The 52046-nt window shown below is 33.1% G+C and overlaps 5 protein-coding genes and 1 pseudogene across 9 annotated transcripts; 3 read left to right on the top strand and 3 right to left on the bottom strand.

The window, feature by feature from the left end:
- Positions 1 to 5131: 5131 nt before the first annotated feature.
- Positions 5132 to 7618, bottom strand: LOC133678108 (ACT domain-containing protein ACR4-like). Its single transcript, XM_062100306.1, has 7 exons — positions 7158 to 7618; positions 7023 to 7068; positions 6800 to 6914; positions 6652 to 6719; positions 5992 to 6582; positions 5780 to 5884; positions 5132 to 5698 (listed from the first exon to the last, which is right to left on the bottom strand). Exons 1-7 carry the CDS (start codon positions 7220 to 7222, stop codon positions 5357 to 5359), a joined length of 1332 nt encoding a protein of 443 aa, XP_061956290.1. The 5' UTR covers positions 7223 to 7618; the 3' UTR covers positions 5132 to 5356.
- A 6306-nt stretch (positions 7619 to 13924) lies between these two features.
- LOC133677877 (putative disease resistance protein RGA3) lies at positions 13925 to 15652 on the top strand. Its single transcript, XM_062100011.1, has one exon. It carries the CDS (start codon positions 14188 to 14190, stop codon positions 14851 to 14853), a length of 666 nt encoding a protein of 221 aa, XP_061955995.1. The 5' UTR covers positions 13925 to 14187; the 3' UTR covers positions 14854 to 15652.
- LOC133678863 (putative disease resistance protein RGA3) lies at positions 15439 to 16377 on the top strand. The gene has a single exon (XM_062101371.1). It carries the CDS (start codon positions 15439 to 15441, stop codon positions 16375 to 16377), a length of 939 nt encoding a protein of 312 aa, XP_061957355.1.
- An 18618-nt stretch (positions 16378 to 34995) lies between these two features.
- LOC133677776 (glutaredoxin-like) lies at positions 34996 to 36069 on the top strand. The gene is made up of 4 exons (XM_062099897.1): positions 34996 to 35165; positions 35360 to 35448; positions 35635 to 35733; positions 35853 to 36069. The coding sequence occupies exons 1-4, from the start codon at positions 35068 to 35070 to the stop codon at positions 35936 to 35938; spliced, it is 372 nt and encodes a 123-aa protein (XP_061955881.1). The 5' UTR covers positions 34996 to 35067; the 3' UTR covers positions 35939 to 36069.
- A 312-nt stretch (positions 36070 to 36381) lies between these two features.
- Positions 36382 to 40799, bottom strand: LOC133677775 (anthranilate phosphoribosyltransferase, chloroplastic-like). Of its 5 annotated transcripts, none has more exons than XM_062099893.1 (11): positions 40374 to 40791; positions 39939 to 40186; positions 39680 to 39823; positions 39284 to 39445; positions 39119 to 39202; positions 38090 to 38278; positions 37514 to 37604; positions 37325 to 37384; positions 37010 to 37128; positions 36753 to 36887; positions 36382 to 36664 (listed from the first exon to the last, which is right to left on the bottom strand). In XM_062099893.1, exons 2-11 carry the CDS (start codon positions 40176 to 40178, stop codon positions 36629 to 36631), a joined length of 1260 nt encoding a protein of 419 aa, XP_061955877.1. In that variant the 5' UTR covers positions 40179 to 40186; positions 40374 to 40791; the 3' UTR covers positions 36382 to 36628. The 5 variants fall into 5 exon arrangements, 4 of the variants coding, with proteins under 4 accessions (XP_061955877.1, XP_061955878.1, XP_061955879.1 ...); XM_062099894.1 differs by having other exon boundaries at positions 40380 to 40791; XM_062099895.1 differs by lacking the exon at positions 37325 to 37384 and having other exon boundaries at positions 40374 to 40793.
- A 6128-nt stretch (positions 40800 to 46927) lies between these two features.
- Positions 46928 to 47732, bottom strand: LOC133678862 (uncharacterized; annotated as a pseudogene).
- Between the last annotated feature and the right edge of the window lie 4314 nt (positions 47733 to 52046).

Genomic DNA, 52046 nt, shown 5'->3' with positions numbered 1-52046 from the left:
TTAAAAACGTAAGCCCAACAGAGAACCATGCTAATGCCATGCCAGTCAGTTGTTTGTGAAAGCTGAAAGCTTTGCCACCGGACTTTTTACGCAGCCATTTGTAGAAGTCATCAGCTTTTCTTTTCTTCTTCTTTTTCTTGGCAAACAGAACTCTGGTATTTATTTGAGACTTGAGAGAATAAGGTAGCAAGTCTGTCACTCCCCTATCTGATTGATTAGTTTGAACAAACTGGATTAACATGATTTTTGGAAGCCTACTAACCATCACATCTCTCTTAATTAGTCAATAAACTAATGCTAGTTTTGACTAAACACAACTATTATTATTATTATTATTATTATTTATGAATAACATGAAAAGATAGATAGGCTGATCCACAATCTACATGGTTGCTCCTGGTGTCCGTACCTGCTCGTCCGATCCGACTATCAGCCCACAGAGAGCTGGCGATGACTAAAATTGTTGACGTTTCAATTGACAATACTAATTAGTCAATAAACCAATTTAAAACTTGTTTATCTTTATATTTTAAAAGTGTTATTAAAAAAGATTATTTTTTTTATTTCAAATTAATTTGTTTAGTTTTTTTAAATATTTTGATATTAATATTAAAAATAATTTTTTAAAAATAAAAAAATAATTTTAATATAAAAATATTTTAAAAAATAATAATTATTATATTTTTCAACGTACTTTATCTCCGAATAGGCAGAAGCTTTGACTTCCATGGGAGTTTGTGCGGTTCGCATGAAAGAATTTGAGTCTGGTAATGAAGCTGCTCGGATGCCGTGTTGTCATGTTTACCACCGACATTGTATCACCAGGTGGCCGCAAGAAAGCAATACTTGCTCCTGTTGCCGCTATGAATTAGGAGGCGGTAGGTACCGATGGGGAGAGGGCTGCCACCATATCATCTTAGGGTTTTCTAAAACTATATCCTCTTCTCTTTATCTGTTAGGCAGCCCCTGTGGAAAATAATAGCTTCACCTTGCCACGACGTGGTTATGTGCCCACAGGCCGCAATTTTAGTTGTGCGCGACCATGGCAGCAACATGCTTATTTTTCAACTTCTTCTCCTCCGTTCACTTGGCGAGGAAGTAATCTAGTGCCAACTTTGTGATGAATACAACCACCACGACTAAATTGCGTCCAGATCTTCATCCTCTTTCAATGATTTAAAGAAAGCTGTTCCTTGATCATTACCCTCACAATTACCTGTACCGTTCATGAACCACCCTAGTATGAATTATTGTTATTATTATTAGTATTAAGAATGCACATCCAAATTGGTCCGGTGTGATTTGGTAATAAATTCTCTTATATATTAATTTTATTATTCGAATTTAAAAACTCAAGAATTACTATAAATCTCTTATCAAACCTACCTTTAGGGTTGATATTTTACAATTTATTCAAGTTAATTTGAGTGTATTTGGTTTGATGTTAAAAGTTAGAGCACAACTAGAATATTGCTGATTAAATATTCTGTCGGGTATTTAAACAATAATTATGTTGGAAAAACTTTTTATCGATGGAATCACGAATACTAACTTATCGTCGAAAAACATGTCATTGGTAATTTCTATTCTCTCGGTAATATAATCACCAATGGAATAACTCTATGGAACCTTTTAAGGAATGTAGTCCGTCGGTAATTCTGTTTATGATTCAAATTTTGTTGGTTTTTCCATTAGTATTGTATTTAATATTTTTTAAAACTAAAATAAACAAAACATAAAAAATTTTAAAAGAAGAAAACTAAAATAAAAAATCAAATTTGTATTATTAATTTAAAAAATATTATTAAATACAATTTATCTAATGGACAAAAGCTGAAGAAAGAGGAGGTAGAGGTGAATCTTCGTCAAGACCAAGTGGGCAACAAGGTTGACCACATGTTCCAGTAAAGGTGGAAAACAATTCCTCGTATAATAGCATAAGTTCGATCATCTCAGAACTAAGTTGGGTCATCTCAGTACTAAGTTAAGTTATTTGAGCTTCAACTTGTTATCGTACAATCGCATGGAAAGTCGAAGATTGAGAGCTCTAATCCGATTGCGAGGAACCAACAATCAATGCACTACAATCCATTCGTATATCCTCAGTCGTAGCGTTTGAGATACCGTAAACTTGATTTTTATTGACTCCACTAGACGATTCTACCTCCAACCATAAATCCAGATCAAGTTTCGCATGGGTCGAAGAATCATCCCCATATCTCTCCTGCAATTGGATGTTATATGTTTCATGAAAAAAAAAAAACAGTTGCGAAATTTTAAAAAATTAATAACTTAAAAAAAATTGTTGAATCCAACTTACTACAAACTTCTAAGCTCGGCTATCCACGAGCTACTGCACTCCTTTCCAACGGTTCTCATTTCACATGTGAGTTTCAACAAAAAGCTCAATTGATCTTAGACTATGTCCAAGAACCATAACCTGCAAATTAAAAGAAAGTTATTGTTAGTTAAACATTTTCATATAAAACAATAATTTTAAAAAAATATATATAATAAAATATAATCCTACCATCCATTTCGCATGCGAAACATATAGAATGGATCTGTTGATGTCCATGGTAATTGAACCATGAATCTCCTTGTTCTAGTTCTCTGCACTGGACTGCGACCGCTGCACTAAATGCTTAGACATCACGTGTTGGATATAAGCTTCCTAGATAACCTCCGAAATGTGTAAAGGTCTAAAATCCCTCTACACGGCCATGTCTTCCCAGCCTAGAAGATTTTTTTTTTCTTCATATTTCTTTGATTTTTTTTGTGGCTCATAGAAGAAATCACGCAACCTATATGGTAGAAATAAATTATCGGTTAAGATAATGAAAAAAATAAATTTTGAACATTTTAAAAAAATATAATATTTTGAATTTAATCTTATCTAATAGAGTTGTGATTCTCACACCCTTCTAGCAACTGCGTTGTCAACCTTCTTCCAGTAAAATTTTTCCTTGTACGTCAATTTATAAAATAATTAGTTCATTAAAATTAAAAAATTGATCAAATTAAAATAATAATTTTTTTTTGTATATATTAATCTTGAACTTTCCAAACCAAGTATCAATCATTCCATTCAAGTTTCTTGAAATCCTGACTCCACTAAAATAAATGCATTTGCATCGACGATTTCATTGTCGATGTTATGGTGTGAGCAACCTTCATATTTATAAACTTGAAATCCCATTCATTCTTGAAAATTAATTATTAAAAAAGTATTCATTGTTGTTTATTTTTTAATCATGTAGGAAAGAAAAACAAATTTACATATTGTGGTTGAGCTTCCAGCAAGAAATGTACTTCATAGTGTATACTTGCTTCTTACAAGAGACACCCCCTTTACGAGGTGACATCACACTCTACGAGCCTGCGTCGAGAGAGGGTGTTTGTGCCTCAAGTGCTTGGTTATGGTCAGCACCTAACGACTCAAGGTTATTAAAAGCGTTTCTAGAATAACTAGTAGTGTTCTTCTCCATATTACTCACTAATGACCTTCTCTTCGTAATCTAAACAAATCAAAGCATAGAACAAGTAATAATATTTTCAATATAATCTATTTTAAAAATACAGTAGCAACTTTCTTATATAAAAGACTACCCAAAATTTATTACATGCAAATACGCATTAATAAATAAAACTACAAACCAGTTGATTTTATATATAACTAATATTTTTTTTAAAAAATTAGCTCTCATAATTTTCTCATTCTATGCTCTATATATATACATCCCAACAAACTAAGTGACCTACACTTTAAAACTAGCTGTATTGTTTTAAAAACCATGTTTTCTAACCTAAAATTACCCAATATCCACCAATTTTCACTTTTTTAGCTATCAATCACCTAATTATAAAGGGGGTATTCCTATTCTTTCCTAAGTTTAATAGTATAGCACAATTTATTCATTAAAAAAATATATTCAAATAAACAGAAGCAAATAATCACCATTCAAGCACCTCATTATAATGGGGATATTTCTGTACTTTCCTGTAGTATAACACATAATTTATTCATAAAAAACATTATTCAAATAAACAGAAGCAAATAACCAACATTCAAGTACCCAGACTCTCTCAACAAACATTGGCAAAAAAAAAAAAAAAAAGGAAGGGCAAGAGGCTTACTTGGCGCGGAGGCTTGGAGGATGAAGACTTGTCTGGCATTGAGGATGGAGTGAGAGGTGAAGAGAATGAGAGGGAAGACAGAGAGAAAAGGTTGACAGAGAGAGAAGAGAGGAAGATGACGAAGAGAGAAAGATTGAAGGGGGGAAGAGAGAAGAAGTAAACAAGAAGAATAAAACACTGTTGACAAATGAAATTAGAGATTCTCATCTTTTATTTTGGGCTTTTTATCAATAAAATTACCAATAAATAATTAAATATTTATTAATTTTTGCAGTCCATCGATAATTCTGTGTTGGTAATTAAACTTAATGAGTACTGAGGGACTTGTCTTGATACCCTTCTAATTAAGAGTTGAATTTGACATGAATGGTTTGTAGTGGAAGGCGACTGTTTATATCTTTAGACAGTATTTTGTGCAGGTTGGATATGGTTTTTATTGCTCGTTTTGTATGCATTATGAAATTCTAAAGGGCTTTTGGAACGCTAATAGTTCACTTCAGTTTTAGAACAGTTCATTTGCGTTCTACCAGGTTATCGCCTTGTGCATCATTTGTGCCTCGTACTTTTTTCATCTTGATATTGCAAGATTCCTTTTTCTTGAGGGATGTTGGATAATTAGGAAGCATGGTGATGTCCCATGAGATTCGCAGACATAGGTCATGACAGTTTAGGGATTTCTTAACTTGTATAGTGATCAAGTTTTAGTTGGAAAAATCCAGTTTACCTTTCTTGTGTCGATTGTTTCAACGTTGGTTGCTCTGCGGGAATTTCCTCGTTAACACCTACAGGAGCCTTGCTTTATCCTATTTTTAAATTGCTTTGGAGCTTAAAAGTAGGAATTAATGGATATGATATGGAAGTTTGTTCAATATGGTATTGAGGTTACTCAATACCATGAACATGGTATCACTGCAACAGAGCACTATCCTGGGTGCAGCTTGAGAGAAACAGTTTGTAGAAGAATATTGAGCCAATGCTGTGCGAAAAGAAATCATTGCTAAAACATATTTGCCTCTTTTCATTAATGATCTTCATCTCTACAATCATTCTATCACTATACAAACCCAATGCAATCTGTACAATAGCTGTACACAAGCCATGTAAACTAACAATCAGCTTTGAAGTTCATTTTGATGTATGCATGTGCTTGAAGTCACTTATGGTCCCACTGAAATGGAACAACTTGTTCTGTCGATTTTGCAATGTCTGCTAACGCATATCATGAAAGGGATTTGATGAGTCTAGAATTTTGGAAACTTGGGCATTTGAAAAAGCTCCCAAAAAGGAAACTTCTTGGTGTCTCCTGGGGAAATTTCGGAGACATGCTTAAATTCCCTTTCACCTGTATCACGGTTTGTCCCATTTGCTGCCGGATCAAATAGATAGTTTTAGGTTCAACAGGGTTGCCAGACACATCTGTGACAATAAAATTATGTCTTGCTTTCCCATTCTTTGTCGAAATTTTAGCCCTTTTGGGGCATAAACCGTTCTCACGAAGTATCCTTGTAATATCTGAGAGAAGTCCAAAATGATCATCTGTGAACAGCTCAAGTTGTAGTCCCTGCAAGAGGGGCGAGCAGCCTGTGAAAATGTGCTATATGAACTGCGAAAATATAAATCTCAAAAAGAGGTGCAGCTATACCTCTGATGCTCGCCTTTCAATGGCTGCCTGAATACACTCCATGACACGTTGTCGCTCAGCTTCTGAGCTCATAGGGAGTCCATCGGCATGTCTGATATAGTATTCCTGCAATCATATCAACTGTCTTCAGCATTTTGAACAAATGAAAAACGGTGCTTCTTAGGTCATATATAATTAGGAACTCCACTGAAAGGGATCATGTCTATAAGTACCTGATAAGCTTCGTCGCTGTCAGTAATGAGTACTGCTGTGCCATGGAACACCAGATATTGCATGTCAGTTAGAGTGCACACGGTGTCGAACAATAGCTTTGGCCGGTCGACGGACCTCGCTGTAACAACAGTGTAGTTTCTATCGGGACAGTCAGATACTGTTACGTATGGCCTCACCCTAATGTCATCCACACTGACAGGCCTTTCAAAATCCCTGGCAGCAAACATCATCTGGTGCAACCTTCTCCCTATATGTATTTCCCCAGGAGAAGAAATGGACACTGTTGGCGTCCTATAATCGCCTAGACCCTTTAGGACATTATAAAGAAGTTCCTTTATCAGGGAAAGCTGCCTTGGGTCTTCAATTGCAGTTCCAGTTGACTGGTCTGTAATGTGTATGACTGCTGCTGCTCTAGCATTGTGTGCCCAAACCTCCGCATTGACGACATTGCAACTCAGGTCAGTCAGCACTGCACATACTTCTGACAGCAAACCAGGCCGGTCCGTGCCGGTCAGCTCAATTAAAGTATGCTCTTTAGAAAGAAGCATCTTCCCCATTGATTTAGCCATATATGCATCAGTCTCAAGAGCCTGAAAAGCAAGCAAAACAGTTATAAAGGATTTTCATATAACAGAGAGAATAAGCGAGAAATTAAATACCTTCTCTATGCAGTTGAGGATGCCTTCATCTCTGATTTTGTTTCCATCATCATCAGTCACATGAAACACTGAAAATCGAACTCAACAGTCAAATTGAAGGAAGAAAGAGGGTATCATTTATTTGAGAAGAGTTTTCAATTAACTGTACCATTCATGAACCACCCTCCATCAGAAGACATGTATGCTTTTGTTATTACAAGGTTTAGGTCTGTGAGAACTTGAACAACTTCAAGTAGAGTACCTTGCCTGTAGACAGTATCCACCTAAACAAAGAACAAAATAAAAATTAAGACTATGGATAAGAAACTAGTGGATAACAAAAAACAAGAAAGATAACATTCTCACATTTTTGAAAGTTCAAGGTAATTTACCTGAATGACTGTGGCATGCTCACAAGCATCATTTTCAATCACAACTCTGCAACCACATAGTAAGCTAGGGTCATGTAATAAAAAAAACACTATAATTTCTCCGACCAGTGAACAGATGGGAGAGATATGAAATACCTTGGAGAGTTCATTCTCCTTACAAGCTTTGCATATGCATCATCATAATCATCACGGTCATCCATTTCTGGGTTTCTTTGATCTTTAATAGAAGTTGAATAAGAAACCACCAAAACTCTCACAGTGCCTAAATCCACAGTGGGAAACAGAGTGGTGTGTTGTAGCCATTTATAGACAGAAACCTCAAAGAACGCTAACGACAAGCACAGTGGTTGGTTGCGTGAAAAAAACAGTTAAGAATGCTATCTATAAAACGATGGAGCGAAGAAATTTCTTAGATTCCTGGGAATGAGTGTCTTCTTGTCGGATTCAATTGCCCTATCATTGATGAACTTTAGGATATATAGTAGGTGGCTTGGCATTCTTGAATGTCTCCATTGAAATAATAAGAAAGTTCTTATGGTACGTACACATTTGACAATTCTAGATAAGAAAAAGAAAAAAAAAAAGACAATACATTTGATCAATTTTCCATTTGTTTTGCAATAAATTCTGATCCAATAGTCGGCAATGGCCAATGGCAAGGGTATATTTGACAGTACAGTGTTTTTAAACAGTGGATAAGGTTATCATGGATAGGATATTTAAGGTATGAAGAAGACCATCCAACAGAAGCAAAGATGAAACAACGACATGTCGAATTGACTGAGCTCACATCCATCTCTGATCTGTAAGAGATAAAGCTGCTATGATTGTTTTTGTATTTAAAAAATATTTTAAAAAATAATTTATTTTTATTTTTTAAAATTAATATTTTTTAATATTTTTATACATTTTGATATGTTAATATTAAAAATAAATTTTAAAAATAAAAAAAATATTATTTAAATTCATTTTTAAATAATAATAATAAAAAAAACTATCAACTTTGCAAGAGTGATGAAGAAACTAAGAACGTGGCAACATGAGCACTGGTACTTGCAGGATCTAATCCTGACAAACCCATCCATTCTTTTTTTTTTTATTATTATTATTAGAAATCAACATTAGCACTGGACCTTTGCCATAATCAGGGTGTGTTTAGTGATAAAAACAAATTATTATTTTTTATTTTTAGTTAATTATTATTTTTATTTCTTAATGAAAAATTAGAAATGTACTCATTTTTAAAAAACCAAGATAATTTTTATATAAAAAAATCAATTAAAATTACAACTATTTTTTTCATAAAAATCAAAACCATAATTTATAATAATCATTTTAATATTTTAACAAGAAAAATCTTCAAATAGTTCTTAAAAGGACACTTCATTTCAATCATAATTATTATAGATTATTAAGATTTTAAGAGTGGGAAGGAGAGGAGGAAATGAAAATAAAGGAGAGGATGAAAATAAAACAAACTATGGTGATAAAAAAATCAAAAAACTGATTAAATCAAGAAAACTAGAAAAAAAATAACTGAAAAAACCGAATAGTGAAAAAAGACTGATTAAACCAATTAAAATTTTAAAAAAACCGACCGGTTTGGTTTTGGTTTTTTAAGCTTTAAACCGAAAAACCGAACCAAACCCAAATAAAAAAAAAACAAAAAAAAACTGAGCCAAAACCGAACCAAACCAGAAAAAAAATCCAAGCCAAACCGGAAAAAACAAAGTAAAACCGGTTTGAACTGGTTTTTGTTCTAAAAAACAAAACCGAACCGAAACCGGTCAGTTTGAATTGGTTTCAGTTTTTTTTTAAAATTTCAATTTGATTACTTTTTTTTGATAAAAACTAAACCGAACCGAAAATGATCGTTCCTTGAAAATTTGGCATTGCTCAAAATTGAAAGCACTTCCAGATTACATGCTCAAGTCAACAACTCTAGAGCAATTGCAAATCACAGATAGCCCAATTCTAGAAGAACAATTCAAAGTAGGAGGAAAGGGCTGGCCCAACGCCTCTCATACCCCAACCATCATATTTTTTTAATATCCATAGATGAGGTAATGTGTTCTCCTCTTACTAACTAATCCTATTTCTTAATCCCGACATCACAATTTTTTTATCTATTTATTTATTAATTGAAAAGTGTTGCCTAATTAGTTTTAGCACTCTACTAGAAACGTGGCCCGTGCTATGCCATGGGTTAATTTTTTTGTATAAAAAATATCATAAAAAGTTAAAATTTAAGAGTGTTAGGTTTTTCTGCAAAGCTATATCTAAGAGCATTGTGTATGTCTGCTACGTCTAACCCAAAAGTTATATTTATAATATTAATAATAATATTAAACTTGCATGACCCAAGTTTAAGTGAGTTTGGTTGCAACATCAAACCCGGAGCTTTGGATATGAGTATGGCTGTAAAGTCGTATTATAAAAGTGTGATAGTTAAAAAGGAAAAAAATTAATATTACAGAATAACATTTAAAAAACAATTAATTGAAAAGAAAAAAACAATAAAGCAAAGCATTATTCTGATGAATAGTGCTTTGCAAGGAGGGGTACAGTAAAATCCCCTTATGAGATCACAATAATCTAATGAATAGTAAACAAAATAAATCATAAAGTTTAATTCTTAATCAAATCGATACTAAAAGATGAAATTGAAAGAAAAAAAACTACTTAAGAAAAAGAAAAAATATCTGAATCAACTGGTTTAACTCGTCAAATCAGGTTAATCTGTCAAACCTGAGATTTGTGTCATGAAATTAAAAGAAAAAAAGTTGATGCCTTTTAATTATAGTTAATTACAATATTTAAAGATGAAATTGGAAGAAAAAAACTAATAAAAAAACAAAGAAAAAAAATTGAGTCAATTGGGTTAACCCACCAAATCAGGTTAACCAGTCAAATCTGGGATTTGTGTCATGAGAGTATGATAACTAAATAGAAAAAAATTAACATTAATGAACTAAATTAAACAAAAAAAAGATTATTTAAAAAAACAAAGGAAAAAAAACCTACATGAAGAAAAAAACTAATGAAGAAAAAGAAAACAAATCTGAATTAACTAGGTTAACCTATCAAACCTGGGATCCGTGTCATGAAAGTTTGATAATTAAATAAAAAAAACTTAATATTAACAAACTAAATTTTAAAAAATAATTAAAAAGAAAAAAAAGCAAAAAGCAAAAAAACAAAAAAACAAAAACAAAAACAAAAACAAAAACAAAAATACTAAACAAAAAAATATTAATTTAAAAGAAAAAAACAAAGAAAAAAAAGCCTACATGAAGAAAAAAACTAATGAAGAAATAGAAAAAATAATCTGAATTAACTGAGTTAACCCTTCAAACTAGGTTAACCAGTCAAACCATGTTAACCAGTCAAACCTGGGATTCATGTTATGAAAGTTTGATAACTAAATAGGAAAACAAAATTTATGGGTTAACCCGTCAAACCCGGGATCCGTGTCATGAAAGTTTGATAATTAAATAGGAAAAAATTTAACATTAATAAACTAAATTAAACGAAAAAATTAATTAAAAAGAAAAACTAAAAAAAAATCTGGGTTAACCCGTCAGACTTGGAATCCGTATCATGAAAGTTTGATACCTAAATAAAAAAAATTTTCACATTAACAAACCAAATTAAACAAAAAAAATATTCATTAAAAAAAACAAAGAAAAAAGCAAAATAAAATAAAAAAATTGCCCGGCCTTTTCACTGTGCGTTAATTATAATATTAAAAGATGAAATTGGTAGAAAAAAACTAATGAAGAAAAAGAAAAAAACCTGAATCAACTGGGTTAACCCACCAAATCAGGTTAACCCATCAAACCTGCGATTCGTGTCATGAGAGTGTGATGTCTAAATAGAAAAAAATAATATTAATGAACTAAATTAAATGAGAAAAAGATTAATTAAAAAGAAAAAAACAAAGGAAAAACCTATAGGAGAAAAAACTAATTAAGAAAAAGAAAAAAATCTGAATTAACTAGGTTAATCCGTCAAACCAGGTTAACCCGTCAGATTTTTTCTGAAAGTTTGATAACTAAATAGAGAAAAAAAAAATTAATATTAACAAACTAAATTTAAAAAAATTAATTAAAAAAAAAGAAAAAAGAAAAAAGAAAAGAAAAAACTACTAAACCAAAAAAAAAGATTAATTTAAAAGGAAAAAACAAAGAAAAAAAAGCCTACATGAAGAAAAAAAACTAATGAAGAAAAAGAAAAAAAAATCTGAATTAATTGGGTTAACCCTTCAAACCAGGTTAACCCGTAAAACCCGGGATTCGTGTTAAAATTGGGCTGGAGTTGTTTCAATCAATGGCTAGTGAGTTTGGCCTGGTGCCAATAATGGAGCATTATGGGTGTGTTGTTGATCTTTTGGCAAGGGCAGGGTTATTGGGGGAAACTAGTGAATTTATAAGGAGGATGCCTTTCAAGCCATATGCTTCAGTTTTTGGTGCACTTTTAGGTGTTTGTAAGATTTATGGAGCTATTGATTTGGGAAATGAAGTGGGAAGCAGGTTACTTGAATTGCAGCCACAACATTCTGGTCAATATGTGGCTTTATCTAGCATTCATGCTGGGGTGGATAGATGGGGTGTTGCTGCTGATATAAGGAAAACAATGGTGGAGGCTAGAGTTAGGAAGGTTCCTGCTTGCAGTTTGATTGATTGCATATGAAATAGGAGTTTATTCACTTGAATTTTGCTCTTGAGAAATAATAATGACAGCATATTGAAATCACAAGGCAAAGCTCAAAGCTTAACTTTGTGGTTCTCCTTGAATGAGTGGGTTCTGAACTTCATGTTGATACTTCTGTCACAAAATTGTTGCCGCCCCTATTTCCACGTTAGCTATGCTAAGAGCTTGTCAACATGTGGAAGTTTGAATATAAGATTTTGATAGACTATTGATATATATCAGCAATTCACTGCGGGATCTTGCATCTTCCTTCCTTATAGTAGATATAGCTTGGACTTGATGGAAGAATTGGATTTAACTGATTGCTTTATTTGTATTAGTCCTGTTCTCTCCTTGCCAGCTTTGTGCGGAAAGAAATGGTGAAGATTGGAATTATGATTTTTTTTTATTTAAATAAAACAAGTTTCTTAATTGAAGAATATCAGGAACCTATAGGTTTTTGGGAAGGTGTGCTGGGTCTAGGATTTCTCTTAACTGCTTTATTTGTTATCTACCACAACCTTACAAAATCTTTTCATCCTCCCATTCATGCCACCTCCAAAACCACTTAACTGCATCATTGATAATAGTACCACTTTTTTTCCTAGCAATTTGCTCAATCTTCTTTCGAACAGTAGCGCCACCAGCACAGTTTCTTAAAGAAGGTTGGCATTATGAGGTAAAAATACTGAAGGACTTACAAGTCTTAACTCTTAATTTTGATGAATTGTTTGCTGGCTTTCACGTCACTTTCAATTCTTCCTACTGGGATTTAGAACTTGAGTGATCACATTAATTTGGTCCAGACTTAATAACAAAAGCACACCAATAAATTTCTACTTTTGTTACCTACATATGAAGAATTGCATCTACGTACTCACACTAATACTAAGTGATCTTTCTCTGCTGTAACCTAGGCAGGTTATTGAAAGTTCTGGCTAAGAACCATACATTAATCACCCAAAAGAATAGCTGCATTTATATTTTGTGACATGAAAAATAACTTTTACATAGTTGAATCTTGGAATGGCATGAATCTCATTGAGAAACCGAATGGCCCGACCTGATCTTTCATATATATTGCTAATCAAATGTTAGAGTTCAACTAATTCTTAATCTACTTTCTGTTTTTTTGTGTTAAATTAATTGCCCTTTACCTATGACTGCATACGTTAATTACTGATAATCTAATCTTTGTTTTTGTCTTTGTTTTTCTAACAAAAAACTTTTGTGATAGTATAGAAGATCAACCGAGGTAAGAGGTTGATACACTGAACTACATTTTATAAATGCAGCACTCATCGTGATAGACAGACCAACAATAATGTAAGAGAACATGCCATCTTTGTCATGCAAGAGATCGATCAGATCAAATAGAAGTAATGATAATAAAATGGGAGTGAATTTGATCAACACCAAGGGTCTTACAACAAAGTTGATGGAATAAGTTCCCATTCAAAGAAAGAAATTCTAGTAAATGATACGTTGTTTCAGAAACCTTTGAATAAACTGTAGGTTGGACATGTTTGCATTTGCATCAGATTCCATCCTTGGTTTATGTACTTGGTTGCTGCACTTGCATCAGATTCTTGCTTGAACTACAATGTCCCGAAAGAATGTATAAATTGAATGGTTTAAGCTGGCCATCAGATTTCACTTTTTTATGCTTGTAGTCATGCTTGATTGGTCGAACAAAGATGTCAATATTTTGATAAGACAAAATGCATTTACAATATAGAACCATCTATTGAGCATTATGGTTGCATGGTTGATCTATATGGTCAGGCTGGTCAACTTCAGAAGGCCTATATGAATTTGTTTGTCAAATGCCAATTCCCTATACCGCAACTATTTGGCAGACACATCAAGCCAAGTTTGCTACTATTCTTCTGCCATTGTACCTTCCCTAAGCAATCTTAATGACTCTAGGGGAGGGGGGGGGGTAAAGAATTCTCATCCAAATTAAAAAAAGAATGATTTATGAAGTAACATGATTAGCTTTGTAAATTTTGGAATATTTTTTCCGAGAACTCGAAAGGAAAGAATATAGGGCATTTCTTAGGGAAGACAGGTATCCCAAAAACCATCATGAAGGCAAAGCTCTTTTACTTCAGTACATGAATTTAAGAGGTTCCATGGCCTTTTCCGATGCACTATATATATACATCAAGTAATAGGTCATATGAAGCATCATTAAATCATAAGCTCCCCTTTGCATCCCTTTTTGATTTCTCCACTTTTCTCAACCAATCAATTACTCCCTATATTGCACATTCCCAAATTTATAATCCTTTTATTTCAGTTTTATATATCCTCTCTCAGGCATTCCATAGTTTTGGATAATATGGCTGATGCTCTTGTTTCCATAGTCTTGGAGCAGCTGAGCTTAATATTTGCTCAGGAAGTGAGGTTCGTTGTTGGTGTCAAGAACGAGGTTTGAAAGCTTACTAGTAATTTTCAGGCCATCCAAGTTATGCTTGCCGATGCAGAGGAAAGGCAGTTGAAGGATGGCTCCATCAAACGTTGGATAGATCAGCTTAAAGGTGTATCTTATGACATGGACGATGTTCTGGATGAGTGGGGCACTACAATTGCGAAATCACAAATGAAGGTAAATGACCATGCCTGCAAGACTGCTAGGAAGGTATGCTCCATGATCTTCTCTTGCCTTTGTTGTAGAGAAGTTGGTTTGCGTCGTGATATTGCTCATAAGATAAAAGAACTGAATGAAAGAATAGATGGCGTTGTGATTGAGAAAGATAGGTTCCACTTCAAATCATCTGAAGGGGGAATTAAACAGCTTGAACATCAAAAAACCACTTCTATTGTATATGCAGCAGAAGTTAAAGGTCGAGAAAATGATAAAGAGAGGGTGAAAAAAATGTTGTTGAGTGAGAGTAGTCAAGGACCAGCCCTTCGTGCAATCTCTCTAGTAGGGATGGGAGGGATAGGAAAGACAACCCTTGCTCGACTAGTTTATAATGATCATGAGGTGGAGACCCATTTTGATAAGAGAATATGGGTTTGTGTATCAGATCCCTTTGATGAGATAAGGATTACCAAGGCAATCCTTGAAGGTCTCATGGGGTTTGCCCAAAATTTAAACGAATTGCAGAATTTAGTGCAACATGTACAATAATCAATTAGAAGAAAGAAATTTTTACTTGTCCTAGATGATGTGTGGAATGAAGATTCCACAAAGTAGGAGCAACTGAGAAACTCCCTCATGTGTGGTTGTTTGCCTGGAAGTAGTATTTTGGTGACCACACGTAATAGGAATGTTGCAAACTGCATGGGCTCCTCACCTACTGACATTTTAGAACTAGAACCTCTCTCTACAGATGAATGCTAGTCACTATTCAGTCAGCAAGCATTTCTTGAAAAAAACAGTAGAGAGAGAGGAGATTTAGAAAATATTGGTAGACAAATCGCAGCTAAGTGTAAAGGCTTACCTCTTACTGCAAAGAGTCTAGGAAGTCTTTTGCGCTTTAAAAGTAGTATAGAAGAGTGGAAAAGTGTCTTGAACAACCATGTTTGGGAGACTGAAGAAGTTGAAAGCAAAATCTTAGCACCTTTATGGTTGAGCTACCATGATTTGCCCTCTGATATGAGACGGTGTTTCTCATATTGTGCAGTCTTTCCAAAAGACTTCATATTTTGGAGGGATACTTTGATCAAACTGTGGATGGCACAAGGTTTCCTTCGGGAAACACAGAATATAGAGATGGAAGTAATGGGTCGTGAGTGCTTCAAAGCTTTAGCTGCACGCTCTTTCTTTCAAGATTTTAAGAAAGAAAAGGGTGATGGTAGCATTTATGCTTGTAAGATGCATGACATGGTGCATGATTTTGCACAAAACTTGACAAAAAATGAAAGTTTTAGTGTAGAGATCGATGGTGCGGCAGAGTCAAAGATAGACTCTTTTTCTAGAGATGCCCGACACTTCAAGGTAGTATTTAAAAATTATGAAACTGACTCATTTCCTGCAACCATCTATAGTTTGAAAAAGCTTCGCAGCCTGATTGTTGATGGTCGTCCTTCATTAATGAATGCAGCCTTACCTAAATTAATCGCTAATTTGAGTTGTTTAAGAACATTGAAGTTGTCAGGATGTGGAATAGTAGAAGTCCCATCCAACATAGGAAAGTTGATACACCTGAGGCATGTTGACTTGTCTCAGAATGAGTTCAGGGAGTTACCTAAAGAGATGTGTGAGTTGTATAATATGCTAACTTTAGATGTCTCGTTGTGTGAGAAACTTGAAAAATTGCCTGATAACATAGGAAAACTAGTGAAATTAAGATATCTCAGTGTTCGTGTTTATTGGAGTGACTCGTCGTTTGTAAAGATAAGGGGAGTTAAGGGGTTAAGTTCTCTTCGGGGATTAGATGAATTCCATGTGAGTGGTAGTGGTGAAGAGTCTAATATCGAGGATTTGAGAAACTTGAACCACCTTCAAGGATCTCTTGGTATAAAATGGTTGAGAGATGTGAAAGATCCAGATGAGGTTAAGAAAACAGAACTTAAGAGTAAGAAATACCTCACTGAGTTAGATTTATGGTTTGGATCGAGGACAAATAGGAGGATAATTCGCGATGATAAAGTCCTTGAAGCCTTAGAACCACCTCCAGACGTTGATTTGTTGAGGATATATAGTTACTAAGGAGTCCTCCCAGTGCTTCCTAGTTGGATTAATAAACTAAAGTTGTTACACTCAGGGATTGGGAAAAGATTGAGAATCTGCCTCCTTTGGGGAAGTTGCCATCTCTTGAAAAATTATTTGTAGATTGCATGGGATGCGTGAAAAAGATGGGTAATGAATTTTTGGGATTAGAAGTTGACAACGACGACGACATTAGTATTGAAGACATGACATCATCAAATACTATAATTGCATTCCCTAAGTTGAAAGGGCTTTTCTTTTTATAATATGACAAACTGGGAAAAGTGGGAAGGAGGAGAAGGAGATAAAATAATGCCATCTCTTCGTTACTTGCGTTTTTGGTTTTGTCCAAAATTGAAAGCACTCCCAGATTACGTCTTCCGGTCAACAACGCTAGAGGAACTACGAATCAGAGGCAGCCTAATTTTAGAAGAACAACTCAAAGCAGGTGGAAAGGGCTGGCCCAACGCCTCTCATACCCCAACCATCAAAATTGGCTATGACTGAATGCAATACCCACAGTTAAGGTAATATCTCCTTTCACTGGCTAATCCTATCTATTAATTCTAACGTCACATTTTTTAATCTATTTATTTATCAATCGAAAGGTGTAGTTTTAGCAATTTATGTGTAATTCTTCTAATTAATTTCTCCTTTTAATCAGCACTTTTAGGAACTTTCTAATTCGCACCGTTTAATAGGAGAACAACAATAGATAATTGACTGCAGATAACTTCCATGTACAACTATTTTATTTATTTGTTTATTTTGGATGTTCCTATTACTAGTGTGGTTCTACAGTCTAATTAATTTAATAAAAGCAACTTGAATCAAAATGAATAATAGCTCTGGATTAAAAGAGCATGATCCATCAATTCTTAGTTCAACTAAAATGAAAACTGTTGCACTTTTAGCTATAGTTTTAGGAAACTCTTTAACTTAATTTTTTTATTTGAATACCGTTTGTTTTTGTGTTTTAGAAGTATTTAAAAAATTTAATTTTTTTAATTTTTTCTACACTTCAAATTATTTTTTTATATTTATATACATTTGTGTGTGCTAATATTAAAAATAAATTTTAAAAAATAAAATATATATTATTTTTACTTGTTGTTGCCATGTAGGCACCCAACAACACGAGGAAATATTCCTTGCACTCAAATCCATCGGAGGAGGAGTTGTATTTTCCTAATTAATTTGAATCAATTATTTAATTCTCCAAGATTATAGCCACATAATAACATTTTTAAAATAGTATCCAAGGCTCTGTATATAGAACCTTCTGCTGTTAATTATACATAAATAAATGAATAAGAGAATAATATTTTTCCCAAAACTGATATGGTATCAGAGCAGTCGATCTTGCATAATCATTGGCATTCATGTGCCCTGGCTGTAATATTCAATCGAGGTAACTACTTTTCAAGTGAATCACGCCTGAACCTAATCATTTTCATGCTTGGCCATCCATTTTTAGCCACAGATGTGAGAGCATTTCATTTTATTAATCGATTGTGTTTAGGACATGTCTGGTACTAGTCGAGGTCAAACCTACTACATGATTACTCGCAAAATTCTTTCTTTAGCTGTGGAGATTGACAAAACCAAAACCATCAGTGCCAAGATGATAGTACAGTAAAAATGCAAAGACAAGACTTCAAAAAAAAAGAGTTAATTCCATATATTTACAGAGGGTAAATATGAAAAGATTTACGTTCTCCAAACTAGAAATATCTAACCTTCATTAATAAGACACAAAGAGTTGTGTCAGGGAATATTGTATGAATATATATATATATATATATATATATATATGTCTGTTAAGACAATATAATCAACCCCAAATCCTTCCACAAAGTTAATTCTAATAGCCATGCACTAACGCACAATATGCAAATTCAACAAACCATGCACACTGTGTAGCTAAATATACACTATGCAAATCAGTGTAATAACCCATGCAACACACATTGTGCTGTGTAGTAGCTGTTGTCGCACCCGACATCGCGGCGGCCTTAAAAATTAAAGTTTTCATGGAAAAGAACGGATTTCTGGCATCCTGTTCTTTGATGGTGAATGGTTTTTGTTTAAGGAGTCGCCACCTAGTATTATGGTCACTAGGAACCCTAACTGGTCAACAGAGATTCTATGGTTCGGGACTGGTTACGTAAAAGGGAAGATATTATCACCCCTTAAACGTTCTGCCTGAGGCAGACTGCATTGCTGGTTTTGTCTCAAATTGCTAAACATTTATTATTTTATGTTATGATGATTTTGCTCACAATATTCCTGACTCTGTCGCCAGTGAATATTCAACTACGGATACCTCCAACTCTGGCGTTGGTAAATATTACGCAGTTATAAAACAAAATAAATTTAAATCCATATTTTTAATATTCCTGACTCTGGCGCCAGTGAATAAACAAATAAAATAAATTTATTTTTACGCATGCACATTCCTTTTTTATTTTTCTAGTTAAATAAAATAAAATACAATGAAAGAATAATATAAATTTAAACCGGTATTTTTATTCCTGACTCTGGCGTCAGTGAATAAACCAATAAATTTATATTGTTTTTTTATTTTATTCATGCATACATACTTTTTATTTTTTATTTTTTTAACCTTTTTTTTGTTTTTAAATTTTTTTTATTTTTTTTATAGCTCAGCCAGCCCGGCTGGGCTCAGCAGCACTGTGCAAGTGAATTAAAATTCACTTGCACAGTGTAAAAGACGCTGAATTGAAAAGGAGAGCTTGCTTACCTGGTCTGCGAGGCGATGGAGACGGTGGCGAAGCTTTGGCTGGCCGACTACATCCTCTACTCTTCTCCTTCTTCGGCTTTCCTTTGTTTCCTTTTGATTCTGTGCCCGTATACTTTAGTTTTCCCGCAGCTCCTGAGATGACGAAGGAAACAATAATGAAGAGCCGGTTTATTGTGATGTTCTTTGAATGAATATTGGTCTTTCCTTTGTTTGCAGGGACAAAAACAGTTTCAAAGATAATTCTTGTCACTGTGTGTGTGTGCTGCCCTTTTTCTCCCTTGCTCTCTGCGTTTTTATTTCTGCGTGTCTCTCTGTTCTGTTTTTTTTTGTGTGTCTTTTAGGGTTTTCTCTCTAATCGTTCTCCCCTCTTCCCCCTTTCTTTTCCTCTTTTTTCATACCCTGAGATCTGTATTTATAGTGCTAGAGTCCCTTCGCTTGTGAGAAACCAAGTTTCAATCAAACTCATTCTCTTTTTTGAAGTTTGAATTTGATTAAGAATCAAATTTGAAAGCGGATAACTATCATTATCTTAAAGACAAGGATTATCTCGAAGATAAAGATTATCTTGAAGATAGGGATTATCTTGAAGATAAAGATAAAATGATAAAAGCACATTGTAGTCCTTAATTTTCATGGAAGTTGACAAATCACACTTTTCATTGAAATAAATCTCTGATCTTTTAATTTTTCATTTTAAACCCTGTAAAAATTAAATTAAAAGTCAAAGGACCAAAATTGGGTTATGACAGCTGTAACAACCAAGTGTACAATTCTGTTAGCTTAAGTTTAGGCAAATCTGTTAGACAATTTAGCCAGCTTTACTTATTCCGTTGTATATATATACCTGCATGATGAATACAGATAACCAAGGTTTTCATAATATTACTCTTTATGGTATAGAGCATTAATTTTACTTTCTCAACAGTGTTTTTTTCTTCTCTTCTTTTATCTCTACGGTTTTAATGCTACCACAATACTTAACACAAATGAATCTCACAACACATTGATCACTATCAATGTAGCAGCCCAAACACCCAAACACTAGTAAAACTCACCTCCACAAATTATCTAGCCTAGAAACTTCAATTCCAGACTCTTTTCATAAGATATGATCTCAATGGATTTATTGATGGATCACATTCCTGCCCAGCCATAAATATTCTAGGAACAACTACACCTAATCCAGCATATAATTTGTGGATCAGACAGGATCAATTACTCCTCAATGCCATCCTTGTTTCCATGTCACCTACAATCATGTCATTCATTGCTCAAGCACAAACATCAAAGGAAGCATGGACAATATTAGCTAATACATATGCCAAACCATCTCGTGGCAGGATCAAGCAAGTAAAAAGTCAATTCAAACAACTCACAAAAGGATCCATGGGTGTCTATGAATTCCACCAGACCATCAGAGTCCGAGCTGATGAGCTTGCCATTCTTGGAGCACCAGTTGACATTGAAGACCTCTCAGAACGAATCCTTGAGGGACATGGTTCTGAATACACAGAATTGGCTAGGGTAGTCCAAGCTCAAGACACTCCAATCTTTTTTGATGAGCTACATGAAAAACTTCTCAACTTTGAAGCATCTATCTACAATACTAACAACACTACTCAACCTTATTTTCCTGCCTCTACACATCTAGCCAACCGTGCCTCCTCTGGTTGACGTCCCTTGCCATACTCCAACTATTCCTCAGGCAAACACACTGGCTGGCGTCCAACCAACTCATATAATCCTCGATTTTCTAACCCTTCCCCACCTGGCCCTCACAATTGTCGCATCTCTCAGAAACCATACCTTGGTTTTATTGGAAAACTGATATATAAAGAACAAATTATTGTTGATGAATTAAGAAAAAAGAACAAAGTCTTTACAGTTAAAAGAACAAGGAGCAGAAAATGTCTCAATAGGTTACTGTCATCCTCAGTGTTTTATTTATAGAAGGAAACAAACATTAGAGAAAAATAAAACACTAAAGAAACGTACCGACTATGTTCTCATTTATCAAAGGAGTTGTATAACAAGCTAGTCTAATCCTAGATAAACTTAAACAAATGAATTGAAAGAAACATCCTAATCTAGATAATGCTATCAGCTAACAGATAGATAACAATGCAGTAGATTACTACTAAGTAATCCTATTCTAGCTTTGGTACCAAACTTTAACACTCCTCCTTGGTTCCAAAGCCACACATTCCAATTCTTCCCCTCAGATCTTTAAACCTGTTTTTGGTTGACAGCTTGGTAAACAAGACTGCTAGCTGTTCTTCAGAGGTGTAGTAACGTAGCTCTAGTTCCCTTTCTTGCTGAAACTGCCTAATATCATGAAATTTGATCTTTATGTGCTTAGTTTTGTCATGAAAGACAAAAAATTTTGAGATAGCTATAGCTGACGTATTGTCACAGAACAATTCTGTGGGATTTTGTTGATTGCAGTCTAGATCACTTAGCATCTTCCTTAGCCAACTTAATTGTTTTGTTGCCACATATATAGCTATGTATTCAGCCTCTGCCGTGGAGTGTGCCACCACTGACTGCTTCTTTAAATTCCAACAAAACACTCTATTTCCCATAGCAAAACAATAACCTGAGGTGCTCATCATTCCTTCATCACTTCCACCCCAGTCGCTGTCAGAAAAACCAACAAGATTGACAGAGCTAGACTTCATAAAATATGTTTGACTTGGATCTTGCATGAACCTGAAGAGGTAGTTGACAACAAATAAAATATCTGGACGTGTGGCAGTTAAATACAGTAGACTCCTAACTAAACTCTTATAAGCTTTCCCATCAGTTTTTTATTTTAAAAAGTAAACCCAGCAGTACCTACTATAATCCTTCAATCTTTACATAATCTCCATTGCTAATTTTGACTCTAAATAGATAGCTTTTATCCAAATCTTTGAATAAGCTCATATCTGCAGTCATGTGATTAGTGCAACCACTATTAATAAGCCATAATGAGTTGTTTGCCTTGGCTGTGTTACACATCTCCTGTATTGTAGCCATGAATAAAAGATCTTCCTCCACTTCTGAACTCTCAGCTCCTTGAGCTTGTTTTAAGTTTCTGTTTTGTTTTTGCAGAACGTTTTGATGTGACTAAATTACTTGCAGTTTTGGCATTGTGCTTTCTTGAGACAACACCAGGCTTCAAGATCAATTTTTTTCTGACAGAATTTGCAAGCAGGAAAATGTTCTTTCTTCTCTTACCCTCTAATGAAGATATTGTTGTTGTTCTGGTGCCAGTTATTAGATTGTCAGCCTCTCTCTTTTTTTATTTTTTCTTCTTGATTGTTTATGTAAAAATTCTTAGCCCGACTCTTCTCTTTGTAAACTACAACAATAGCTCCTTCACTTGATCCTTCTTGTCTATAAGCTTGCCTTAGCTCCACAGCTTGCAATGCATTTACCAGTTCTTGCAGGCTTATTTTAGAAAAATCTTTAGAATCTTCTAAAGAATAAATTTTATGTTCAATTTTTTCTGGTAGACTTACTAGCACTTTCACTACTATTCTTGAATCTGGAAAATCTTCTCCCAAAAGTCTCACTTGATTAACAAGTTTTGAAATTTGAGAAGAGAAGTCTTTGATGGTATCGGTTTCTCTCATCTTCAGACTTTCAAATTGCCTTCTGAGATTTAAAACTTGCATTTTCCTTGACTTCTCATCACTATAAAATTCTGCTTTTAATTTATCCCACGTTTCTTTGGCAAATTTACAAGCCATAATCCTTGTGAAGATTTCTTCACTCATAGAATTATGAAGACAGGTAAGAGCTTTGAATCGTTTTGCCTTTTCTTCATTGAAAAATTTCATCTATGCAATTGTAGGATTGTTTTTTATGGGAGTAGGTTGCCTGTCACTCTCCACTATCTCCCACAAATCAAAAGCTTTGAGATAGGTTTCCATTTTCATAGCCTACACACCTTAATTTTGTCCTGTGAACACTGGTATTTTTGCTGGAAAATTTGTAGAATCCATTTGAAAAAAAACTCACTTAATCTCTCGTGTTTCACTCACCAACCTTCAAAGCAGAAAACTTTGTTTTATCCTCTCTATTCTCTAGTGTTTTCACTCACAAACCCTTCAAAGATCAGAGGTGCTCTGATACCAATTGTTGGAAAACTGATAAATAAAGAACAAATTATTGTTGATGAATTAAGAAAAAAGAACAAAGTCTTTACAGTTGAAAGAAAAAGAAGCAGAAAATATCTCAATAGGTTACTGTCATCCCCAATGTTTTATTTATAGAAGGAAACAAACATTACAGAAAAATGAAATACTAAAGAAACGTACCAGTTATGTTCTCATTTATTAAAGGAGTTGTATAACAAGCTAGTCTAATCCTAAATAAGCTTAAACAAATGAATTGAAAGAAACATCTTAATATAGATAATGCTATCAGCTAAAGATAGATAGTAATGTAGTAGATTAGTACTAAGTAATTCTATTCCAGCTTTGGTACCAAACTTCAACATTTTGCCAAATCTGCAGAATCCAAGGCCATACAGTTAAGTATTGTCCCTCTTACAAATTCATACCTGTTACAGCTCCTACCAACAACAATTCAGGACTGCTAAGATCACCCTGGCAACCAAAAGCGCATTTTGCTACCAATTCCCCTCACAACAATGCATGGCTGTTAGACAGCAGTGCATGTCATCATGTTACCTCTGATCTTAACAACTTATCCCTTCATACTCCATACAATGGGCCAGACGAGATTATGATTGGTGATGGCACAGGGCTTCCAATCACACACACTGGTTCTAACTCTCTTCTCCACTCCAATAAGGAGTTTTCTTTAACTAATGTTCTTTGTGTACCCAACATTACCAAAAACTTAATCTCTATTTCTAAATTTTGCATCTCCAACAATGCTTCAGTTGAATTCTTACCGTTTTTTTTTATCAAGGATCTTCATACAGGAGCAACGCTTCTAAAGGGTAAAGCTAAAGATGGTGTATGAGTGACCACCATTCACCCCACTGATTACATTTTCCAGCATCAAAACCACCTCGTTCAACTGGCATTACCGTTTAGGCCATCCTGCTCTTTCTATTTTGAAACATATCATCTCTAAAAACACACTTGATTTAACATCTTCAAGTATGTTACAATTTTCCTGTAATGCATGTCATTGCAATAAAAGTCACAAACTTTCATTTTCCACGTCCTACTATTACATCCACCCGTCCTCTTCAAATCATCTTTTTAGATGTATGGACATCCCCCATTCTATCTTCTGATGATTTAAATATTATGTCATCTTTGTTGATCATTTCACAAAATATATCTGGCTTTATCCTTTAACACACAAATCACAAGTAAAAGATGTATTCCTTCGCTTCAAAGCTATCACAGAGAAACCCTTCCATCAGTACATCCATACATTGTATTATGATAATGGTGGTGAATACATTGCGCTAACTAGTCTTCTTGCGCTTCATGGTATATCTCACCTCACTACTCCTCCTCTCACACCTGAACATAATGGTTTCTCTGAACAGAGATGCCTTTATATTGTGGAAACTGGCCTCACTCTCCTTTCTTATGCTTCCATTCCTTTACGATTTTGGCCTCATGCTTTTGCTACTGCAGTTTACTTAATTAATAGGATGACAACACAAACCTTAAATCTATGCTCCTCTTATGAAACAAATCTTTGGCTCATCTCCCAATTACTCTAAACTCAAGGTGTTCGGTTGTCTCTGATATCCCTAGCTTTGTCCCTATACCTCTCACAAATTAGAACCTCGTTCTAAACCATGCATCTTTTTTTGGTACTCTTTAACTCAAAGTGCCTATCTTTCTGTTATGATTTATCCACGTCCAAAGTTTTTGTTTCACGTCATGTCAAGTTTGTAGAATCCATTTATCCGTTTACATCCACTCTTTCACAAGATGCACGTCCTGACCCCTCCATTTTTACTACATGGATCCCTCCGCCTATTCCACTCAACACTGTCACTCTAGCACTCATATCACCATCTGCAGTTTACCGTCACCAGCACCTCCACAATGAAGGTCCCTCAGTTCCAACCCCTGCATCTAAAACTTTGCTCACAACATCAAATACTTACACCTAGACACCTTCCCTTCCTCTCATAGATAACCTACACCCTACTATTCAACCAAATCATCCCATGCAAATAAGAGCCAAGAACAACATTCACAAACCCCTTCAAAAATTAAATCTCCATACCACATTATCCCTACACTCTAACTTTGAACCTACAACCTTGGCACAAGCCTTTAAAGATCTCAAATGGCGCCAAGCCATGTCAGATGAATTTAATGCTCTTATTCAAAATGGAATTGGCAACTCATTCCTGCCAACTCCAGTCAAAATATTGTGAGCTGCAAATGAATTTTTCGCACTAAAAGACATTCTAATGGTTCTATTGATAGGTACAAAGCTCGTTTGGTAGCCAAAGGCTTTCATTAACGTCCTAGCGTTAACTATTATGATACATTCAATATGGTCATCAAACCGACCACCATCAGACTTGTGCTTAGCATCGCCATCAGTTCTAGATGGACACTACGACAACTTGATGTGAATAACGCCTTCCTCCAAGGTATACTCACTGAACATGTGTATATGCATCAGCCACCAGGCTTCATTGATAAGGACTTCCCTTCCTATATGTGTAAGCTTCAAATAGTCATCTATGACTTAAAACAGGCTCCTCGTGCATGGTTTCATGAACTCATGACCTTTCAGTCAAGGTTCCAAAACTCCCATGCTGACACATCCTTATTTGTCCTTCACCTTGGCCAACATCTTGTCTACTTACTAGTCTATGTTGATGATCTCATTATCACTGGAGATGATGTCCACTTAGTAAATTGGTTCATCAATCTACTAGCTCACTGATTCTCTCTTAAAGATCTTGGCCAACTGTCTTATTTCCCTGGGATTGAAATTCTTCCCACCAAGCAAGGATTTTTGTTATCTCAATGTCGTTACTTGCTTGATCTCCTCACTCGCACTCACATGAATAAAGCCAAATCTATCTTCACACCACTCCCATCAGGCACCACAATCTCCTTACATTCTGGTGATGTCTTACCTGATCCCACTGAATTTCATTCTATTATGGGAAGCCTGCAATATCTCCTCCTCACAAGACTTGACATTACTTATGCAGTAAATAAACTCTTTTAATTTATGCACAAACCAACCACTGAACACTGGGCACTTGTCAAACGTCTCCTTCATTATCTGTGTGGTACTATTAATCTTGGCCTTCAACTCTACTGTGATTCTCCTTCATCCCTGCATGCTTTCTCTGATGCTTTACATGCTTACTCCGATGCTGATTGGGCAGGCGACCTAGATCATTTCTCTTCTACAGGTGCCTATATTATATATCTTGGTCGCAATCCTATCTCCTGGAGCTCCAAAAAGCATAAAACAGTTGCACGTTCTTCAACTAAGGCAGAATACAGGTTTATTGCCAACACTGCTACTGAACTCAATTGGGTATCATCTCTACTCTGTGATCTTGGTCTCACACTACCAACCTATCCAGTCATTTACTATGACAATGTAAGTGCCACTCAACTGTGCTCCAATCCTATTTTCTACTTCAGGATGAAACATATTGCTATATATTTTCACTTCATACGTGATCAAGTGCAAAAAGGAACTCTACGTGTTGCTCACGTATCCTCCACCGATCAACTTGCTGATCTACTGACTAAATCCCTTCCTAGAGTTCGGTTTCTGTTTCTTCATGAAAAGATTGGTCTTTCATGCTGAGCTCCATCTTGCAGGGGGATAATAGCCATGCACTAACACATAGTATGCAAATTCAATATAACAAACCATGCACACTGTGCAGCTAAACATACACCGTGCAAATCAGTGTAACAACCCATGCAACGCACACTATGCAGCAGTTGTAACAACCAAATGTACAATTCTGTTAACTTAAGTTTAGGCAAATCTATTAGACAATTTAGCCAACTTTACTTATTTTGCTATATATATACACACACCTGCATGATGAATACAGATAACCAAGTTTTTCATAATATTATTCTTTAAATTCTTCTTACTTGGGAGACAATTAATCTCACCATAAAGAATTAAGAACATGACGTGAGAATGCGAGGTGCTGGGTGAATTAAGCAAAGCATGCTCATGGAAAAGACATATTTATTGGAAGTGTTTGGTGAAGTAATTAGCAGGAAGCGAATGATACAATCAACAGGTGAAAATCACAAGACATACAAATAAAATAATGTTGTTAGTTTATCTTGTCTTAAGAAAATAGGTTATTTTTGTTTTATTTTTAGCTTAAATTCTTTATCTATAAATAAATATAAAATATGTGTTCAAGCTAAAATTACTAAGAAAACATGTATATTTATTAAAAGAGAAACTGAATTACGTACCTTAATACACACAAACTTAACTTGAGAGATTGAAAACAAATTATAACTAGAAGAGATAAGAAATGTTATGTGATTTTTATAGATGATTTTTTAACATAAAACTACACATTTTTCACATTTATTTATAGATGAAGAATTAAAATTAAAATTTAAACTAAAATAACTCATTTTTTAAAGATAAGATAAAGTAACATGTCCTAATCTAGCATGATATAGATCAATAGAGTCTAGCAAGCAGACATAAGAAGATATATTTTTATTCATATACATAATTAAGACATCCAGCAACAATGGTTGGATATTTACGAAATGAGTTGGATATTTATGAAATGAGTTAGAGCATATAAATAGATCATGACAGCATCTGTAACACAACATTGAGACATTCAACAATATTAATAATAATCAGTGATTATGTTTTCATTATTTGTTTGAGTAATTTGGAGTTTCCCTAATTTTTTTTAAAAAAGTTAAATCAGGAGTTTAATTGTATAAATATTGAAGTTTGATGGCCAATTACGGACTTGATTAAAGAAATTAGAAACCAAGGACCAAACTGGAAAAGACATATAAATAAAGGAACTAAAATTGACTGAATCAGGGGCTAAATTGAAGAAATTCAAAGTTTATTGATCAATTGAGGGTTAAATTGCATAATCTGAGACCAATGACTAAAGTGAAAAAGACGGCCAACTTTAGGTTTGACATCCGATTTTGACAGGAACGCAATTGAATTGATTTTTAAAATTAAAATTGCAATTGAGGACTTGATTAAACAAATCACAAATTGAAGACTGATTTGGAAATTGACATGTTTAAACGCCATTTTGTTTTAAATGAAATGGCACATTTTGGGAAATGGGTTTTTAACTGTTTCATCCACTGTTAAAAAAAACAGGCCAAAACAGTGCCGTTTTGAATGACATCATGTATCTTCTTCTTCCCTGACGTGAAAAGTTAGGGGAATAACGTTTTTCATCCCCTTCTTTGCAACACGCATTTTTGCTCTCCCTCTCTCTTCTAAAAACCAAAAAAATAATGACACAACACATGCCTCTCATCTACCACCATGATAAAGATTAGACAAGGGAGGCATGCCCTGCGGGTGGCTCTAAGGCGCCTGCACAGAGGTCACCCTAGCCACCCTACCCTATCCCTATGATTGGATAGGGGTAGGGTAGCTCCCGCTTCTATAAATACCCCGCTCAAAAAGCAGTGCATGGAGTGGAGAGGGAGGAAAAAAAAAAACAGACAAAAAAAGGGGGGAGATTATAGAAAAGAGGGTACGAATAGACAAAAAAACAAAAAGAGAAGACAGATGACAGTTTAAGAGGAGAAGACAAGGAGAGAAATTGTTCTTGGGTGAAACAGTCAGAGAGAAAAGAACAAAGAAGGGAGAGAATAAGAGAAACATGGGACGGGAGAGCGTAGAAACAAAGGAAAATAAAGAAAGAAAGAAAGGGAAAGGAAGACCAAACAGGGGAGGTGAAAAATAAAAACTAAAGCAAGAGAGAAGGAGCAACAAAAGAAAGAAAAATAAAAAAGAAGGAAACAAATGAAGAACAACCATAATTCCACCATCATTTTTCTTCTCACCACCACGAACCACCGTTGTTCCGCCACCAACACCACCAACACCACCAACACCACCACCATGTTAGCCTCCCCATCTCCTCCACTTCATCCCCCCAGCCAAGCTCCATTGTTTTGCTAATATAATTCACCCTTCACTGTTCATGGACTAGACTAGGTCTGACCCAAATAAAAAAGGCTGGGCCTAGTTAAAAAAATTCCAAAAATCCTTTCAAAAAAATTTATTATCGTCCCGTGTATTTTTTTTATTAATTTTGCTTAATATTGGTTTGTATTTTTATACCATAAAGATACAAATCCGGTATTAAAATACCTAGTTTTTGTCAAAATGTTGTAAAAAGTTATAAAAAATATATATCTTGTTTTCATACATACGACCAAGTTTTTTAAAAAATCATATTGTATTTTCATACAACAAAAAATTCAAAAATATATGTTAGTATGCATTTTGACTTTAATAACCAATTTATTAAAGCTACAAGAACTAGGCCAATATTTCAAAATTTTCAAAAAAAAATCATTTTGTTTTTTTTTCAATATTAAGGATTATGAGTTGATACGTAAAATATATTTCCGATATTAAAAAAATAGTTCTTTTATAGATATTAGAATAATTACATTTTTACTCGATGAGATAAATACATCCTTACCAATAAAAACTTTTCTTAAAACATAATAGATCAATAATTAAAAATATAATAACATCTTATTTTATATTTCAAACAAAACCTTATGTGATAGTATAAAAGACCAACTAAGATAAGAGGTTGATACACTGGGCTCCATTTCATAAATGCAGCACTGACCATGTATAGACCGACCAACAATAATGTAAAAGAACATGCCAACTTTGTCATCCAAGAGATCAATCAAAAGTAAAGATAATAAAATGGGAGTGAATATACAATGGCATTGGAGTGAATTTGATCAACACCAAGGGTGGTTTTTTCTCAGGATTCCAAAGCATCCATACCCATGCTATCCTAACCCAATTATTAGCTATAATAGCCAGTGAAAGTGAAGGGAAAAAAATACAAACAGAGCAACGGCTAGCTAACATCCTCTGTCCACCATTTGATCATCTTACCATCAATCAATGTTGGACTCCAAGAAAGAAAATCTTTAAATTATATTTTATAATAAAAATTAAATTTATAACACTAAATAAATATGAAAAAAAAATTAATTTCTTACATCGTTAAAAAAAAATACTTGTATATAAAAGAAAAAAAATTGTAGTTTTCATGTGTTTCTTTCATTCGGAAAAAAATAAAAAAAAAATAAAAAAAAATTGTAAAGAAAACTGTAAAGAGGCTCTAAAATATATTTTTCAAACTCAATATAAATTCAAAAAATTGAAAGATTATTTTAAATGAAAAAATATTGTATTTAAATAAGAAATTTATTTTTAAAAAAAACTTTATATATCTAGAAAATCAAAGTGTTATTTTGTTTCTAAGCAACCCCTTATATTTTTCCCTCTATTTTGGGCAAGGTTTCAATTTTATTTTGCTCCACCTGCAATGTTTGGTATATCACATTCTAATTCAAAAAACAAAACAAACCAAAAGAGATTTTATTTTACTTAGAATCTTGACTAGTTTTAAAAATTCCATTCAAATTTCTGCTGAAACGTTTCAATTTCATTCAATTTGTTTCGTTCTAACCAAATAATGTTTTTTTTTTAATATTATTCAAATTTACAACATTTTTTAACCTTTGCCCCATTAAGATAAAATTTCCTTAGTAAAGAGTTTGTCATGGACGTGTTTGAAAGTGTAGTTGTGATTGTTTTTTTTAAGTGTTTTTCATTTAGAAATGTAATAAAATAATTTTTTTTATTTTTTAAAAATTAATTTTGATATTAACTCATCAAAATGATCTGAAAATATAAAAAATATTAATTTAAAGTAAATAAAAAAATAAAAAATATTTAATTTTTTTAAAAACAAAAAAAATAAACAGACGACGCTAGAGTTGGTTAAATGCTTAAATCTAAAGGCCTTAATGAGTGCATGGTTGAATATGGTTTTTGTTGCTCGTTTTATATGCTTTTTGATAATCTTTCTTGATGCTGATAAGAATTTAACCGCAGAGGTTATTATGTGTCAGATTAAAAGCTTTGCATGATCTTACATGGATTTTTTCTATTAATAATTTAGATAGGTACTAGGGGCAACAACTTCACTTTTCAAGTTGTTTCGCCATCTAGAGCTGTTTTTGGCAACATAGAGAAAGAGTGATAATTATAATAATAAAACTATATATATATATATATATATATATATATATATATATATATATATATATTCAGAACTGACCTTTTGTGTGTGGATAAATGCAGGATTTTCCCCGAGACCCAGTTGCACTGAGATACTCTTCCTGTAAGGCTTTCTGGCAGTCGACAATGCACTGTGAAAGCGAGCTTGGGTTTAGTTGGATGCTAAATGCACACTCCACAGATTTTGGACCCGAAACCAAGAACCCTAGCACCATAAAGACTACAAAAACAGAACCCAACTTCACTCCTTTGCCTTCCATTTGAAAACTTGCCTGAATCTCCTCTCACTCTTTGTCTACTTTGCTCTTTCAGCTAGGTTACTAAATTTTGCTGCGTGGATCAAAGAGGAATTAAACGTGGATGTGTCATCCAAACTAAACATATTTATGTTGGGTTAATCTTTTGAAATTATCAATTCAAGACTTTGTTGTTAAGAATGACTAGATCCATGAACTAAAGTTTGCATCATATCAAAAAATGCTTTAATGTGACCTTGACTTTTTATGTCTCAACAAGTTTTGTCTAGATTATAAAATTTTATATGAATATATCTTTGCTGAAATTGAATTTAAGATATTTGAAACAAGCTACTTTGAGCATAAATTAGTGGTAATGTTATATTCAATGTATTTATTTTTTTGGCATGATCGAGTTCAATTTTTGACAATTAACTTGAGGGTGAGTTTTTCTCAAGAAGAAGGGAATAATGTAGGATACTTTCTTCATTATTTTTGGCATAATTATTTTTATTGTATTATTTTCTTAATTTTTAAGATTTTTCAGGTTTTGAGAAGTTTTAGAAGAGTTTAGCATGTAGTCTAATAAAATAAACATAACTTTTGATCCAACTATTAGATCAAGCTGAAGTTTTAGCAAAAGTTTATAAAACCTTATTATCTAGAGGTTTACAATTTCATAGTCATAGAAGGTTGGTAAGAGTTTCAAATAAAGCATATAAGTTACTTTTAAGAATTTTCTTTATTTTCCTTGTTCTATTTAGATTTTTTTTTCTATTTAGAAACACAACATGTAGGCTAGTTTATAGGGAAGATTATTATTTAGATTTTTTTTATAAAATATTAGAGATTTTCTCTCTTTCTCTATGGTTGTAACCTTATAGCTTGAAAACCTTAGATTTTATCTACTCTTTACATCATAACCTTAGATTTTATCTACTCTTTACATCATGTCACCCAATCCATACATTGCTATTTTTTATCATGTTTACATTTTAAAGGTCACAAAACTCTTTTGATTTGATTTAAAAAATATAAAATTGCATTTGTAAACAATATTACCACTCTTCTATAGGATTAAATATACAAGGAAAAAACTCTATAGAAATTAATAAAAGAATTAGATTTGAACTAAAAGATATAGTTAAGAAAGTCAATTTTGAATTTTTAGATCAAAGATCAACTCCATTTTGATTAAAAAAAAATGTGATAGGAAAATAATAATTTTAATGATAAAAATATGAAAGTATGGTATTATTCTGAAAGCATTTTGTTGATTCTTATTTGTTTTACCAATATGTGAAACAAAATTGTTGATAATAAATAATAAGCAAGTAAATAATTTAGAGGTGTTTGTTATTGTTTTTTTTTTCTTTGTTTTTGTTTGTTAAAAATAGAAAACTTGTTTGACTTAACTTTTTTTAGTTTCTTCAAACATACTTAATCTCAATCAGATACTCGAATTTAATAATACTAATATACGCGTGTTTTCTAAAGTTGTTAGGGACGTTCGGAACCCAGTCTCGGTTTGACCCTTTGCACCTTAGACCAATTATAGCTTGACCCTTCCAACATCTTGACTCGACCGTTAAATTTCCAAGATTAGGTCCTAGTCCATCCAACAATCGGATACACCAAACATGATTCAAACTTGACCCTCAAACTCTTGGGATTTATTCCTCACCTAACCATCTAAGGTGGCTAGAATTTGGTCTCAATTGCACATCTAGAGCACCTTGGACTAGGTCTCGACCTGACCCTCAGGCACCCAACACATGTCTCAACCAGGTGCCTCGAACCTAATATTGGCCTCACCTTCAGGTACTAAAGACCCAATACCAACCCAATCACTAGGGTGGCTTAGATCTAGTCTTAACCCGACCCTTAAGCCCCTAAGACTCGATCTTGATCTTACCTTATAGTGCTTCATAACCAATCCTAATTTTACTCTTAAGCATCCTAGATCTCATTGCAACCCGATCCCTAGGCACCTTAGATCTAGACTTGACGAAACATAGTAACCTGAACTTGATGATAAAATTTGATAGAAAAAACTTAAGGAGAATGTAATTTAATGAAAAAATTATAAAATGATTTCAAATAAAATAAATAGCAATTTAAAGAATAAAAACTAAATTTTAAAGATTAAAAAAGTCATAAAGGGTGAAATTGAAAAAAATATTTGTAAAAACTAAGTAAATAGGGACAAACTTTCTAAATCTGGTTAAATCTTACAAACTCATAACTCGTGAAACCCTGGATCCGAGTCCAATAAAGAAGTTTATTTTGAGCCAATTTAAAAATATCATTTTAAAAAACAAAGGAGGGTGAAATTAAAAAAAAAATCAATTTAAAAAATGATTAAAAAAATAGTAATCAAAAGAACAAGGACCAAATTTAAAAGATAAAAAAAAATTAGTGGGGTGAAATTTAAAAGGCACACCAATTTTATAAATTACTCAAGATTTAAAAAATCATAATAAAAAAATTGACCAAATCTAGAGAACCAACAAATTAAATGGTTGTTTTTTTAATGTTTAAGGGGTTGGCGCAAAAAATCTAGATAGCGAAAAAGAGAAGAAAGGAAAAAAAAAAAGTCATCGACATCAAACAATTATAAATGGTGGCACACATGCAGCCTTGTCGGGTAAGAGATGTCAAGACCTTTCAAATATCACCCGTGTTTAATGGTTGGATGACTCCACAGAATAACACGGGGATCATCTACATGCCGGCGTATACATAGCATGCACTATCATGTTTTTTAAAATTATATTTAATAAATATAATTTCCAATAATATCTCTTAGTACCTTTGAAATTTACAATAAAAACAAAGTAAAATAACAAAAAAGCCATTAGATGAAAGTTTAATTAGTTTTGTCCTTAAAGTATCAAAATAATTATATTATCTCATAAAAAATAAAAAATAAAAATACAAAAATACCCTCTTTAAGTACTTAAATAGGCATTGAATTATTTTATTTAATATTTAAATAAGTAATTTTATTGAACATTCAGATGCAAAATAACCATCGTAGCACTACACAACTTTCAAAAAAACATTTATATCATAGTCAAAATACCTCTGTTTCCCCAAAACCGAAGCTAAGTTAAGAGGTTAAATAATGGAGGGAAAATATAATAATTACAGCATTACAACAATAGAATAGTAAACTTTATCCTGAGACACCATAACTTCACGATCAACTTGGTTTTTTTCAAATAACAAAATTTGACAAGCCACCTGTGAGTTGTGTTTGTTTGCCACCGTTACCATGCCGATACAAAAGCTGAGCACACGTAATGTCGGAACACAAGACACCTGTTCTTGGTCGGTTGCTTTTGCCTCTTCTCTCTTCGCTTTCTCCTATATAACAAAACCAAATAAGCAAAAGAGAAAATGGTTTCGATGCTACGTTCTTCAATCGAGATGAGCAAACAGGCTGCGCTTAAAAAGGCCAAGGAGCTTGCTTCCTCTGCTCCTGTCGTTGTTTTCAGGTTTTATTACCATCATAACTTACAATTACAAAACTCTTTGTTTATATCTCTTGATGGTTACGGTGTAATTTAAGATGTTGCCACTTGTTTTTTTTTTTTTTTGCAGTTATATTTTATCTTTCTGTGTTTGTTTTTCTTTTTCTTTTCTTTTTTTTACCTTTCTATTATGATTTGTGAGCTTTTTCTTCATGCAGCAAAACCTATTGTGGTTATTGCAATAGGGCGAAGCAGTTGCTGACACAGGTGGGAGCAACTTACAAGGTCATTGAACTGGATGAGCTAAGTAAGATTACTGTGTTTTTCTTTTTCTTTTTAATTTTGCTACAGCTTCTTGTTTGATCCTTTGTTCCAGTTGGTATTTGTTTTTTTGATGAAAATATTAGTTTTCGTATTCATATTGATTTTACAACAAAAAAAACAAGTTTCTTTTACATCGAATACGTATGAGTAAGAATCTTCTGTTTAAAAGGTGGTGGATACGAACTTCAATCAGCACTAGGCCACTGGACTGGGCAGAGTACAGTACCTAATGTGTTCATTGAAGGGAAACACATTGGTGGTTGTGACTGTGAGTTATTTTCCCTTGTTGTTACTTGCCTCTCTAATTTTCATGGCCTCAGTTAATATGACGAAAAATCCATTGACGATCATACCTTTTTCAATGCACTTTCACTTTTGCTGTTGTAGCTGTCCTGGAGAAGCACAAAAACAACCAACTCTTGCCACTTCTCAATGATGCTGGTGCTGTTGCTATCAACTCTGCCCAGCTTTGATTAAAAATCTGTGAGACTAGATGAATCTTGTGCTAAAAGATGGGAAAACGTTTCCCACATTACCAATGTACCTGAATTCCAATCGTGGACCAAACCAAATAGAGTGTAGCATCAACAATGTTAGTATTTAATATGGGGTGATGGTTTTTTCTTTCTGTGTTTTGATTTCTGCTGCTTCTGGATTTGTGGTTCCTCCTGGATCAAAACAGAAAATGAAATTTATTTTCTGGATGTGTTGTGGATGGTGGCATCAGACAAAAATCTATCGTGCAATGATATTTAGATGAATATTCCTGAGAACTTGTTATGTAGCCTGACAACTTTGTCATTGAAGTTTAGAAACAACCTTGGCAAAATAGATTAACAGTCACTGGCACTGCCCCATGGATTCTTCTATCTGACTATCTCAAGTCACACAGAAACTCTTGACAATTCCCGAAAAAGAAAAAAGAACAAAAAGAAGCTGTCATTTAAATTAATGGGGGTATAATCTGTATATGAAACTTCCCCAAGCTAAAACACAACACATTGTAACGAGCCATTTAAGTTTTGGCTGTGTAAACATTTCTGCACCAAGATGAATCGCAAGGGTATTTATTTTGTTTTATTCACTGTTGAATTGCCAATGATGTGCCCGTATCAAGCTTTTTGTTCTTCCGATCTTCAAACTGCTTAAGTTTGGGTAAAATTTCAGGCGACCTGAGCAACAGAATCTTCTTTCACTTTCTGCAGTTGTCAACCAGGGGCGATATGAGACAACTGACAAAAGTTAAATTCTAAAATTCCCACCAATTCTAAACCAAGTGCCACTTACATTAGACATCTCTATCCATAAATTAAGTGTATTAAGAGCTTTCCCTGATAATTGCGTCTCTCGAGCCAAAACCACTCCCTCTGCTAAGCTACTAGAGCGGCCACTGACAAAGAGAGCAGCTGCTGCATTTAGGATCTGAAAAATTATTCTGGCATGAGAACTTTATTCACAAATACTTGTTCCTTCTACCACAGGTGCATATGCAAAAAGATAAAGAACTGACACTTGAAACAAAACACTCTATCAAAGAAACTCACAATGGCATCAGCAATGGCGCCTTTCTCCCCCGACAATACACGTCTTAAAGCATTTGCATTATAATCAGGACCTCCACCTTGCAAGTCAAATAGTGTACAGCGCGGAATGCCAAAGTCCACTATCAAATGCACATTTTTGTATCAGCTATTTAAGCAATCAGAGACATCTTGGAAAACCTCATTAATATGGAGTAACTAACATGCAGTTGCTCTCCAATATAAAGCAAAAGAACAAATTTATTGAAAAAAAGAGAGAAAAAACAGAAAAAAAAACAGAGAGAGGCTGAACAAAATACAAGCTTGTGATGATCTCACATGGATCGAATGAAAATTTTGATATCTTTTCGGGGTTGACTTCAAAGACTACTCCAGGTCCTGTTTTCATATCATTATCAGAGGATGAGATTTAAGCATGCGAATGTGGAATAACCAATGGCAGCCGAAGATAGCTACTACATACCCCTTGCTGGAATAATGATATTTATTTAAAGGAAGAAATCTTACCAATGGGACTCATTTCATCCAAGCCCTCTGAATGAACAACCAATGCTCTCTTCATGCCAAAGCGTTGCAATGCTTTGGCCATTTTCAGCACCTACGCAAGAACATAATAGGCAGTATGAATTGAAGGGAGATGTTCAGCTACTGCCCAAGCAAGCCCCCAATCCCCCAAGCAACATATCTCATGTGTTCATATACGGATATCAATATAACAAGAGGGAGAGAGAGAGAGAGGGAGAGAGAGGCATTTTGCAAAATAAAGCCACCGCTAAATACTTCACCCGTATTTCTTGATACCCCTGTGGTTTCTATGTAAACTTTCAGGATAAGTTAGCGGTATCAAGTTACAACTATGGAAAATCAAGGACAGAGCTATCAAAACACATCTGAAACCACAGATATAACAATTGCATCAAATCAGTATCTTAGGATCTTTGAGCTTAGTAATTAAACTGAATAACCTTAGGATACCTAAGAATAAATTGTAATCTTTTCCATACAGTGATGACCGATAAGTAAAATTTGTTGGATAGATGATTATAGGTCACAGTTGTTACAGTTCATGATACAGCAACTCACCAAATCTTCATGGAATACACCAACAACAGCAAAGGGAACACTTGCAGGATTCAGCATAGGACCCAGTACGTTGAAGATGGTTTTGATTTTCAATTTCTTCCTTACAGGGCTGACAATCTTCATTGCGGGATGGTATTTTGGTGACATCATGAAGCCGATTCCTGCTTCATTCACACATCTTGATACCCCCTAATATCATAAAAATTGAGATTAAGCTAAATAACATGCATAGAACATGTGAATGGAATTGCATATGATTTGAAATATATCTGCCTAAGCTGTGGATTATGGTTTATTATTGGAACAGCAACAGAAAGAACACAATTGGCATTATGGAAGTGACATGCCATATGAGTTTTGCTTGATGAGTTACAGTTGACAAAGTAATCCAACATGATTTGTATCATAGAAAATTTCCAGAATTTAAGAAAAAACAGAACATTAAAGTAAGAATCAAAGACGCACTATTTTCATGCCTATATAAATGAATATGGGCCATATAGCATATTCATTTATCAAGATAGCTGATTGTTCATTCCGGAGCTAGATGAGACCCCCAAAGAAAGAAATACTGTTCCAAAAGCTCAAGAGTTTACCAACAAACTGTACAATAATAGGTTTCATCGGAAAAAAGGCAAGGATTATGCCCTCAAGTGAGTCGTTCTAAAATTCAAATAACAAAAGGAAATGAGTCAGCCTACTTAAGGCTCTGATGTACTAAAGAATGCACGATGGATCAACTGGCAACTTATAGTTTTGGTGGCCCAACTTCCAAGTTAATGCTATTCGGTTAACAACTCGAGTAATGATGGAATGGGAGGAAAGCAGTAGCATGATTATAAAAATATGGTAAACACAAGCTTAATAGAGGTCGGTACTCAGTTATATTATCTTCATAGCATTGACAAATTGTTCTTTAAAGACCACTTTTTTGCCCACAACCACATCAAAAAACACACTGGTAAGAAAAAAAACAAGCTATCCCAGAACCAAACAGCCATTAATGACTTGCATAAAAGGTGAACCTACCTCTGGGTCCAGGTCAATTACTACCCCAAGTTCTTCCAATACGTCAGCACTTCCACATGCTGAAGAACTTGATCTATTCCCTTGCTGCAAAGCTAGCAGCATCATTTAGTACATCACATGGGTCCACAAATTTTAAGCATAATTACGAGGAAAATAAATTCTGACCTTGGCTACTTTAGCACCACAAGCAGCTGCAAGTATTGACGCTCCTGTAGAAATGTTAACGGTGTTTGCACCATCACCACCCGTTCCAACAATATCCACAGCATCAACCAACCCTTCCACCTTCCTGGCATGCTTGAACATTGCCCTTGCCAATCCAACAACCTAATAGCATCAACAAGCCAAGGTAATCATTATTTTCTTCTAATTATAACAGCATATTGTGGCAGTAGCATATTCCCATTAACAATAGTTTACTGCTCAAGTTAAAGTATCATGTCTAAACATTATATTCCTTACATCTAAAGAGGGAGCCATGTGGAATATGCTAGCCTTACTTGTAAAAGGAATAAATGCACTAAACTAAAAGATTTCTAACAAGATGTAAATGTTCCTTGCCTCTTCAAAAGTCTCTCCCTTGGCTCTCAGCAATACCAAGAAAGCACTGATCAAGGCCTCACTAGCATCATCAAGTAAATAATCTAATGATGCTTCGGCCTCAGATTCTGACAAATCCACCTTATTAATCAAAGATTCAATCAACTGCAAAAAAAAAGGGCAAACCCAAAAGAAAAATCACAAAAGAAATTAAAATAAATAAGCAAATTTTAAAATAACCAGAAATTAAAAAATAAATATATAAATGTGAAAGACAGACCTCATTGAATGCAGGTACGGTGGAAGCTGAATTTTCAGAAATAGTAGGCAGTGAAGCAGACACCAGACTCGCACCTTTTCTGCTTCTACCTCCACTTACATTTCTGATTATGTGACTTTGCTTCGCGTAGTAACCTGGTCGAGCACAGAAGCAGCAGTTTTTGTCTTCAAAATCGAGAACGGGCGATTTGGGCCGCTGAGATATCAAAGAAAGAGAAGCTGCAGACAAACTCGCTGCCATTGCTGCCTCTAAAAACCAAAATAACAAAAAACCCAATTCGTCAAAAACAATAAAAACAAGAATTTACATCTTGAAATCAAGAAAACTAGAAAAGGTAAGATCTTTGAATTGAAATTTGGGATTGGTTTGATAAAGGGAAAAGTCGTTGCTTTTTCCAAGATTAACAGTTGACTGCTATAAAGAGTTTGAACTCACTCTTGCCTTGAGACCAGGAGAAATTGTCTCTTATAAATCCTTAATTGAAAACGAACAAGAAAGACTCTTTCTTTTCTTGTAAAATGCAATAAGCACAAAGACAGACTTGAACTCAATGCAGCAGAGAGAGAGAAAACAGAGTCCAATAAAGGTTTCAGGCTTGGACAAGAACTGGGTGTTTTTTTTTTTTTTTTAATATGCCATGAGAAGGATAGATTTGTTTACAATATGTATTAGTATAGTATTGTACTAATTTGTTGTTTTCTGGGTTTTAAGATTGAAATGTTAATGGGCACCAAACTCGATGGTATCTGGTTTCACCACCAGCGAACCACAGCCAATTTTACAAAGATATGAACAGGCTTTTCGAGCAAGGAGATATACTTTACAGGGAAAAAAATGGTGGCTTCCAATTAGATTAGGTTAGGTGATTCCATATTACTATACCATTTTTGGATACATGAAGGTTTCTCCCTCTAAACATGACTAGAAAGTAGATCAAGTTTTGTTTGATTTATTTTTATTTAGCTAGTTTTTATATATTTTTTTAGAGTGATTTTTATGGTGTTTTTGGGTTGTTAAGTGTTTCTTGAGAATTATATAGTGTTTTTAGGTAAAAACTAGTTAAGATGAATTTTTAGGATCCAAAATGGACCCTGATTTTCCAATTGCCTAAGATGACCAGAAAATAACCAATCAGTAACTTATTGCTTGCCTTAAAAAACTAGGTGCGGGCATGGGCTTTATCATTAAAGTTGGATGCAAGAGTCAAGATATTATTACCTAGCCTTTTTATTTTTGTTTTTAGTGTTTACCTCTTTTCATTAATTATTTCTATTTAAATATTGGTTCATGTCATCCCTCTTAAGTTTTTAATGAATTGAATTATTCTTTTATTAAATAGTGATTAAACATTTTATAATTTTTTTAGTCGCATAATGCTTCAAAAAATTGTTATTTGTAACAATATTTATCCATTAAGATAAAATAAATGAAATTCATTAAAATAAAAAGGACATTCGATATAAAACATTTATATATACATTTATTTATTTATTTTCTTTGCTATGAAGATTATCTTTTTTTATATTTAATTAGCATTAACTATTTTTTTATTAGTTCATATATTTCTTAATTTATTTTATAAAGAATAAAAAAAAAGTAGATGTGTACACTTTTATGAATTATCAAAACAAATGATCAATCTATAATTTCTTTTAAATGATCAATTTTTAAGTTCTCTTAGTCGTATCCTTGAAATATATAATTTCCTTAAATTCAATTTTATGTGAGTAAAGAGAGGAGCTTCAACTTGCTGGACATGGGGAGAAAAGCAGATTTTTGAAAGTTGAGGACTGATCTGTCGATGAATATATAGATTGGAGACTGATCTGTAGTTATCCCAAAACCAGCGTCAGAGTGTGGTGCTTTTTTTTTTTTTTTTTTTTTTAATCTTTCTCGCGTATCACGTGGCATCATTGGAATTTAAAACGCTTATTGCATTTTTTTTTTTTTTCCCATTCTAGTCTGGTGATGTTCAAACCAGGCATTTTAATAAATAATTTGTATACATCCCAACCAGTCACTATTTGTTCAAATATAGTTTTTTTTTTATTTCTTGAAAAAAAAGTTAATTATTTCCATCATAGATGATGCTAGGCATCAGCCCACACTACATTACAGATCCATACTTTTTCTGAAAAAATGATATTAAGTTATGCAAACAATCTGTAGTTTATTAGTGAGAAATGATGTTTAGATGATGTAAATGTATTTAAAAAAAAATAAAAGAAATTAATGATTTGAGTTATAATATAAATTGAGATTAATGAGTTGTTTTTATTTTAATTAGATAGTAAAACAAAAGACAATGATATTAATTGGATTTTTTTTCAAAAATTATTATGATACCTTGGAAAAAAAATAGTGGGAGCACTAAACTAGATAAAAAAAAATATAAAACAAATTAGACTAGGTTAACAAATATGGAAGAACGTAATGAGAAAAAAAAACTAAAAAAATCTAAAATAAAAATTGATAGTTTAAAGAATGAAGGTAAAAATCAAAATAAATAATAAATTAGAAAGCAATTAAATTTTTTTCAATAGGAGAGTTTATTTGAAAAGAAAAATAACTCAAGTAAAAAAATCAAAATTAAAAAAAATAAGAAAAAATTAAAAAAATAGCACACCATAAATCTCATGTTGTTGTTATTAATATTACTACTACTACTACCATTATCATTATTACTATCATAATAAACTATTATTGTTACCACTATTATTAATATTATTATCATTATTAATAGTATTATTAGTATTATTATTATCATTACTATTATTGCTAATACTAATATTATTACTATTATCATTACTAATATTATTATTCTTATTATCATTATTATTATTGCTCTGACTACTAGTATAATTATCATTACTGTTATTATTACTATAGTCCTCACTAATAACATTCTTATTATCATTACCATTACTATCATTATTGTTATTATTATTATAATTATTATTTCTCCAACCACTATTATAATTATTATCATTACTACTACTACTACTCATAGTTTTGAAACCCGACCAGGTCATTGACCCGGTCAAGTGATCGGGTCACGGGTCAGATGGGTTAACCCGGGTCAACCCAAAAAAAAACCTATAAAAAAAAGATAGATGGTGCTGTCCTGGTGGGCTAGTTCTCTAACGTCTCTCTCAATGAAAATGCCAGCCTGTGAGTGGCTTTCATCACTTCAAGAACTCGCCACATCACCCTAGGTGAAGTTACCATAAGGGCCTAAGGCTCCTCCTCTTGTTCCAGTCCTTCCCCCTTTTGTTAAATTGTTATTAGCTACATAGTTGGGGGCTATTATTAAGATTTGGCCAGCAATATCATTCACTCTTGTCAGAAGTAGAGTTCTTTGAAATTCTTTCTTCGTTCTTGAGGCCAGCAAGCAAACTCCAAAAACAAACCAGAACCTACCTAAAAGATTCACTTAAAAGAGAACCACAAGACCCTACAAGATAATGCAAGAATCTTTAGCTGAACCAGAACTAGGAGATGAAGTGGTGAAACTCAAGTTCTTCCTCAGTTATGGCACTCTCTAAGCTTCCTCTCTCCACTATCTTCTTCTTGTTGTACACTTCGCTTTTTACAATATCTCAAGGTAATTGACAGAAACCCACTTGTTTATCCACTTTTTCAAGAAACTAAGAACAACCCTTTTGTGATTTTCTTGTTTTTGTGTCAAATTTGCAGCTTTATCATCGAAAATAGCAATGGCGCAAAATCAAGCCCAAAACGACGTCGATTAACGTCTATTAGTATAAAAAAAAGAGACTGGGTCTCAGGCGGGTTTGACCGGGTGGCCCGAGTCTAGGGTCGACCCGCCGAGTCGATCGGGTTTCACCAGGCCAACTCCCAAGCGGGTTTTTACCTCCACCCGGACTGGTCCCATGCCAGGGTCGGCCGGGTCCCGGGCCGGTCCCATGCCAGGGTCGGCCGGGTCCCGGGTCGACCCGCCGGGCCGGTCCGAGTTTTAAAACTTTGTTGCTACTACTACTACTACTACTACTACTACTACTACTACTACTACTACTACTATCATTGTTGTTATTATTATTGTTGTTTTTATGATTATTATTTTGATTATGATCATAATTATTAATATTATCATCACAATCATTATTATCATTAGCACCATTACAATCATAATAAATTATTATCATTATTATCACTATTAGTAGCATTACCACCACTACTACTGCTACTAATATGACTATACAATTATTATTATTATTAGTAATAGTAGTAGTAGTAACTTACACAACTTTTCATTCACACCCTAATAATCCTCTACATGAATGAAAATTGTTTGATCATAATAAAATACAAAGCTTAGCTTATCCTAGTTTTCGTTGTAAGTTGTGTTTTTCATGATAGGAATATGAATGGGTAAAAGTGATAGTAATGAGTTGACATATAAGGTTGTCCTTTTAAACCTAGATCTTGAAATCTCGAGTCAATTAGGTTGGGTTTCTATCATGACAATTCTTTGAATATAGGCTTTAATCTCATTCTTCTTAATGATTTATCAACTTGATCTCTTCTTAAAGCTTTTGTGCGAATCCACAATATTATCCTTTGACTTTACATAATCAATAGAGATAATTACATTTGAGAGAAAATACCTAACAATTTTGTGTTTTCGATGTATATATCGAGACTTACCATTAAATAACTTTTTTTTACCTTACTAATTACAAATTAGCTATCATAATGTATGCATATAGGTTGGCATAGGTTTTGACTAACTTGAAATATCCTCTAAAAAGTTTCAAAGCCACTCTGCTTCCTCACTAGCTTTGTTTAAAGCTATAAACTCAAGACTCTATAGTGGATTTGATTATGCAAGTTTGTTTAGAGGATTTCTAAGAGACTGCAGCTCCTTAATAGTAAAGATAAACTTATTTGTGAATTTTAAGTCTTTAGTATCAGATATCCAATTAGCATCGTTATACCATTTAAGTACAATCAAATATCTTATGTAATGCAGTCTATATGTTAGGGTGTATCTCATATATATGAGAACCTTTATAATGGCTTTCTAATGATCCTTACCTGGATTATTGTATATCTACTTAGTCTGTCAATTGTGTATGTTATGTCTGGTCTAATGTAGTTCAGAAACCTGGATTACTTTCTAATGGTTATTGAATATTTGAGATATTGCTTCACCAATATTATTGGGTAAATGTAGGCTTACATCATCAACTAATATCTTGGCTATATTGTTCTCAAATTTATCAAAAATCTTCTCAATGTAATGACATTAAGATAATATTAAGGCATCATGTGTTTTATAAATTCTTATTCCTAAAATCACATCTATTACATCTATATTTTTCATGTCAAATTTATTAGTCAATATTTTCTTAGTGATTTTAATGATATCAGCATTACTGCCAAGAACCAACATATTGTCTACATATAAACAAACTATGACATATATTGTATTTGTTTTTTTTTCACATAAACACATTTATTGATGTTAAAACCACTTGATAGCATTATGTTGTCAAACTCCTCATACTATAATTTTGATGATTGTTTCAAACCATTTAATGATTTAACAAGCTTACCCTCCATTATTTCCTATTTTAGAAACTTAAATCCTTCATGTTATTCCATATAGATTTCTTCATCTAAGTCCACCTTCAGGAAAATAGTTTTAACATCTATTTGGTGTATTTCAAGATTGTTAAGGGTAGCTATAACAATTAACATATGAATAGATGTTATTCTTATGATTGGTGAGTATATATCAAAGTAGTCCAAGCCTTCCTTTTGCTTGTAACCTTTTATTATGAGTCTGATGTTATATTTATTATTAGATCCATCAACCTTCATCTTCCTTTAGAATATCCTTTTTCACCCTAATGGTTTATTCCAGGAGGAAGATCCCCCAGTTCTCATGTATGATTTTACATAATGAATTCTATCTCATTATTTATGACCTCTTTCTAAAATAGTGCTTTTGGACTTGAAATTGTTTCTTTAAAACTTTGAGGTTTATTTTCTAACAAACAAGTTAGGAATTCAAGATAATTTTTTAAAGATATTTTAGCCATCTTACTTCTTCTAGGTTCCTCTTTCTTCTCAACTTCTAGAGGGTCATTATTAATAAATTCATTAGTTCTCTTAGTAGTCTTTTCTTTTTGTGTGTTTTCTAACAAGTTATGAGATTTCATGATTGACCAACTTGTTACAAAAAAGATCCCTACAACTTGGACATTTTTTTTTTTACCTTAGAAAAAAGAGTACGGCCTATGGTGTAACACCATCCACCTATCAAATTATGTAATTTATCTAAAAGAGTTAGGGTACTAACTTACATTTTTCACTATTCATACAAACAATGAAGGAGGTGGTTTTATTTTATTTTTTTCCATTTTCCCCATCTTTCTTCTTTCATTTTCATCCATCTTTTTCTAAATTTTATCATTACATTTTCTTGATTTTAAATTTATCTTTATAAATTATTTTGGCTTGTTTTTTATGAGATTATCGTAGTTTCAAACAACCATCCTGACATTTGATTTGTGCTTAATTTTAGGAGCGACTATTTTTATTATCATATAATTAAGTAAAAATAGTTTTAAAAAACAAAGTTTTTAAACCTAGTGGAGTACACCACCTAGATCATGAATTTGGTGAGTTAAGTCACAAAGCCCGAGTCGATCCAATATGTTATCTCAATATTAAAAAAAAAGTCATCATGAATTTTTTTTAAAACCAGACTATGTTTTTACTAATCGTTTGGGTTGCCTTTAGACCCACTAAGTCAATTAGGTTACGTCATGAGAACTTTCTAATGGTTTAATTTTAAAACTAAACTAGGCAAAAAGTTGATGGTCATGAGGTTTTAAAGTTGATCTGTTGGGTCAATTTAGTAATAATGCCAAATAGTTTCTTATAACCTTGATATTTTTTTATGTTTAATCTTTTTTATATGAATTACAATGTAGCGAACTCTATAAAATAATTGAATGCTAAAAGAAGATATAAAAAGTTATGTCCTTACCTGAATCACAATTTGATTTGATATATAATTCTCATTGCCACACATACACAACTTTTTGATCTCATTAGAGGCATACCCATATATGCCATCATTTACTTTACATGCTCTATGGAACTCCTCATTTCTTTATACAAAGTATTTCTTTTGGATCCCATAAGATCATTCACTACGACCATCTACCTTCAATGGTTGAAGACTATAAGCACTACTATTAACCTTCTCAATCAAGCTTACTATGGTTTATAGCCTTAATAGCCTTAAATACCATTACAAAACACTTCGACTTATTTGATTTGAACATGGAGCTTATTTATCCGTAGTCTACTAGAATCCATTTCAAGCACCTATAGTACTCTTCGCAACCCATACCTAATTTTTTTTTCCTACAAGGTAAGTGGTTCTCGGGGATCCTTAGAAGAATGGTGATTGAGTCGAGCAACCTATTAGCATGAATATATTATCGACGATCATATTGAAATATGAAGATCACCATTGCTTAACCATAAAACTATTACCCTTGTCGCATAGCACAAGGGTATCACAAGTTGATAAGTGAGGTTTATAAAGTGTAATTGATTGATATGCATATTATATTCCTAATACAAGGTATAATTTAGAGCTAATATAAAACATTAATACATTTTTCATGTAAATAAGAGGTCCAAAACCTGGATGACCACAACCATATTAGATTGTAAAAGGATAATTAATAGTTATGTTACACAATATGACCAACACATATTATTATTATTGATATGGATATTATTGGAAAAACTTAAAGAACTGATGTTGAAAATATTAAGAGGTCATCAAGAAAAGTGTGCTTATGTTTATATTGATGAGATTTCAAGAAAGGAAAAGAGGAAATGTGAAAATAAAAAAAGAAGGTTAGTGTCTTATAGGAGGAGAAAGTGTGAAGGAAATGTGAATATAAGAAAAGAAGGTTAGTTTCTTGTAGGAAGAGGAATAATGTAGTGTGGTAAATAAAATAATAACAATTTGCTTGGATAGTTGAGGAAGTGTTTGATGTTGTGGGGATGGTTTTGGGGGTACTTTATTCACATTTAGTGTTGACGAATCTTATATGTATTGTTTAAGGGTTTTGGTTATCTTTTTTGTAGAAATTTGTTCCAAAGTTTTGAAAGGTTCGACTGGTTTTTTCATGGTCTTCTAGCTTTAGTTTACTTTCTGAATTGTAGAGTGATTAACATTTGGACCAAATGATTTTTATAGGTTTGCTTTAAAATCAAGTAAACATTAATTTCTTATTTGTCCATAACTATAATAGTGGAACTGGAAATGATGCATTTTATAAAAGATAGATATGTAATTTAACACTTAGGTTATGAGAAAAGTCTATTAATTATGTGGAAAACTTCCAATCAATCTTTGATTTTGTATAATATGCCTATAAAATTATAGGAGTAATACTAATAAAATTAACAACCTAGGAAAACTAGGATACTAGTTGTCATACCTAATTTTTAGGTTTTTCCCCAAATTTACCTTTTTCTTATTAAAAATAATAAAATATAATATAATAAAATAACAAAAAGAATGACAACTTGGCAAAAACAGGTTGAGAAGAGTTTCAAATGCATGGAGGAATCAAGCTGTAATTTTGGACAAAATTGAAAGCCCAATCATACCCCATTATATCCAAAGACTGAAGAGATAGTACAAATCCAAAGTCAAATTAAATGATTATTAGACGAATCTGCATAAAAATTAAGTCTAGGAATTTTATTTTTTTGAATATGCCAATTTGATTTAATCATGAGCCAAATTAAAGGTTTAATTATGTTTAAGAATTAATTTGGGTCAAATTAAAAGGTTTAATTAGGTCTAAGGACTTAACTATACTTTTAATGGGTCAAATTTAGTTGAAAACAGGGTTGAAATTGAAGAAACTAGAAGTTTAAAGGTGAATTGAGGGCTAAATCAATGAATTTCAAAACCAAGGATCAATTTGAAATAGGCACATTCAGAGGCTGAAATCGACTGAAATCAGGGGTAAAATTGAAATTTTTGAAAATGTGAAGGATAATTGAGGATGAAATTGAGATATTCAAGACCAAGAATCAAATTGGAAAAAAAAACACTAGACTCATAGGGTCATTTTAAGATTTGCTAGGGGTGGGATTAGATTGATTCTTAAAATCAAAATTCAATTGAGGACTTAATTGAATAAATTAAAAAATTAAGGGTTGAAATTGAAATAGGAGATTTTTAAACTTAAATAAACCCTAAACACCAAACACCAAAACTATGCTCTTTCATTTAAATGAAATAGTGTATTTTTGTGTTTTTTTTACCAAAACGACATGGTTTTAGTCAACGAAGGTAAAACAAACAATGTCAGACGACGCGTCGTCTGACACTGTTCATCACCTTCAACCTCTATACTTGAACAACTACTCGAGTGATTGCTTTTCAGAGGTATTTAATGCCTTATCTCTTTACCAAACAGAACGAACAAGCCATCACTCTTATAATCTGACATTGTACTACACCCCAACTTGATTCCCATTAGGTGGTTATCTTTGTAGTCACTGTAACGCCGTCATAAAAATAATGACCCAATCAGCTTGTGCAACTTGACTTTAACAGCTTATGATGGTGAATTTTAGCCAACAGTTGAGATTTTTCTCATTTGAATCAATGGCCAAGATTCATCACTAATAAAGACTACATGTCTCTCTTTCATTCCCTATAAATAGGGGTGAATTTCATGCAAAAGAGGAGGAGAAAAAATAAAGGGAAGAAACCGAAGAAAAATCACCTATGCACCAACTGCTCTTTAAAAAAAGAAAAAAGAAAAAAACCAACCTTCCCCTTTGCCTTTCCAACTTCTCACCTCAGTATACATCACCACCACCTGAAACACATCTCCTTATTAGCCAACAACTCTAACAATAGTGGTAAAATGCTTTCATCAACCACACAAACATTTGTTTTTCTCCATTAAAGCAGCTGCCGGGGAGCTTTCTCCACCAACAACTTTTTCTCCAACCTTTAACAGCTACCATTCCTCTTCCAACAAACCATTACGTCACATTTGAAGCTCCACCAACAGGCACCTCCTCTACCTAGGTAACTCTCACACTCCCTTCTGTCTTTTAAATATTTTGCGTTTATAAGCTTGCAAAACGTGAAATAATTCATGTTCTGTAGAAGCCAATAACTTGGTCACTAGTGAAAAAACATTTTAAAAATGTTTTTGAACAAGTTATATGGGCTGGACCTAAGCCTAACTCGTATAGATGGGCTGGGTCCAACCCACTTCACAAAAAAGGCATGTTGGGTTATCTATCAGTCTAACAAATCAGGTCGGACTGGGCCCGATCCCAACCCATACATATGGGCTCAGGTCTTAAGCCTAATAGGCCCAGCCCAAACCTATCATTAATGGCATGTTTGGCCCGCCTTGTTTTTTCTTAAGAAATAAGCTCATTTTTTGCTTTAAAGAACATGTTTTCCAAAGATACATTTAAAGACATTATTAATGCCTCTGATTTTAGACTAAGTGTGTGTTTGACAAACATGCCCTAAGATTTTTTGTTTAGATTTAATTTGGTTATATTTGTGTATCTAGCCAAATAGACCCTTAACAATTTCAAAACAATCTGAAAAAAACAAAATCTATGGACCATTTCAAAAATATTTGTGGGTCCCTTACATGATTTCCCAATATTTTTATCTAATATAGGGTTGTAGATTTACATTGTAAGATACAGATCTATTATTAAATATACCTGATTTTTTCTCCAAAAATTTTAAAAAAATAAAAAATTTAAAACAAAATTCCTTTGTTTCATAAAACACAAAAAAATGATTTTATTCAAGAATTTCATTTAACATTGGGCTGTAGAGTTACACTGTAACATACGAACCCGATATTAATTATACCTGATTTTTTCTCTAAAAAATTAAAAGAATTCAAAAATTCAAAAAACAATTCCCGTTTTAGAAAACATAAAACAATGTTTTTCTTCAAGGATTTCATTTTATATTAGGATATAGACTTACACTGTAAGATACGTACTCGGTATTAAAAATACTCGGTTCTCTCCAAAATTTCAAAAAATCTAAAAACAATTGCAAAACAATTCCTCATTTTAAAAATACAAAAAATATTTTTTTCATGCATATGGTCAAATCCTAAAGGTATTTCATGCATATTTTCTAAAAAAGGATAAAATCGCATTTTTATCATATTTTTAAAAATACAAAATGGATACTGTAACCAATTTATAATTATCCATTAAAGTTTGACCAAAATACCAAAAATTACACAATAATTAATTTGTTTAATTAATATTCAAAGTGTTAGGATTTAGTTGTAAACTTTAATATTTGAAGGTATAAAATTACACTGTAAAGCATATCCCCGGGTTTTAAAAATACAAAAATAGGAAATAAATACGATATTAAAATTTGGACCTTAAAATGGTTAGGATATAACTCGATAAGATAGAGACTTTCTCATGAAGGGGAATCTGTCTTGAATCTTAGATGAGATCAACAAATAGAAACATGCCTTAAATTAATAATCAATTAACGATGCAGCTTACCATAGGTAAAGTGCATTGAAAGTGATGTGTTTTTTTCTTGCACAACTAATCTCTTTAGCTAGACTCTCGTAGACCATTAGATTTTCTAGTGATCATAATATTAGATAGCGACTCATGAACCTTACAATCATAACTTTATGATTAAACCCAAAACCCTTTCAATTTTAGAAGGTAGCTCTGCCATTCGACATCGTGAACATCTTATAACACACACTCATACAAAATCATATTAAAAAATTGCAAACTTGGGAGCTCAATGATGTAGGACACCTTTATTTTAACAAAAAAAAAGAAAAAAAAGTCATGGACGACCCTGTTTGTTTTTGCGTTTTAAAAATGCTTTTGAAAAAAATTGAAATTTTATTATTATTTTCTTTACTTTAAATTAATTTTTTTTTGGTGTTTTTAGATCATTTTATGTGCTGATATCAAAAATAATTTTTTTAAAATAAAAAAAATATTATTTTGATACATTTCTGAGTGAAAAATACTTTGAAAAACAACCGCAACCAC

Source organism: Populus nigra, chromosome 18 (genome assembly GCF_951802175.1).
Source record: "Populus nigra chromosome 18, ddPopNigr1.1, whole genome shotgun sequence".
Taxonomy (NCBI): Eukaryota; Viridiplantae; Streptophyta; class Magnoliopsida; order Malpighiales; family Salicaceae; genus Populus; species Populus nigra.
This window is presented reverse-complemented; position numbering and strand designations above follow the sequence as displayed.

What these genes read in the sequence shown, in the direction of transcription:
- LOC133677877 (XM_062100011.1), top strand. Translation starts at nt 14,188, where the DNA reads ATGCTTGCCGATGCAGAGGAAAGGCAGTTGAAGGATGGCTCCATCAAA.
- LOC133678863 (XM_062101371.1), top strand. Translation starts at nt 15,439, where the DNA reads ATGGAAGTAATGGGTCGTGAGTGCTTCAAAGCTTTAGCTGCACGCTCT.
- LOC133678108 (XM_062100306.1), bottom strand. Translation starts at nt 7,222, where the DNA reads ATGGATGACCGTGATGATTATGATGATGCATATGCAAAGCTTGTAAGG. An exon ending in AGCATGCCACAGTCATTCAG is followed by an intron (nt 6,915 to 7,022) that starts GTAAATTACCTT and finishes TTCTTTGTTTAG; the next exon opens with GTGGATACTGTCTACAGGCA. An exon ending in TTGAAAGGCGAGCATCAGAG is followed by an intron (nt 5,699 to 5,779) that starts GTATAGCTGCAC and finishes CCCCTCTTGCAG; the next exon opens with GGACTACAACTTGAGCTGTT.
- LOC133677775 (XM_062099893.1), bottom strand. Translation starts at nt 40,178, where the DNA reads ATGGCAGCGAGTTTGTCTGCAGCTTCTCTTTCTTTGATATCTCAGCGG. An exon ending in GTGGTGCTAAAGTAGCCAAG is followed by an intron (nt 39,203 to 39,283) that starts GTCAGAATTTAT and finishes CTAGCTTTGCAG; the next exon opens with CAAGGGAATAGATCAAGTTC. An exon ending in TATGGATAGAGATGTCTAAT is followed by an intron (nt 36,665 to 36,752) that starts GTAAGTGGCACT and finishes TGACAACTGCAG; the next exon opens with AAAGTGAAAGAAGATTCTGT.
- LOC133677776 (XM_062099897.1), top strand. Translation starts at nt 35,068, where the DNA reads ATGGTTTCGATGCTACGTTCTTCAATCGAGATGAGCAAACAGGCTGCG. An exon ending in CATTGAACTGGATGAGCTAA is followed by an intron (nt 35,449 to 35,634) that starts GTAAGATTACTG and finishes TCTGTTTAAAAG; the next exon opens with GTGGTGGATACGAACTTCAA. An exon ending in ACACATTGGTGGTTGTGACT is followed by an intron (nt 35,734 to 35,852) that starts GTGAGTTATTTT and finishes TTGCTGTTGTAG; the next exon opens with CTGTCCTGGAGAAGCACAAA.